This window comes from Chrysemys picta, chromosome 5, assembly GCF_011386835.1.
Source record: "Chrysemys picta bellii isolate R12L10 chromosome 5, ASM1138683v2, whole genome shotgun sequence".
NCBI lineage: Eukaryota > Metazoa > Chordata > Testudines > Emydidae > Chrysemys > Chrysemys picta.
Genome location: NC_088795.1, coordinates 91,341,512 through 91,413,600, shown reverse-complemented (window position 1 = coordinate 91,413,600; position 72,089 = coordinate 91,341,512). Strand labels below are relative to the sequence as shown.

At 41.7% G+C, this 72,089-nt stretch overlaps 1 protein-coding gene across 3 annotated transcripts; it reads right to left on the bottom strand.

The window, feature by feature from the left end:
- Positions 1–29,018: 29,018 nt before the first annotated feature.
- KDR (kinase insert domain receptor) lies at positions 29,019–66,530 on the bottom strand. 3 transcript variants are annotated; one of them, XM_005299110.5, is made up of 30 exons: positions 66,231–66,530; positions 62,864–62,954; positions 62,028–62,224; positions 59,841–59,965; positions 59,355–59,523; positions 57,704–57,843; positions 56,931–57,102; positions 55,054–55,165; positions 54,795–54,958; positions 53,537–53,693; positions 52,235–52,358; positions 51,618–51,726; positions 49,506–49,850; positions 48,351–48,497; positions 47,977–48,108; positions 46,652–46,758; positions 46,121–46,256; positions 45,625–45,729; positions 44,183–44,296; positions 42,544–42,632; positions 40,741–40,897; positions 39,676–39,776; positions 37,921–38,043; positions 37,666–37,777; positions 37,322–37,421; positions 37,115–37,220; positions 35,496–35,647; positions 30,858–30,954; positions 30,663–30,751; positions 29,019–29,733 (listed from the first exon to the last, which is right to left on the bottom strand). In XM_005299110.5, exons 1-30 carry the CDS (start codon positions 66,286–66,288, stop codon positions 29,514–29,516), a joined length of 4,050 nt encoding a protein of 1,349 aa, XP_005299167.2. In that variant the 5' UTR covers positions 66,289–66,530; the 3' UTR covers positions 29,019–29,513. The 3 variants fall into 3 exon arrangements, with proteins under 3 accessions (XP_005299167.2, XP_005299168.2, XP_042697830.2); XM_005299111.5 differs by having other exon boundaries at positions 39,676–39,773; positions 66,231–66,514; XM_042841896.2 differs by lacking the exon at positions 30,663–30,751 and having other exon boundaries at positions 66,231–66,516.
- Between the last annotated feature and the right edge of the window lie 5,559 nt (positions 66,531–72,089).

Here is a 72,089-nt window from a genome sequence, read left to right as displayed (position 1 = left end):
TAACCATTCACTGTGCCATTTTGCTGCTCCAGCCATGGTGAGTAGCCCCCACACACCCCGCCCTCCCCCGGGTGATGGACTGCACTTTTAATGAAGTTTATGGCAGGCTCATGTTGGGAGCAGAGGTAGCTAGTCGAACAATGGCCCTTTCCCATAGCACCACAGGAAGCTGTTTATGAACATGGCGGGGATGGGAATGTTTTTCACTCCCAAATTCCAGAATCTATCATGTGGGGTCCCAGTGCTCTATCAGCCACTTGAACCCCCTTGTCGACCCATGCTGAGCACAGATAAGGCACATTAGCGGCCGCGTGGTTTGGCGATCCAGAATGTGCGGGGGCGGGGGGGGGGGTGAGGTGGGTCTACATGCCCTTTTTTTTCTTGTAAGAGACTTTTAATGAGAACTTCCCCCGTTTCCCCTAGGCAACCCTATGTGATATCAGTCTCCTGAGGATAACAGAGGCAGAAAGGAAGGAGAGGCTGCAAACGTCTGGGTATAGACTCAGGGTGACATTCCCCGGGTGTTATCTGGACCGGTGAGCTGCTAGGTCACTCCACTCCTTGACTCTGGGAGCCAGCTTTACCCTGCTCTGCTGTGAGAACCTGCACTCCTGGGCTGTTCACGCACAGCCTCTGGCATGTAAGCTGCTCCTTGGATTGTGCAACCGAATGACACTAGCCAATACCTCTGGTCCCAGACACAATCCTAGGAACCTCCATCTTGCAGCATCCAGTTACGTCCGCTGGACGCCGCAAGCTTATATGAGTTCGTCAATTTAACAAATAAATTGATATGTACCAGACTTGCTATCCCAAGGGGAGTCTCTGACACATTTCAAACCAAACACACTGCTTCAGGTAGAATAAACAAACAGATTTATTAACTACAAAGATAGAGTTTAAGTGATTATAAGTCAAAGCACAATAAGTCGGATTTGGTCTAATGAAATAAAAGCAAAACGCATTCTAAGCTGACCTTAACACTTTCAGTGCCCTTACAAACTTAGATGCTTCTCATCACAGGCTGGCTGGTTGCCCTTCAGCCAGGCTCTCCCCTTTGATCAGTGCTTCAGTCGCTTGGTGGTGATGTCTGTAGATGGAGGTGGAAGAGAGAGAGAAAGAGTATGGCAAACATCTCTCCCTTTTATCATGTTCTTTCTTCCCTCTTGGCTTTGCCCCCCAACCTTTCAGAGTCAGGTGAGCATTACCTCATTGCAGTTCCAAACTGACCAAAGGAAGGGGGGTGACTCACTCTAGAGTCCAACAGATCCTTTGTTGCTGTCTAGGCCAGTGTCCTTTGTTCCTGTGAGGCTGGGCTGGGTTTGTCCCATACATGCCCCAATGAGGTGTGAACTGCCCCTCTGTGCTTGGAGAGTTTTGCCTGGGCTTGTTTTAAGCCATGAGGACACATTTTCAGCCTCATAATTATATACATGAAATTACAACCTATAACATTACTATAACAACAATGCTCAGTGCATTATTAGCCTTCCGAAGACACCCGACATGACAAACTTTGCACTGGATACCACACAATCATATTATAAGGATGAAAGTGGGGGTGCAGGGTGTTCCCTCAAGGTACAGAATGTCACATCCGGTCCTTATGCTGCTATGCTGTGTACCACAATGATACCAGCAGAATTAATTCTGGACTTGCCTGGGAAAGTGTCCTACCATGGTGGAAGAAACAAGACAGCCATGCCCAGAAACCTTTTGCAAAGGATTGCAGAGAACTTCCATGAAAGTTTCCTGGAGATATCCATGGAGGCTTCCCGGGCTATCCCAGTCCACATAAACAGTCTTTTTCGGGGGCCAGCCTCTGCACATTTGGAGCAGCCTCTCGTAAGCAGAAAACCACAGCACCTCACTTTTTCTTCACAGTAAACATGCAATACCACCGAATGTGTGTGCCCACTGAAGTTTAACTAGACTTTCATTGTAATTCTATACTCACCAGAGGTGCCTTCCCCGGCATCACGGTCAGTCGCCATGATGTCCTGCAACCCACAGGCCTCCAAGGTTAAAAATATTTCCTGGCTTTCGGAGAGAATGGATCCACCGCTCGCCTGTCTCCCATTCTCTTCCTCTTCCTCAGCCACCGTATCGTCCTCCCTGTTGTCCCTAGACTCACACACCTGTGAGATGTCCACATTGCTTATGGGGGTGCTGGTAGGGTCACCCCCAAGAATCACATGCAGCACGTTCTAGAACTGGCACGTGTGGGGGTCAGCACCAGAACAACTGTTCACTTCCCTTGCCTTCTGGTACGCTTGGCAAAGTTCTTTTATTTTCATACTGCATTGCTGTGTGTCTCTCGTTTAGCCCTTCTCCCCCATTCCATGAGCGATCTTTGCATAGATGTCAGCATTTCTTCTGCTGGATTGGAGCTCTGCCTGCACAGACTTTTCTCCCCACACAGCAATGAGATCCATCACCTCCTGTGCAGACCAGGCTGGAGCGCGTTTGGGGCATGTAGTCTCCATGATCAGCTGTGCTCAAAATGGCATGCTCCCAATGCTGATCAAACAGGAAATGGGAAATCAAAACTTCCCGGGGCTTTAGCAGGGGAGGGGCTGTTTCCTGTGCACCTGGCTGAAGTGCAGCAGAGTTGAGAATGATCTCCAGAGTGGTAACAGATGAGCATTATGGGACACCACCTGGAGTCCAATTAAGTCGAATTACACAATGCTGTGTCTGCACTACCTCGCAGTTGACCAATGAAAATCGAAGAGGTGGATTACAGAAGTTGACATTAGACACGACTTAAGGGACCTGGTAGTGCAGACACATACGTTAACAGGTTGACTTAAGGCGGCTTCCTTCGACCTAACTCTGTAGTGTAGACCAGGCCTAAGTCAGCGGGTAAGTAGAGTATGCCAAATTTTACACTAAGTACACGTTAAATTATTGTGGTTAGAAGATAGGAAGCATGATTGTGACTCCATTGAGTTTGCCAGAGAAGCCTCTCTGAAGGAATAGTGAAACTTCACACTTTTGAAAGGTAGTCCCAGTTTCTAGCTATCTGCCTGCCAAGTTGATCTTCCTATGTGGATATAGTAACAGATACTTATGCAGTGAGACCAGTGTCTCTGTCCCAGGACCGTCCTTAGGATTTATGGGGCCCTAGGCAGTACTATTAAACTGGTGCCCCTGTGCCCGGCTTGCTGTTAGCAACACAAACATAAGCTTACAGTATTGGAAAACTTGCCATGTGCACTTTATTAAAACAAGTTTAAACAAATTAAGCACAAATTAAGTATTATTATGATACAGAGAATAATTAATAATAAAAGGAATCAATAATAAGTCAAAAGAATCCTTAGAATCCCCATTAGGGCAGCATTCCAGCTGCTTTACACTGCACTCTGGGGAGGGATAGCTCAGTGGTTTGAGCATTGGCCTGCTAAACTCAGGGTTGAGAGTTCAATCCTTGAGGTGGCCATTTAGGGAACTGGGGTAAAAAACTGTCTGGGGATTGGTTCTGCTTTGAGCAGGGGGTTGGACTAGATGACCTCCTGAGGTCCCTTCCAACCCTGATATTCTATGATCTGATAATAATGTAATGGTCTATTGCTAACAACATCATGCTCAAAGCTTCATCAATGGCAACACTCACTGCTTTCATGCTTGGCTCACCTCCAGCCTGCTGGTCCAACAGCTGCAGTAGGTAGATAGGTAGGAAAGCCGTGGGACCCCAAAATCTACCTCTTGGGGTGCAGAGTGGCAAGAGCAGCACTGAAACCCTGAGGTCATGCCACTGCCATTGGCACCACGATGAAGTGCCAAGTGCAGTATCTCGGGGACCCGTGGCGGCGCAGCAGCTCCTGCTCCGCATGGCTCCCCCCGGATCGGATCACTGCCAGCCACCGGGCAAGATGCACTCCCAAGTTAGCTGCGCATTCCAGCCCCGTGCGGTCATTTGGGTGGAGGCGCTCAGACAGCCCAAGCACCTGCATCTGCACCCCACCCAGCCCCGGGGGGACTGCGCTCAGTGCTAGGGACAGGGGCTTCAGGCATTATTCAATGGGGGCTGGGCTCCAATTTGCATGGTGGGGAGAAAAACGCAAAGGAAGGATACTCTACCGCTGAGGAGCTAGTGACACCCGGCCTGCCTCACCTCACCTCACGGCAGTGGGGAGAGAGTCACACGGGTGAGTTCCACTGCTCCTTCCCAGAGACCCCAGCAGTACCCTCCCTCAGAATGGCTGGCACATTTGGCTCAATGACCCCTAAGGTAAGGAGACAGCGCAGCACACGTTCTTATCTGCTTGCTGTCCAGGTGATGGTGCACCAAATTTTCTGGTGTGCTGCATATGCCTAAGAATGGTCCTGCGTTGCCCCTTTTTTTCTCCAGTGAGACAGACCAAGTCCCGTTTGTGGTGCAATGGCTACTCATTTAAAAATATATACTTTATTTTTCCCCAAAAAACATTCTCGTTTTCTCTCTCCTTTTTCTTTCAGGCACTTTTCAGATGCTACCTGTCTTCATCTAATTTTTCCTCCCTCTCTTTTATTCACTGTGCTCTCCCTCCCTCTTGCTAATGTATTATTTTTGTCTGTACATTAGGGAGCTCTCACCCATAACAAATGAATTGGCAATATATAATTTAAAATGAGCCTGGACAAAAACCTAGCTAACATACAACAGGGAACAATCGTGCATTGACATGGAGATGGACTAGATGACCTATTAGATATTTTCTATGTAAAATTCTTTGATTCTATGTGATGTCTCTCCCTCAGAGCCCTAAGGAACTTAAGCTTCAGAAATTACTCAGCTGCATCTCATGAATGTAGACTGGCTCTGGTGTGACCTTTTTACCATATGAGCACTATGATACCTCTTTAGAGCACTATCCACCTGGTCCTACTCTGGTTAAATGGAAAAACTCCCATTGACTTAGCATTATAGAATCTGGGGACTGGAAGGGATCTCGAGAGGTCATCTAGTCCAGTCTCCTGCACTCATGGCAGGATTAAGTATTATTTAGACCATCCCTGGCAGGGGTTTGTCTAACCCTCTCTTAAAAATCTCCAATGATGGAGATTCCACAACCTCCCTAGGCAACTTATTCCAGTGCTTAACCACCTTGGCAGTTAGGAAGTTTTTCCTAATGTCCAACCTAAACTTCCCTTGCTGCAATTTAAGCCCATTGCTTCTTGTCCTATCCTCAGAGGTTAAGAAGAATAATTTTTTCTCCCTCCTCCTTGTAACAACCCTTTATGTACTTGAAAACTGTCAGTTGTCTCTTTTCCAGACTAAACAAACCCAATTTTTTCAATCTTCTCTCATAGGTCATGTTTTCTAGACTTTCAATAATTTTTGTTGCTCTTCTCGGGACTTTCTCCAATTTGTCCACATCTTTCCTGAAATGTGGTGCCCAGAACTGGACACAATACTCCAGTTGAGGCCTAATCAGCACAGAGTAGAGCAGAAGAATTACTTCTCATGTCTTGCTTACAACATTCCTGCTAATACACCCAGAAGGATGTTTGCTTTTTTTGCAACAGTATTACACTGTTGACGCATATTTAGCTTGTGGTCCACTATGACCCCCAGATCCCTTTCCACAATACTCTTTCCTAGGCAGTCATTTTCCATTTTGTATGTGTGCAACTAATTGTTCCTTTCTAAGTGTAGTACTTTGCATTTGTCCTTATTGAATTTCATCCTATTTACTTCAGACCATTTCTCCAGTTTGTCCAGAACATTTTGAATGATAATCTTATCCTCCAAACACTTGCAATCCCTCCCAGTTTGGTATCGTCTGCAAACTTTATAAGTATACTCTCTATGTCATTATCTAAATCATTGATGAAGATATTGAACAGAACCGGACCCAGAACTGATCCCTGCAGGACCCCATTCATATGCCCTTCCAGCATGACTGTGAACCACTGGTAACTACTGTCTGGGAATGGTTTTCCAACGAGTTTTGCACCCACCTTATAGTAGCTCCATCTAGGTTGAATTTCTCTAGTTTGTTTATGAGGTCATGTGAGACAGTATCAAAAGCTTTACTAAAGTCAAGATATGCCATGTCTACTGCTTCCCCCCATCCCAAGGCTTGTTCTCCTGTCAAAGAAAGCTCTCAGGTTGGTTTGACATGATTTATTCTTGACAAATCCATGCTGACTGTTACTTATCACCTTATTATCTTCAGGATGTTTGCAAATTGATTGCTTAATTTTTTGCTCCATTATCTTTCCAGGGCAGAAGTTAAACTGAGTTGGTCTGTAATTCCCCAGGTTGTCCTTATTTCCCTTTTTATTTGGCACTATATTTGGACTTTTCCAGTCTTCTGGAATCACTCCCATCTTCCATGACTTTTCAAACATAATTCTGGCTCAGATATCTCCTCAGTCAGCTCCTTGAATATTCTAGGATGCATTTCATCAGGCCCTGGTGACTTTAAGACATCTAACTTGTCTAAGTAATTTTTAACTTGTTCTTTCCCTAGTTTAGCCTCTGATCCTACCTCATTTTCACTGGCTTTCACTATGTTGGACGTCCAATCCTCAGAGGTTAAACTGAAACAAAGAAGTCATTAAGCACCTCTGCCATTTCCATATTTTCAGTTATTGTTTTCCCCCCCTCATTGACTAACGGGCCTAGCCTGTCCTTGGTCTTCCTCTTGCTTCTAATGTATTTGTAGCATGCTTTCTTGTTACCCTTTATGTCCCTAGCTAGTTTGATCTAGTTTTGTGCCTTGGCCTTCCTAATTTTGTCCCTACATACTTGTCATTTGTTTATATTCATCCGTTGAGAGAGCAAGAGCAGGCCCTCTCTTTTCTCTCTCTCACTCCCTGTTTACCATGATGGGAAGGAACCCACTTAATGGACTTAGACCGAAGGAGGTTATAGAAAGGTAACCAGTAGTAATAATGGGTGTAATAGTAGCAATCAGAAAACAATAAAACACGTCTGAAGCTGACCTCAATTAACACTGACATGCACACTCATTTTAGTTGTAATATCAGGTAACTGCTACAACGTAATAAAAGCACAGAGCTCTGTTTTCTAGGGACATCAGTGACAGTTTTGTTTTTAAAGCAAACACCCAGAGGCCACGGATCAGGATAGCAAGTTGAAATTTAGTCTCTTGAGAATCTCATGATCTAGAGCTTGAGCCTTGCAAATAAACATAGTGCTGTTGCAAAGAGGTTCATGCATCTTTTCTTATTTCAGATAATAAACAGGTGTAACTAGCAATCTGAAAAATCCTGCTTAGAATGGAGCATGTCCTTAGAGCTGGAATGACACCAGTGAGATAATGTAGATAGTTACTGAGAAGCAGATTTAACCTCTGCTTAGAAAGTTCAAAGTAATTTGTGGGGGAAAATGAAGGGCTTATATTAACCAGGCTTAAGAAGGATTCTGAAAAGGAAAGGGGGTTGGCTACTTTCATGAGAACTGGTTTAGCAACTGTGTTATAGGTACTTGTGCAAACAAGAATAACCTATGTGCTGGGGGTAATTAATAAACAATTTGTATCAATCCACAAGCCCCCCAAAATATAACAATAATAAAAAGTACTTTAATGCAAAGCCATGGATTAGAATTGAAGTATAAAAAAGTTAGGAAATTCTCTACATAATGGCCAAGCACATACTCGCCCTTTAACTCACCAAACTTTCATTTGCCCTCCTGCACGTATGCATGACCACCCTACATTTATTTATATGATCAACCACACATTTAAATCAAAACAGCTTGAATGCCTACACTAATTGTAACTATGGGAGCATAGCACAGGGAAGGAGGTGAGATATCTGGTAACCTAGACCCAAACTGTTTAGGACTTTAAGGTCATGTCTGTGCTACAGCAGCACAGCTACAGTGCTGCATTTGTGTCACTGTAGAATTGTAGTGTAGACGCTTCCTTCATCAAAAGAAAGGTTTTTTACATTGATGTAGTTAATCCACCTCTCCGAGAGGTAGTAGCTAGCAACCTAGCTTCAGCTATATTGGGACTTAAGTTGATCTAACCATGGCGCCCAGAGCATTAATTTTTTCATAGCCCTGGGGTAAGTAACTTGGTCACTCTAATTTTGAAGTCTAGACCAGGCCTAAATGTCAAAACATGGGCCTTGAACACTGCCCAGAATCTGAAAGACAGCTATTACCATTCATTTAGCACTGGTGTGGTGGTCTGCTCGGTAGGTAGATTGCTGCATTCTGCACTAGCTTCAGTTTCTGAGAGTTCTAAAGATGTGGAACCATGTAGAGCACATTACAGTCTAACCTCGAGGTCACAAATGCATGGATAATCAGAAATGTAGGGCTAGAAGGGACCTTGAGAAGTCATCAAATCCAGCCCGCTGTACTGAGGTAGGACCAAGTAAACCTAGACCATCCCTGACAGGTGTTTGTCCAGCCTGTTCTCAAAAACCTCCAGTGATGGGGATTCCACAATTCCCTTGAAGCCTGTGCCAGAAGTTAACTACCCATATAGTTAGAAAGGTTTCCTAATACCTAACCTAAATCTCCCTTGCTGCAGATTAAGACCATTACTACTTGTCCTGTGTGCAGTGGACATGGACAATTGATCACTGTCCTCTTTATAACTGCCCTTAACATATTTGAAGACTGTTATCAGGTCTCCCCTTAGTCTTCTTTTATCAAAACTATACAAGCCCAGTGTTTTTAACCTTTCTTCATAGATCTGGTTTTCTAAACCTTTTATCAGTTTTGTTGCTCTCCTCTGGACTATCCCCAATTTGTCTACATCTTTCCTAAACCATGGTGCCCAGAATTAGGCACAGTATTCCAGCTGAGAACCAGTGCCAAGTAGAGCAGGACAATTACCTCCTGTGTCTTACACACAATACTCTTGTTAATACACCCCAGAATAACATTAGCCTTTTTTCTCAACTGCATCAAATTGTTGACTAGTATTCAATATCTGATCCACTCTAATCCCCAGATCCTTTTCAGAAGTACTACCACTAGACAGTTATTCCCCATTTTGCAGTTGTGTATTTGATTTTTCTTTCCTAAGTGAAGTATTTTGCACTTATCTTTACTGAATTTCATCTTGTTGAATTTACACCAATTCACCAATTTGTCAAGGTTATTTTGATTTCATCTTGTTGAATTTAGACCAATTTGTCAAGGTTGTTTTGAATTCTAATCCTGTCCTCCAAAGTGCTTGCAACCCCTCTCAGATTGGTGTCATCCATAGATTTTATAAACTTACTCTCCACTCTGTTGTCCAAGTCAATGAAAATACTGAATAGTACTGGGTCCAGGACTGACCCCTCTGGAACCCCACTAGATATGCTCTCTCAGTGAATCCCTGAGAACTACTGTTTGAGTAAGGTCTTTCAACCAGTTGTAGATCCATTTTATAATAATTTCATCTACATCACATTTCCCTAGTTTACTTATGAGAATATAATGTGTCAACACCCTTATTAAAATCAAGAACTAGCACATCTACTTCTTCCCCCTATCCACTAGCCGAGTAACCCTGTCAGACATGAGGTTGGTCTGACATGATTTGTTCCTGACAAATCCATACTTGCTATTCCTTATAACTCTATATCCTCCAGGTGCTTACAAACTGATTGTTTAATAATTTGTTCCATTGTCTTCCCAGGTATCTAAGTTAGGCTGACTGATCTTAAATTCCTTGGGTCCTCTTTGTTCCTCTTCTTAAAGCTAGGTACTATGTTTGCTCTTCTTCGGTCCTCTGGGACCTCATCTGTCTTCCAGGAATTCTCAAAGATTATTCTAACAGTTCTAAGATTGCTTCAGCTAGTTCCCTAAATACGCTAGGCTGAATTTAATCAGGGCCTGCCAACTTAATACATCTAACTTATTTAAATATTTTAACCTGTTGTTTCCCTATTTTGGCTTATATTCCTTCCCCCTTTTGTTAATATTAATTATATTGAGTATCTGGTCACCATTAAGCTTTTTGGTGAAGATAGACGCAAAACAGGCACTAAACACTTTAGCCTTCTTGAAGTCATCAGTCGTTAGCTCTCCTTCCCCACTAAGTAGAGGACCTACATTTTGCTTCATCTTTCTCTTGCTCCTAAAGTATTTAAAGAATCTCTTCTTACTGCCTTTTATGTCACTTGCTAAGTGTAACTTATTTTATGCCTCAGATTTTGTCTCTGGATGCTTGTTCTATTCTTCCACTTTTGTAGGGTTCCTTTGGGATTTTCAGGTCATAAAAGAGCTGCTGATGGAACCATATTAGCCTTTTACTATTCTTCCTGTCTTTCCTTTGCCTTGGGATGGTTTGCCATTGTGCCTTTAATATAATGGTAGCAAGGTTGTGCATTTAAAAATGGCAACAAGGTTGCATCCAAAAGAAATAGCGGCAATCATTTCACCAGGTAGATGGGGGGGTGGGAGGAGAAGTACTTTTGTCCGTGGCTGTCACCTGAGCCATCCAGTCTAACAGGACATCTAAACTTCAAACTTGCTGATGGATTTACTGTTGATTTAAACGAGTGTGAGCTCAATGGAGTGACCAAATTTAGATTCTGACAGTAATCACTTGCTGGTTGGTCTTGGCTCTAATGATTGGGTATGGGATGCTATGTGGAGTTTCACATAAATAGGTCCAAGGCATTCAGAGCTTTAGGTGGTAGCTAGTGCAAGGAAGTGGCTAAAAAAAAATGTACTACTATTAAGTACCCTACTAACAGCCTAGGTTGTATAAGTGATATTACTTCCCACCTTGTTCAGGATAAAATGGTCAAAATCACGTGAGAATAATTTTTAATATTAGGCATCAGCTAGTTAGGGGGCCAATATTCAAAACATTCAGAAGTTAAAATTACAGGATGATGAGATTGCTCTTTGCTTTAGTTTTGTTTTTGTGGCTATTAGAATCAAGGATGTAATCATTTATTGCCACAGTGAACGTCTGTTTATATGTCCCATGTTCTTCATAGTAATATTATTATGATACAAGTATGGTGTAATTATGATGTATTTTGTGTAAGATAAGGCATGTGGGATATCATTGGAAGGGTTTTGATTTACTGAATATGATTATCCTACTTGTATGCAGGTATCATTTTGGTATCTGATATTAGGAATATTGTCTATGCATCTATTACAAATGTGTTTATACCTGGGGAATGCCCACTAGAAAGAATGCAGTCAGTCTAGATGGCTGGCTGGGAAGGGCCATTAGGGAGAACTATAAGTCTTAGAAGATGCTAATCTCCCACCAGGGAGCCTTCCTGGGAAGCCTTCTGGAGGCTGCTGCAAACAGCCTCTGAGTCATGGCTGCGGTGGTCATACAGGTACATGTGACCAAGTCACCTCGTATTGGATTCCATGATAATACTAGTGTTTTTCCACTGACTGGGTATGGGAATCAAACTGGGAGACAAAGGGTTCCCGCCATATGCAAAAGATACCTAAGGCAGGTGAGTGATATCATCGTGGTTCATTCTTCACTGACTCCCTGCCCGAGAAAGAAGACTGCAGGAAACACCTGAGAAACAAATAGACTGAACTAGGGGAGAAGGGCTGAACCCAGGCTAGAGGGTTGTCTAGCCTGTGAAAGGAATAACTGGAATTTTAAGTTGCAACCAGTGCAGCTTGCCTTCAAGAATCTCTGAAATCTGCCTAAAACAACATTTAGGGTGAAAATTTGCTACACAATCCAATTTCTTTAGTATATTAAGCTTAAATTGCATGTTTGTTTTATTTTCTAGGTAATCTGCTTTGATCTGTTTGCTTTCCCTTATAATCACTTAAATCTATCCTTTATTGTTAATAAACCTGTTTTGTTTTGTCTAAGACCAGTGTGTGTATGAAAATCATAACTTGGGGCAGAAAGCTGTGTATATTCCTCTCCATATTGAGGGAGGAGTTGAATTTCATGAGCTTAGGCTGTACAGATCTGTGTGCAGCGCAATACAGTATAATTTTGGATTTACCCTCTAGATGGGGGTGTGCACTTGAGTACGGGGCAGTTCCTTAGCTGAGCCTTCCCATGCAGAGCTGATTTCAGCATGTGTGTGTTTCTGCAGCTGGGTATCCCTCTACCTATATGTGTGCTGGTAAAGTGCAATCTGAAGCCTGGGAGAGGGCTTGGCAGGCTGCACTGTAGTACAGGGTGTAAAGGGAACCCAGGCTGGTGAGTCAGGGAGCTCAGTGGTACCCCAGGTTCAGGTGGCACTCTGGGGATCCGTCACAGTCTCATTTTAATTCTAGCATCCTGTTTGCCAATCTTTTAGCACTGTTATGGCCAAGAAACTCCAGGTTGCTAGTACTAACAATCAATAAAAACAAAAGCAAACAAAACTACTCAAATATCTGCTTGATAAAAATATGCTAATACCACAGGGAAGGTGACTGAATGAAGCCCAGGCAAAACTACCATTCAATTCAGTGGACTCTCAGGATTTGGCTCTTTGATTCTATACGTTTATTATCTATGGATATTGAGTACTACTAAATGACAATGTGAGGATTTCAACATTAAGAGTGATGAAACCAAGAGACGTTCCAAAATTAAACAGGAAGAAACCTGTATGTGCAAGGCAACAAGATGCTGTGCATCCCGAAATAGACTTGGGAGGAGTAGTGTTGTAATTAAATTTCCGTGTGAACTTCTTATTTTTATAAATACCAGAAATCCTTTCCTCTTGGATTCCAAGTTTATCTTCCTCGTATGGCTTGTTGCTTCCTTTAGTTGGAAAAGGAGTGTAGAGAGAAGCCTGGGTAATTGTCTAATTTGCATTGTTGTTTTTTCCACAGAGAATGTCTCATGGGCTTCAAATACTGTGAGACCAGTGAAAGGTGATTTTTCTCTGTGGAGTTTGTGAGATCCGGCAGAGAAATCAAAGCAATGAGTGAAATCCTGGCTCCATTTAAATCAACAGCAAAACTCCCATTGACTTAAATAGGGCCAGAATTTCATCCAATATCCAATACAAGACATTATTCCCTGCAGAGATAACATTTGTAGATATTGCAAAAATCTGATGTACTGAACAGAAAACACAAAACTTTTCATTGGTCATAAGATTCAATGAAAATAATAAAATATAGAAGTATGAAATGATGTCAAGTTGCGTATTGAAATGCTGTTCACTTTATGCACAATACTTGCTGCCCCATGCATCCCCATGACTGCTTTCCGTTCATTTGAGCTTATTTCACCTTGTTGCCTTGTGTTACATTTTCAGAAGTATGGCCGATGTTTGTCTGAAGACAGCACAATGAGCTTGCAATTCAATATGTAGCTATGACCACCGACCCATCTTTATTAATGAAGCTAACGATGATGATGCACAGTAAGGGAGAGTAGCATTGTCCAGACACATAAAAGACATGGTTCCAGCTTCAATGAGCTATCAGTCAAACAAACCGATCTAAAGTCTTTTGAAGTTAATTGAAGCCTTTCCATTGACTTTAATGGGCTTTGGATCACGCTCTAGAGCTGTGCTCTAGCCCTGCCCCCAGCGAGGGCCAGGGCTCCTGGGGTGGGAGGCTGCAGAGAGCGGTAAGGAGGCCGAGGCCGGTGCTGCAACTGTGGGCGAGTCTGGGGCCAGGAGCGGGAACATGGCCGGGGGCTGAGGCTGGGGCCAGGACAGAGCTGTGGCCAGGCCACAGTCAGGGGCTGATATGGGGGGGTTAGGCCGGGCACGTAGCCAGGAGTCGGGGCCCCGACTGGGCGTAAGGCTGGAGCACAGTTGGGGGCAGAACAGTGCTGGGTGGCAGTCCATCCCCACCCTTTGTGGGGGCTGGCCCAGGTCCCACCATGCTCCCCCTGAATGGTCCACCGTGCCCCCACAGTTTGGGAACCACTGCCCTAGAGAATGATCCTGCTTCCACTAAAAATTTGAAATCTCCTTAGGGCAGGGACTTTGTCTTCTCTCAGTCTCTCTCTCTCGTGGAGATTTTTATATATGTTCTTTTTATTATTATTTTCTTTAATCTAAAATTAAAATGTATGGAAAACATAATACTTGCGGTGGCAGTGAGCACTGATCGGAGCTGCTGAATGCAGGACAGGTGACTTCTATGGCCCACTGCCACATAGTTCCTGCCTGCCTCCTGCTGAGACTCAGCCACTCTCTGTCTTCAGGCTCTGGGTTGCAGGGGGCTATAGAGGATTGTTGCTGGGAGGGGTGTTGGGATCGTTCATTGCCCTCCAGACAGTTGCCCAGTTGTCTTAGAGCTGACTGAAAAATGGGGAAAATATAATTTGAAAATGTTGCCATTCTTCACTAAATATTTTACAAATTTCCAACCAGCAGGGCATGCCATTTTTAATTGGAAACCATTTAGGAACGGTCATGGATTCATGGGGTCTAGTCTATGCTCTGGCCTTTAACCCGACTCTTGGGAGCACCTTGTTAGTGTGCTGGTCTTCAAGGATCCCACTGGTTCTGCAGGGGCAGACCCATAGCCTCCACGACTCCAAAACTGGGCCTTTGGGCACCAACAATCCCCTTCTTGCTCCGTGGCTCCCTGTAGTGAGTCCAGCCGTGCCCGACTCCCGCAGGAGACTTTTTCTACCCCTTCAGGCTGCAGTGTTTCCAATAAGTATCTGCAGTGACACCAGACAGCCTTTTCCAAAACAAGGTAACAATTTATTAGTCCCCTGGACTACAGAATCTGAAAGTTCTTGTGTTAGCATGAGAGAGGCAGAAGCTAGGTGGAAGCCAGGAGTTTGCCATGGCCTGCTTCTCTGAGCCCCATCTCTGTTCTCTCTGTCCTCTTTATCTCACAATCCCCAGAGAGCTTCCCCCACCCCCATGTCTGTATACCCTGCTTTGCTTAACCCTGACTCTTGTTGTCCAGACACAGCCATGTTGTGGTCTCATGCTCAGCTGTCTCTTCAGCTAGGTGCTAATTTTCAGTCACTGGGGTTCCCATTGTTTCTGTAGGATCTTCCAGTCAAATGTGTTGATTCCAGGCCAGACAATCCTAGTGGCTATATGTCTCAAATAACTAGCCTACTCACCCAGGTCCCATGGAGAAAATAAATTCTTTCCCCCCATGAGGTAGCAATGTCAAGGGGATAAGTACAAAGTCACACAGACAGTTCATAAAAAGATTACAGAAAATTCCCACATTCATCACATGAGTCACAGGTTTTGAGGCATATTTGAAATGAATGAGCTATCTGGGAGCCTTTGCATAGTGCATTGAAAATATACTTTATAAATGGTTTTAATAACACTAACAATAATAATTAACAATTTATTTATATTGCAATAGCATCTAAGGGTGCCATCAGGATTGGGACCCCATTGTTCCAAGCACCCTATAGTAAAAACACTTATTTAAAAGACAGTATCTGCCCCAATGAGCTTACAGTCAAGGCTACAGTCTGTAGACAAAACAGACTGAAGGTGGAGATGGAGGAAGTGGAGGAAAAGGTGATTAATGACAAATTTTAAACTGTTCAGACAACCCTCTTCCTATCATTTTTCCACTTTGATTGCCTACACTTTTCAAGCTGTGCCCAGGATCAGAAGCAGAAAGTTGCAGAAACCTCATGTGATATTGGTTTTGCAAGATTTCTAGCCGAGATTTGTGCAGCCAATAGGATCCGTTAGTTCTGGTATGCATCCAAGGTTTTTTGTGCTCCCTGGGAAAACTTGATATTTGCCCATAGCCCAGGGATAACAGTTTTTAAATCGATTGGATGTCATTCCTGACAAGGGTCTATATCCTCTATTACTGAACTGATATTTGTGGATAGCTTCCTGAATTGGGTTCAGCATGGTACCAACAGGCAGAATGACCATGATAAATACAAGGAAGGCAATAAGCAGAAATAGTGCTCTAAATCAAAACAAAGAACTGACCTCTATTGAGTGCAATTTTATAAGGAGATCTGGTCAGCTCCTTCAACACTATTAAAAAAAACATGCAAGAGATCAGACAATGACTACCTGCTGCCATATAACACTGTGGAAATCTACTACAAATGTGCACAGCGCATGGATTATAAAATCATGGGGTCAAATTCTGTCCAGTTACACTCTTGCAGCTTCACTAAAGTTAACATATTTTGCATAGATGTCACTTAAAGTCACTGAGCCACATTCTGTTTTTATCTACAAGTGTCAAATCAACAAGTCCTTGTTCAGGATCAGATTCAGTGACTTGTTGATTTGCATGGAAGTTGAGGGTGCACAGATCTTGCAGCTCACAGGATTGAGCTTTTAGCCTTGCTTGTTTATTTACTTATGGGTTTTTCTAGGACCATCATATCTGAGAATCTCTCAAATATTAATATGGTCTGGAGATTTTTAAAGGTACAAAAGTGAATTAGGTGCTCAACTCCCATTGACTTTCAATGGGTGTTAGGCACGAACTAGCCCTTTTGAAAATGTCCCTTATAAATCCCATGCCAGTGTAAAATTCTTAGTGGCATCAGTAAGTTTTCCCAGAGTAGGCACTGTCCGGTTTTTCCTGATTTAGTATTTACTAAAGTCAACAGTTTGGAAATACAAATGCAGAATGGAAAATGAAAAAAATGCATGTTTATTTTTTCGCTTTAGCCGTTTTACATGAAAGGAATTTTCTTATTTTTCTCTCAGTAAAAAAAAAAAAAAAACAGTAAACAGGTTTCCTTGTCTTGTTTGGCAAGCCAGTAGAAATTTTCAGGATATCTATATATAGCACTCTCCAATCTGTTCAGAATGTGTAGGAAATACCTCAGTTCCTGATACTGTTGAAGATTTCCTTTGTATCACTTGTCGTAAGCATGGTATAGCTAGCGATGTCCTTACTGCATACTTGAAATGTTAGGAATGCATTATTCATTTGCAGCCAAAAGACTGAAAATCGAGGCCTAAATTCTCCCATCAGATCTCCTGGGTGGCTGTCAAATAAGCACCTGAAGTACTGTACAAGCAGTCCAAATACTGTCTTGGATGCAGTATATTTGTGGTGCTGAAGAACTATTCACATCAGCGCATAATCGTGTTTTATGCAATATCTGCACCTTGTCCATGGTGGGGCACAGTGTTCTCCAAAAATCTTTTGCCAAAATGGAGCAATTTTAGTAGATCTCACTATTAACTTTCACTATGCAGTTCAGGTGAAAGTTATTTCCACTTTTAGCACATGTTTTAAAATGCTGTCCCCTAGGCTTTTATCATTCTTCACATACACTCTGAGACTCAGCTAGTAAAGAACTGCTTTGCTTAGACAATAATGTTCAAATTAACTTAGTGTTTCGCTTGTGTGAAGAATTAGCCAACTTCTCCCACCATTTTTCATCATTAACACTATGCAGTATAATGAATAAATCAAGCCTGATATCCCTTCCTGCAGAGAACCTCCATTCTTGAGGTTTTCAATATCTACAAGGTATATCTTGGAGTTTACAAAAAATCCTTCCCTGGGTTGCAGAGTGGAAAGGGGGGAATGCCTTTCTAGCATGTAGCTTCCAAGCTTCTGCAGGAAAAGGCAATGGATGGCCTTCCTTCTATGCAGCTGTACTGTCCACTACATTTACCCGTACAGATGTACTGTGCTGCCATAGCTTGAGTCCTCTTGCAGCTGAGTTGGCCTGCCAGTAGTAGTCAGAGTTAATGTTGGTTCAAGCAACATTGTTATCCATCTGGATTCATTCTCTGGCCCTACCCCTAAAACACTATAGAGGAAAGACTCCAACAGGGAGTCCAGCGGGAGAGGAGAGGAAGCCCTGTATAGTGGCGAAGTCATGAGTGAGTTATGCAGGTCATTCCAAACAAGTGCCAGTCAAGTCTTTATACCAAGTACACCTTGTGGGCCACATATGTTAAAGCAACACTCTTAGGGCTTGTCTACACTACAATGTTAAATCGACGTAAGTTACGTCAACGTACAGCCACCACTGTAATTAAACCACTGCTGCATGTCCACACTATGCTCCTTGTGTCAGTGGAGCGCATCCACAGAAGCAGCTCTTGCATCAACACAGAGAGCAGTGCACTGTGGGTAGCTATCCCACCATCCCATTGGCCGCAGGGTGTTTTGGAAAGGATTTGCAGTGGCTCATGTGGGCAAATTCAGCATTGCATGATGCAGTTTTCTCAATCCCATTATTCCATGGGCATCCTACTACATTTTGTGCAGCTTTTCAACTGCCCTTGTAAACCTGCATGTCAGCCACCTCTGTTAGAAAGCACGGATCCTGCACTGCTCTTCAGTATTGTGCTGTGTGTTATGAACTCAATGCTCCAGATCCTGCAGTATTTCAGGGTGAGGGAGGCCTGGAAGGAGCATTTTAACAATGAGCCACAGGAATGCGTGCTGCTGTAGTGTGCTGAGCCTGGCATTGTTTGTTGGCAGGATGCTATAAATCTTGTAATGATTGCTGTGCGTGCGCGACTCTAACAATGCACATGCATCTATTGCGATTGTCTGTGAATGTTAGCAGCAGTTACCATGTGATGGTGAATAATAGAGATAAATTCTTTCTTTTAGTTTGTCTTTTCTTTTAAGTTTATCTGAAAATTCAGTAGATTTTTATTCTAAGCCCATGCAAATATACCTATGTTTACCTTTGTATCTGCAGTTTACATCAATATGAAAAAGTGAATGCCAGTTGTATCTGTTTTTACCGCTGCTGCAAGTAGAATTCATTTCTTATCGGTAGGCTGCACCAGCTAAAGAGGAGTGGGGGTCACGTGTCCTCCCCACGTGACTCCACATGTGACTCCCGCCCCCAGCCTGGAGCCCCATGCTCTCCCCCTCCCCTTCCCTCCCCTCCCTTGCCTTCTGGTATGCCTGCTGCAGCTTTTTGATTTTTGCATAACACTGCTGCATGTCCCTATTGTAGCCCTTCTCCTCTATGCCCCGAGTGATCTGGCCATAGATGCCAAAGTTCCTGCAGCTGCAGCAGAGCTGTGACTGCACAGCCTCTTCTCCCCACAGGCCCAGGAGATCCACCACCTTCCATGTACTCCAGGCAAGAGCGTGGTTGCTGCGTGGAGCGGACATGGTCAGCTGGGCAGCAAACAAGAAGAGCAAGTTCAAAACTTCCCGGGGCTATATGAGGGAAGGGGCGCATACCTGTGTACCTGGCGGCAGGGCAGTGGAGTTCAAAACCGTGACCAGAGCGGTAACGGTGGGCATTGTGGCACACCTCTTGGAGGTCACTTAGGTCAACACCTGGGCAGCGGGTGACTTCGGGGAGACTAGCCCCCAGCTCCACCCCTTCCGCCCATGCTCCCCCTGGGCCAGAGCGCCAAGCCTCCCTGTCCCTTCCTAGCCAGAGCAATGAGTGCCCCAACCTCGGCCAGAGGAGCCCTGGGCTAGCGAAAGCCCTGAGGCCTCCCCACCTGTCCAGAGGAGCCCCAAGCCAGCCACAGCCATGCCTCCCCTCCCCAGGCCCCAAGTCACCTGGGAAAAGCCGCAGCATGATAGCGTTTCTTTCAAAAGAACCTGAGCTTTTGCTATGCCTCATGCAGGTTCCGGGGTGGCTGAGGAGGCAGTATGTGTTACTCAGCTTCCTGGGTTCATCAGTAATCTCTCTGGAGTCCAGGGAGATTATTGATGAACCCAGGAATCTGAATAGCACATACCAGCTCCTCAGACGCCCCGGAACCTGCATGTGGTATAATAAAGGGAAAACTTCCCCTGAAACCTGCAACCAGGCGTCCGGAGGCAGCGGCAAGCACCAGGGGAGGCTCTGCCTCCCCTAGCTTATTATACCCGCTGCCCATGAGTCAACATAAGCAACACACTGTTTACACTGCCACTGTATCGACCTAACTATATCAACTTAAGCGCTACGTCTCTCGCTGAGCTGGAGTTATAAAGTTGATGTAGCAGGTGAGTTGCATTGGTGTGAGGGGCCTTGTAGTGTAGATGCTGACCTTATTAGGTCAGCGTAAGCTGCCTTATGTGGACCTAACTCTGTAGTGTAAACCAGGCCTCAGAAATGTTTTGAGAGGGTTTCAAAAAATTTTATTGATACTATTTCGTATGTATCTCTGCCTGTAAAGCCAGGCTGCATTAGCCTCATGAGTCCAACTATACTGGCCTTGAAGGAAGATACTGTATACAGTAGAAGTGCTATAATATCCTACAATAACTAATACCATTATTGCCCAGTGGTGGTCCCTCTGGATTTTGTTTACCTTCTACCGATGGGCTGTTTACTTCAATTCCCTCTTCCCCCCAACCAGCTCACAGCCTCTTAAATCTTTCCGTGTCCTACTTGCTCCTCTTATTCTCCCTCCCCGCAGTGTTCCCACTCCCTCCTTTTGTCTGTATGTTTAGCTAATCCTCTCCCAGCACAATCACACTCCCCCAAAACAAAAAGTTTAATGCAGAAACCAGAAACAACAAAAAATGCTGGACCTGAGATAACATTTGCAGAGCATCGCATTGTTCACTCTGCTTCTATGTTCTAGTCCTTCTCTACCCCCATGCCCTATCCTTAGTCCTGAAGAGTCTACCATCTAATAGATAAGACAGACGATCTCTTAACCTATGTCTGTACAATGCCTAGCACAACAGATATGGGTAAATGTGCAAAATTAATGCAATTCATCACATTATTCTGCAATTTATCATGTCATATACCTCAAATTATCACTGTGAAGTTGGGATGCAAGGTTAGGGCCAGATTTTACAATCCCTCTCAAAATCTGAGGGGTTTGGATGATGTCACCATTTCATGATGAACAGTTCTGCATAAATTGACTTTTAAACTGGCCTCATCTAACAGACCCAGCCTAATGTATAGTCATCGTGAAAATCTACATTATACAATATTGATTTCTCTAATATAATTATACTGAGGCGCAAATTGATAATAAAACTGAATTAGCCTCATAAACAAATAGCAGCATTAGTATGATAACGTGGTTTGAAATGTCTAGAGCAATTGTTTTTGTAACATTACCAATCTGTACGTTTATAATTGTACTGCTTTATCTACACACTCCCTGCTGCTTTAGTACTTAGCTAAACTGTAATGCTAAATAGTTGTTGCCAGATTAAGACCTTTATCAGAAAATATAAAGATGTCTTTGTGATTGTAATTGAAAACGACACATAAGTGCACCCAAAAAGTTCCTATTGTGAAGTTATCTCCTGAGGGCTGTGTTCATAAGTAATACCCAGAGTTTAAATAGATTTTGTTATACCCCTGAGTCTTAGCTTACTAAGTAACTGATAAGATAGGGTATGTTTTCACTCAGTTCTGCTGGTCTGCCCTAGTAAATGGTGCTGCTGTATTCCAGCAATGTAGTTTCGCATCTTATCCCGCCATGCAGCCAGGCAGGAGCCACCTCAAACTGTCAGGAAACATGGCTATTAAGAACACATAAGGAGCAACCTCAGCTCAAGCCTGGAAATATTTCTTCAACCAGAAGCATCAGTGCTGAGGTGAAACCAGTGAGTCAGGTACAAAGGCCATGCTAACAACACTGACTAGTATTTGCAAACTTTGGGGGTATATCTGGCTAGTGTGTTATTTTACCTATTCAAACAATGGCACAGTCCTTCTCCCATGAAGTCAATGGGAGTTTTGGCGCTGACATGAATGGAAACAGAATCAAATACATCCTGGCATGGTGGCCAAATGGAAGTGCTGACTAGACCTCAACCACCATTGAAGTCAGCCGGCAGTGGGTACCTTTCCATCAACTTCAGTGGACTTTGGAGCAGGCTCTTAACTCTAAGCAGAGGAGTAAAGTAAGCCTTGTGTCAATCAACAGCAAAACCTGCTGGCCAGTCAGAAACATTAGTGCCAACCTGAAGTATATAATATTGCCAAGTGCATGTGGTTCCAGCAACCTTAGGTATTTTTTAAATTAGTCATATTTTGAATAGACACCTGATTAGACTGGAAGACAAAAAAAGAAGCAGGCACCAGGTTTGACCTGGACTCCTTGTGGCCCATACAGACCCCAGATGCTTCAGCCTTTGGTAATGCCAAAAAACTGCATCACAGAGGGGAGTGCTGGATAGCGACTGAGGAATGGTGGGTTCAGACAATCTCCTGGTGCAGAACGGTAACAGCTGTATAACCTTTGTTTAACACTCTCATATTCTTTTGTTGTCTGGCTTCTGTCATATCAAACCTATTCAAAGGCATAACAGGAATACACTCTCTAAAACAACTATTCTGGCAATAACAAAACGCAACAAGGACTTTATCCTGCTATCCACCATATGCAAAACTCCCATTGACTTCAGTACAAATTTTGCATGACTAAGAACTGAAGGGACATAAACTCCCAAAAAATTCTAGGCTGTATCTAACAAAGAAATGAAATTTATACCAAACTATTACTAAGGGCAGTGAAGCAAGAATAAAACAATGCATTTCACTATGGTTTAACAGTCCGTCAACTACCTTCATAGACAAGATTATTTCTCAGCGGCATGTCAAAAGGCATTACTGACTTAATATAGAAATTAGTGCACTTAAAATGGGTAGAGCTACGTAAAATTGTTGAAAACTTGCCCATGAAATGTCTCAAGAAAACTTTCACCATTTTGCTTTGGGTGTGCCCCTGCTGCTTATGTTTCATTTTTAAAAGGAAATTGAAAATAAGGTTATTTTTGCATCAAAAACGTGAAAATTTGAGTTTCAATTATGAAAACATTTTTCATTCTTGAAATGTGGTAAATTTTCTGGTGAAATTGACTGACTTTTGAAGTTCATATCAAATTGTTCAAAACTCATTTTGAGTCATTTCACCCAGGGTGAATTTTGCTTGTGACGTTTGTGATAACATGTATTTGAAAACCTAGATGTCAGTTAGAAGCTTTGGGTGGCATCCTGGCCCTAGTGAAATCTATGAGAGTTTTGCCATTGACCTCAATAAAACCAGGATTTTACCCACTGAGTTTATTAAGTAGCTTAATTCACTAGCTCTTAATTGAAAATTACACAAGGAAGCTAGAAAGCACTAATCCCATTCCATCCCAATAGCAGGATGTAATGGCACATATTCAGCCAATGGAACACAATTCAGAAGCACTAATCATCAAAAGAAATCATCAGTGGTTCATCAGTGATCCTGAGAGCAGGACACTATTGCCTAGCAACTTTTGAGAGCTGATGAGAGAGTTATATGCACCCCAAGTAGGAAGGAGTGTCAGTTAATTCTCCTTTTTGTTGTCTTGTCTTTCTCAGTGTAGTATGCCCCGAAGTTCTGATTCTCCAGTAAACATCCACATAGAGGTAACTTGCATCATGACACAATTTGTTCCTAAGAAAATAAAATTAAAGGTGCACAGATTTCCAATTCATCTTGCACAGTGGTGGGGCAGCAGCTGAGTTTCAAAGCTCAATGAAAAATTCATGTTTTTAATTTTCCTCAAAACGTCCTCAGAGCTGGAGAGCTCTATACAAACTAGGGAGCCAGCCATGTGAGATGTTGAGTAGCCTCAACTCCCACTGAACAGTAAAATTAGGCCCATAAAATCTAACCAAAATAGTTCACAGAAAGAAAAATTTAATAGCTTTATTCATTCTAGTTTTAAAAAACCAAATGGCGCTGATACTTTTCTGTGATCACTGTTATGACACCAGAGCTTCTGTTTCACTTTAGACAGAGTGGCAGGTACATGTGTTTGATTTTTCAAGCTTAGTAAAACTGCTACCAAAGCAAACCTCATCATTCATCATAATATGTCATCCTAACAAGATGCAAGTCTGAGATACTTCACGTTTTAACCCACCGGTGGCAATCAGTGAATAATTTATGGGCTACCAGAACACCTCTCATCATGAATCTGATATGCTTAACAGCTAATTACATCTGTGTAGGGATTATGGTTTACGTTGTAGTTTTATAGTAACAAAACCCAAGCTTCCTAAGATTCCATTAAACAGCTCCTTATCTCAGCTGTTGCGATGCTTATCAGCACCATATGTTAAGAACTCCTGCTATGTTTCCAGATGACCCCAGGGAAGCCTTCTAGGATTTAATTAGGCTGAAATGTCAGGAGAGCAGGAGTTGAGGACATAGCTCGTGACTTACAACACATCATTCAGCCAAGCAGAATTTAAACCCAGGTCTGAAATCCAAAGAAAAGGTCTTTATAATCTAGCTTTTATACCTAATAAATTTATCAGATAGTTTCGCAATTGTTAACTTTGTTTTCTCTGTTATTGCTATACACAATGCTGTGATGTAATATAATGCATGTAGTCATCCTTTATATTAGTGATGGGTGAACCTCAAATGAATCATAGTTTGGGTTTCAGTCATAGGAAAATGCCAAAGTCCATCATCTTCTCTTCAGGTTATCCACATTTTCTGAACACACTATACATAGAACCATTGACCTAAGAGCTGGAAATGACCTGTTAGGTTTGCCAATCCATCCCCCTGCCATTGCAGGACTGTCCTAAGAGTACATTTCTAATGCTTTCTCCATATTCGTTTTAAATGACCCAAGTAATGGAGTTCTGCCACCTCCATAGGAGACTTCCACAGCTTAATCCATCTGAATGCCAAAGCTTTTGGGCCTACATTTGCTGGTTTTGCTCAGCCAAAGCCCCCACTGTAGCTTTTACACCACTGGGAGCTTTGTCTGAGTAAGTATTGTAGGATGATACCTCCAGGGACAAAACCCCATGCACCCGAAGAAGGTCCCAAATGCCGTGGAAATGTTATGTTTCTGAAGTATGGGAGGCAGACCAGTAGAGAGACTTCTGTGTGGTAGCATACAATTGCACTCAGACAGGAGGCATTGTGGGAAGTCTGACAGCACAGACGTGTACTGCACAAAGCCATTGGGATGTAAGCCCAAACTAAGGAGACAACAGGCCATGCCTGCCCTTTACGCCCCCAGCCCTGTGGTGGTGGGCCCGGCCCTCGCTTTCAGGTCGCATTGCTATTCCTCAGCTGCCTGGGTTTTCCTTCGGGAACAGAGCAGTTTTGCACAGGCTTTTCTTTGTGCCATAGTGTGCAGCTGCATAGGTGACAGGTAGGTCACTGAAGTGTGACCGATCACTTGTGGGTTTGGCTGTTTGGGAGCCTAGAAAGAAAACTAAGAATGTGTTTATCTGGCTTTATTACCAGTTTAGCCGTTATGAAGCATTCTGACAAATTCATTAATTAATTCTGAGAAATGAAGCTGCAAAGTTTTCCCATTGTTAGACTAGTCTTACAGCAGGATTAAGCCGGATTTAAGCCCCTGACAATAGCCTCCCACTGGAGCAGCAGCACCCAGGGAAAAACTATCACTTGCAGTACAGCTTCTTGCCTTTTTTGGTGGGCAGAGGGGTGGACAGAGGAATAAATGACTATATGGTATTAGCTAAATCAGTGGCCTACTCTTTACAGTACCCAATCCCTGTAGGCCTCAACATGGTGCTGTACACTTCAGAAGAATGGAGCGGAGTGCATGATAGTCAGCCTTAGTTGGCCAACTTAGCTGCCCATCACTTCATGAAGTGTAGTTGCTTTTGAGGGAGGAAAAGTTCATAGGTAAAACTTATGCATGGACTGTGTTTCATAGAGATTGCCCCCAAAATTAGAAATCTTTTGACTAGAGCTGGACCCAGACCCTGTGTTTAACATTCCTGACTTCTGGGAGCATTCAAAACCCAAACCTTGCAACTGGCCCTCTATTTACAATGGGGCTGAATCAAAACTCCATAATGGAAACACTCCTGAACTTCAGGAGTTCCAATTGCAGATCCAATTTTGAGGATTCATCCCATGTCTCCTTTGGGGGCAGATGAGCATAGGGAGGGGGTTGTGTCTCTGGGGTATCATAGCTTTGCCAGGGCTGTTTGAGATGTGAGTCTCTTAAAACATATATTTTAGAATGTAAACCATCTGCCAAGGCAGATGTGACCTGACTGTGTCTAGCCAAGTATGCTGCATTCAGAATATAATAAAAAGCCCAGGTGTCTTTAAGGATGTAATTGCTATGGCTGCAGAAAAGAATTATGGAACTAAGTGCCAAATATGCGAACATATTTATAACAGCTTTTCTTGTTCCTGAAACTGAATATAGGTAAAAATAAAGAAAGAAGCTGATTTCCTGTCCTATAAAGCAGGTGGGGGCTTGGGCCTGCATTTCTTAGTCATTCATAAAATGATTTGGATCCATGGAACAATCTGATTGTCTGGCAAGGAGCTGTGTCATTACTGGTAAAAAGTCATTAGCCAAAATATTTAAGTTGCCATTTTTAAAGGGTATTGATACATTTAATGCTCTATTTGTTATATGTGTACCTCAGATGCTGGAAGGGTACCACTGACACACCACTGTGGTTCATATATATTTGACCAGAACTGGGGATGGACCGAGATTGCAACATTTAGATCCAGATTTCAAAACTCCCCCTGCCTGGAGCATTTTAAATCTGTAGATGGTGCTGCAGTGATGGTACACCCTCATTTCCCCTCGGGCATTAGGAGGTTAGTTTCTGCAGGGACTCCTCCATGCACAGATCAGCAACGTACATTCTAGGCACCTGTCAGATACAATGTTGTACGACTGGGTCTATAACACAACACTTGCTGTCTTCACCTGACTTTGTAAAAATTGTCATTCAGGAATGTGATGTTGATAGATGTACATTTATGTCAGAATACGGCATGGAACATAGTCAAAACAAAATGCTACATTATATAAATCCTACATTATATAAAAGTGAAATCCTACATTATATAAAAAATAACAAATATACATTACAACAAATATAATTCAAAGGAAAGCCATTATAGGATTTAAGTGACAAACCACTTTGGCTCTATTGGCATGGTCTCAGGGAGGGATTATTTTCAACTGTATTTATCTATTATTCTCTCTGGTGTTGTTACTATTAACAAACATTTATAGAACACCAGAAAAATGTATGGTTCTTTCCTGAGATTAAAAGGATGATGATCCTTGCCCCAAAGAGTTTGCAACCTAAGAGCCAGATTGCAATAGCCTTAGTCAGACTGAATAATACCTTAAACCACAAGCAGTCCCAATGAATTTAGTAAGATTTCTTGTGGTGTAAGGTTCTACTCTGCATGCATAAAGGTATCAGGATCTGGTCTTAAATTAAGCAGTGATAGAACATGAAGAGAACAGACGAAGGAGCATGGATCTGAGAGACTAGTGTTAAAGCAAATGATGTGTCTTTTATGTGAAGGACTCCTATAGTTTTATATTTTTAAACAGATTTAAAATGGAACATAAGAATTGCCATTCTGAATCAGACCTGTGATCCATCAACTCCAGGATCCGGCAGTGGCCAGCACCAAATGCTTTGGAGGAAGGTATAAGAACCCACAGTAGGTAGAAGTGGGTTAATTTGCTCCCCTGAAGAATTCCTCCTAAACCATCTTAAACCCTGAAGCATGAGGCTTTCTATCCCCTACACTTTTTTCAGCATTAACCATTAAAACTCTAGATATTCGTGATATCCCTATAAATGTCCAATCTTTGAATCTCGCTAATGAGCAAGGGAGGAGGAGCAGATGGAACAGAAGAGGTGGTCAGCAGTGTAAAGGAAGGTTAAAAAAAAAGAGATTCTGAGGCTGGATTTGAAGGGAGAGCATGGAGATGGGGACAACATTCTAGACGTAGAAAGTAACATGGAAATAACTGGAATACGACACCATGAGAGAAGGTGGGCTACATTAAAGAACATATCCGCTCCTCAGAGTAAAATTAGACCAACCATACAAGCTCTGCTTTGGTTTGAGTGGGCACAGCCCCCTCCACACCCAGTCCTTCCTCTGTGCCTGATTCTTCCATTTTGTGAGCACACAGGTAAAAGAAAATATGAGAACGCTACTGACTCCATTTGTGGGAAAAATTTGTGGAAAGCTTCAAACACCTTGCATGAAAATGCAGTTTATTACCAACAGCATTTATATGGGACATTAATTTGTTTGCTTAGACTTCTATTTCTCCTCCCAACTGCAAGGAAACACTTTTTCAGAAGACTCAGTAGGTGCTAATGTTCTGTTCCACTGACAATTCCATTGAACGCTATTGTTTTTCCAGTTATTAGTAAAGCCAATATTTTACTATCAGCAGTATGCACTCAAACATTTATACACAATAGTGGTGTATAGATAAATGGCTAGACACATAGATAGTAGTAAAACACAAGTAGGCTTACTGTTTTTGTTTCCCCATGATTTGCTCTTCTGTAGTACAACTAACTAGCAGCATTCAGCTAGTGTGATGAGGGGCAGAGTATAAGAACACAAAGAGGAGAAAAGAGATCTACTCAAAGTCCCTTTGTCTTTTATGTTTTCCAATCCCTTTTAATAAAGTGAGATACTTCAGCTATTATAAAAACTTTGTGACCCTTGTAACGCTACAAAACACTGATACAAAATGTGAATAGTACAATGTTCATTATATATATATATAAAATATATATTTATATTTTAATATATTATATTTATTTCTACATAAACCGGCTATAAATATTAGATGTGCCATATTTGCCTTATACTCGTGGTTCCCAGCATTTGACGTTATAGTACAAAAAAAATCTTAAAAAAAATAATACATAAAGAAACTCAGTAGAAATAGCTGTACATTTTAAAAATCTTGTACATATACAGTGTTATCATTACAGCTCTGGGCTACAAGAACAGTTAAAAGCCTGTCCAGCAATTAATTAAGTTGAAAAATCACCACTCATAGAAATTTGAGCTGCCATGTAATAAATCATTGATACTCAAGAGTTTATGGGTCAAATTCTCTACTGCTGTATATTGGAGCTGTGTCAGTTTATACCGGCACAGAATTTGGCCTTCTATGGGAGGAAAAAGAGTTTAAAAATAAGTTATAGATCCCTATGAGCCTTAGGTAACTTCTACTTTCATTTTTACCTGTTACAGGGCCTGATCCATTGTCTATTAAAGTCCATGAGAATTATTTGCATATACTTTAGGCGGCTGTTGGATCAGGCCCAAATTCACTGACTTCACTGGGAAACTCTTACCCAGAGAAATACAGCTCATCAGGTCTTACCAAGGCAAATGTGTTTTCTGTCAAGGAGAGCAACCGTCAACCTTGTCTTTGTTTAATTCAGTCTATATTTAGTCAGAAACCTTCAATTAGACACAGAGCTTAAATCAGAAGGTTCTTTTTTTTTTTTTTTTTTTTTTTTTGTAGAGATCTGAGTAAAAAATAATTCTGAAACAAGAAACCAGCACAGTGATATTTCCTTCCTGGAGCCCAGCCGCAAGAAGAAACAAAAGGCATGGCTGGAGCTTTATTTCATATAATTGGAAGCACAAAGTGCCCTGCTGAATGCTATTCCATTGCCTGTAGTCTTTACACTATTGGATAGACACTTAGTGTCAACATGTGTTTCATTTGGGTCTCAAAGTCCACAACCCGACTTTGTAATCAGAGAAACAAAATACATATGTTCACGGCAGTGACAGCGCTCTGCAACTTATCATGAGCTACTGATGTCTCTTGAACAAGCGTCTTGTGGCTCATCACTGCTCAATTTGCTACGTGATACTCATGTCCTTCTTGTGAAAGCAGGTGTCCTGTGCATAAGCCCTGAATACAACCAGTCTAAGAAATACAGGAATGTTCCATATGATTTCCTGTTGTTTGTTTTGTTCTAAACAGTAGGTGAGCTGAGTAAAACACCAGTGTCGTAGGTAAGAGTCTGTGTGCAGCACATTTGAGGTGTGTCTTCTCTGATGCTCAATAGTTCTGTCTCTTCACTAGAGTAAACTGTGGTGTCCATGTCATCAGAATGATATCCTGACTGGTAGCCACTCGTCTGGTTTGAGGCTTCGGACATCACAGATTCGTTACTTTTACTGGGCACCAGCACGCTGCAAGAGAAATACAAACAACCTTGAAATAACTTCTGAGAGTTTCCTGTGGAGGCCATCATTAGGCACATCAACTTGTACAAACAACTCTTCTCCAATACCAGCATGAAGCAGAGAAGAGTTGTAGTTAGCAAGGGTGGCTTGTACACCGATATAAAAGCTTTTTTAAACGTGTACCGGATTATAGGAGAGATGGTTTTCCCCTTCACTCCCCTCTGACATGTAATATGCATCCTGTACAGGGAGCATTCTTATGGCAGTACAGGCTGACTGTGGGATTTAAACTGTGGCCTCTGAGAGTGAAGTGGAACGAAAGCTTGGAAATGTGGCAGTGCATTGCAGTGTGAGGTTGCAATTGTAATTACAGTGAACCTTTGCTTGGAATGAAGTTGTCCTAGAAAAATAAGACCCTCAGAGGGGTTTTCACAGGGGTAGGTGAGGCTTTAGCTGTGTGAATCCCACTGACTTTTAGGTGAGTCTCACAACTAAAATCCCATACAATGCGATGAAATTTACTCCTTATGTCCTTCCAGCTCATTGAAAATCATGAGTCTGCTTTTAAATATAGAAACCCTTAAAACTGTTATGAACAGGCTAGAATCAGAACCACTCAAATGTGTGCCATTGGCCCAGTAGTCTCTAGTTGGTAGGGTAAAGGAGGAACAAAATAGCACAAGTTCTCTCTGTGCTGCTGCTTGAAGTTCTGAATAGCTGTGGTGTACAGCACAGTGACAGCTACAAAGTCCTAGGAGATCTTGGACTTCTTACAAGACACAGACAGCCAGGCGTGCAGTGGGTTATTTTCTGTACTTTATATGGCACACTAAGGCCATTCAGAGAAGAGTCTGTCTTTTGAGACAACTCATAGCCTAAGCATCTTCTGTAAACTGGATAGTCTTATTCCATTATATTTGCTGGCTGACCCTTACCTAAAGGGAACTGTCACTTGCTGAGCTCTGTCTTCCAGTGTCTTCAGCTCTTCAGATGCAAGAACCATCCCACTGTCTGTCTGATTGTCCTTTAAAGAGCCAAAGAGAGGCCGGAAATTGATCAGATGGAAACACACACAAAAATGGAAAAGCAGCACAAGGAATATGAAGGGATGTAACAAAAGACAGACTTACATCTTGAACAACTTTTACAGCAGGTACTAAGGGCACATCTTCAAATGTTTTCACACTCACAGGTCGGCTTTTTCGTTTACTACCTTGTCGGTAGGGACTGTAAAGAGAAGAATGGATTTGTTTGCATGAGCCGTTTGGGTGAAAAAGACACAGATGATATCAGCCTCCTTTATCTTTCAACAACAAAGTTAATCATTTGTCAAAACATATTATGCAAACCTCAACTGAAAAGGGGAAACTGGCTAGAAAGTGGCATGTTTCTGACCTGCAGCTGCTAAAACCTTGATTCCCAAGCAAATCCTAAGAAACACCTTTTAAAAAACAACCACCTCCTTTTCTGAGTATGCTGCAAGTTTCATTTCCTGCAAACTCCACGTAAAAATCTAAAAAACAGAGACGCTTGGATCACAATCGTATGTCTCTTTCTTTGGACTGTACTTCTGAGACTCTTAGCTGGACCTGAGTCACCAAAAGCAGACAATCTGTCTCCTGTTAAAATGTGGAAGTTGGGACTACATGTTCCACACCTCCCCTTTCTTGAAGGCTCTTCTCCAAAAGAAGCCCTCCAAGCAGGAGGAGTTCAGTAACCCAGTGACAAAGAAAAAAGAAGTGGCCTATCACGGAGGCCACAGATGCCCAAATCAGCAGCAACCTCAGAGTTCCCTCTACATAAGTGTAATGAAATGTATTTTGTTTCCAAGCTAGTCTACCTAAAACTGATACAAGAGCTGCAGCAATACTGGCTAGGACCTAAGAAGGGACCACACCAACTTTACTTCTGGAAGAGGGGGAGTCAATGGGACAAAAGGCATCTCGGTATGCTACAGCGAGATCCTAGTCTGCTTTGTTGGCTGCAAAATGCTTCCAGCTCCAGGAACATAAAAATAAATCTATCCAAAGTCACGTTTCATATTCCCCACTCTGCGTCTTTTAGGGCAACACTCCCACTGCTGTTTCATCAGAACAGATTTAAAAAATGTGGAAGGCCCCTTTAAAACATATATTACCAATGTTTTTTTTTTTTTTCCTTTTAGTCATTACAGAATAACAGGAAAAGTGGGTTGGGAAAGCCATATAGGAAGTGTTACAAATGGAAAATGAGAGCAACGCTTTCAATGATATCAAATGTTTTCATCTTTTAAATGTAAATATTATTGACCATCACACTATTAAAACATGGTATTTAGGTGTTTAGTTACATTACCTTGATTTCAACTGAAGTCTTAAGTGCACTGTTCCTATCTATTATTTTCCATAGCCCTATACAAAAGCAGCATAGGGCCTTGATCTTGCACCAACAAAGTCAATGGGAGCTTTGTCATTAAGAACATAAGAACATAAGAAAGGCCGTACCAAGTCAGACCAAAGGTCCATCTAGCCCAGTATCCTGTCTACCGACAGTGGCCAATGCCAGGTGCCCCAGAGGGAGTGAACCTAGCAGGCAATGATCAAGTGATCTCTCTCCTGCCATCCAGCTCCATCCTCTGACAGACAGAGGCTAGGGACACCATCCCTTACCCGTCCTGGCTAATAGCCATGAATGGACTTAACCACCATGAATTTATCCAGTTCTCTTTTAAACTCTGTTATAGTCCTAGCCTTCACAACCTTCTCAGGTAAGGAGTTCCACAAGTTGACTGTGCGCTGCGTGAAGAAGAACTTCCTTTTATTTGTTTTAAACCTGCTGCCTATTAATTTCATTTGATGACCCCTAGTTCTTGTATTATGGGAATAAGTAAATAACTTTTCCTTATCCACTTTCTCCACATCACTCATGATTTTATATACCTCTATCATATCCCCCCTTAGTCTCCTCTTTTCCAAGCTGAAGAGTCCTAGCCTCTTTAATCCCTCCCCATATGGGACCCGTTCCAAACCCTTAATCATTTTAGTTGCCCTTTTCTGAACCTTTTCTAGTGCCAGTATATCTTTTTTGAGATGAGGAGACCACATCTGTACACAGTATTCGAGATGAGGGTGTACCATTGATTTATATAAGGGCAATAATATATTCTCAGTCTTATTCTCTATCCCCTTTTTAATGATTCCTAACATCCTGTTTGCTTTTTTGACCGCCTCTGCACACTGCGTGGACATTTTCAGAGAACTATCCACGATGACTCCAAGATCTTTTTCCTGACTTGTTGTAGCTAAATTAGCCCCCATCATATTGTATGTATAGTTGGGGTTATTTTTTCCAATGTGCATTACTTTACATTTATCCACATTAAATTTCATTTGCCATTTTGTTGCCCAATCACTTAATTTTGTGAGATCTTTTTGAAGTTCTTCACAGTCTGCTTTGGACTTAACTATCTTTAGCAGTTTAGTATCATCTGCAAACTTTGACACCTCACTGTTTACCCCTTTCTCCAGATCATTTATGAATAAGTTGAATATGATCGGTCCGAAGACTGACCCTTGGGGAACACCACTAGTTACCCCTCTCCATTCTGAGAATTTACCATTTATTCCTACCCTTTGTTCCCTGTCTTTTAACCAGTTCTCAATCCATGAAAGGACCTTCCCTTTTATCCCATGGCAGCTTAATTTACATAAGAGCCTTTGGTGAGGGACCTTGTCAAAGGCTTTCTGGAAATCTAAGTACACTATGTCCACTGGATCCCCCTTGTCCACATGTTTGTTGACCCATTCAAAGAATTCTAATAGATTAGTAAGACACGATTTCCCTTTACAGAAACCATGTTGACTATTGCTCAACAGTTTATGCTTTTCTATGTGTCGGACAATTTTATTCTTAACTATTGTTTCGACTAATTTGCCCGGTACAGACGTTAGACTTACCGGTCTGTAATTGCTGGGATCACCTCTAGAGCCCTTTTTAAATATTGGCGTTACATTAGCTAACTTCCAGTCATTGGGTACAGAAGCCAATTTAAAGGACAGGTTACAAACCTTAGTTAACAGTTCCACAACTTCACATTTGAGTTCTTTCAGAACTCTTGGGTGAATGCCATCTGGTCCCGGTGACTTGTTAATGTTAAGTTTATCAATTAATTCCAAAACCTCCTCTCGTGACACTTCAATCCGTGACAGTTCCTCAGATTTGTCACCTACAAAAGCCAGCTCAGGTTTGGGAATCTCCCTAACATCCTCAGCCGTGAAGACTGAAGCAAAGAATCCATTTAGTTTCTCCGCAATGACTTTATCGTCTTTAAGCGCTCCTTTTGTATTTCGATCATCAAGGGGCCCCACTGGTTGTTTAGCAGGCTTCCTGCTTCTGATGTACTTAAAAAACATTTTGTTATTACCTTTGGAGTTTTTGGCTAGCCGTTCTTCAAACTCCTCTTTGGCTTTTCTTATTACATTCTTGCACTTAATTTGGCGGCGTTTATGCTCCTTTCTATTTGCCTCACTAGGATTTGACTTCCACTTTTTAAAGGAAGTCTTTTTATCTCTCACTGCTTCTTTTACATGGTTGTTAAGCCACGGTGGCTCTTTTTTAGTTCTTTTACTGTGTTTCTTAATTTGGGGTATACATTGAAGTTGGGCCTCTATTATGGTGTCTTTAAAAAGCGCCCATGCAGCTTGCAGGGATTTCACTTTAGTCACTGTACCTTTTAACTTCTGTTTAACTAACCCCCTCATTTTTGCATAGTTCCCCCTTTTAAATTAAATGCCACATTGACTTTGACTTTGGTAGATGCAGAATTAGTATCCCGGCAGTAATTAAACTGGGGCACAGTGGTCTGAAGGGGGCTTTCTGGTTCTTATATGAAATTCTTCTGTGGATTCTATCTCTGCTCTTGTCTCTTGCAACAAACCCCTCCAAGTCACCCCTGCTTCTTCTGAGGCAACAGAAAGACACTGGCAACCATCCCTGGCATTCTGAACTCTTGAGGCTGCAGTAGGAATCACAGAGACGCCTAGATGAGAAAATTCCTTCCTCCCCCACAACCTAGGCAGATAAACCCTTCCCTAAGCTCATATGCACAAGGTAGGTGCAGGTTCTGGAGTTTGGTCTTAAGTAAGCCTCCACTGTACACTATTGGATAAGATTGCATGCTCTCTGCAACAGGAATCATCTCTTTGGTACATGTTTTTACAGTGCCTACCACAACAGAACCCTGATCCGTGACTCAGGCCCCTAGGTGATACCGAACACAAGTAATACATAATAAATAATTATGATCAGTAACAGTGCCATTTAAGTAAACTTCCATTAGCCATCAGTTCATGACCCACCTAACAATGTGCTTTTTCTGGGTAGAAATATCAGTGGGCTTGTGTAAAGATAGGCTTTTGTTAATGAATCCATCACTAGGTCTATCACCCTTACAACACCAGGGTGTGTTACAAGAATATGAACAAAACAGAAAGGAATGACTAGTCATTTTCTAAAGGCTAGCTAACAATACTATCACAGCACTTTTGGACGAGAGACTGAACTCTTTAGAGGGTGGCGGGGCGAAATGTAGGTTATCACCAGTGTTTCAGAAGCTAAGAAACTAGTGTTTTGCAGATCCTCCTATAGAGACTCTATGGCTTTATTCTTATCCCTATGGACAAAGTTAAATATGGATCACGGCAGCTGAAATCTCTTCCTCTCATTTTTCCTCCCCCAACCTGAACACAACTGCCTAGAGGCCGCGATGGGATGTTCACCATATAAAATACCTAATTCCTGCTGTGTTGTCATAATGGAATTTAGGATCGCAGACTTCCTCTTCCGCCATACAGGAAACAGGTGAGGTTGGCAAAGAGAGTCCAGAATCCTCATCCATGTTCAGTGATACCGTTAGAGGAAGGACAATGTAATCTTTACCATCCTGTAGAATACAGTGAAAAAAGCCAGAGTAAAATATATATACACATTGTAAATAAGAATTCTTACAATAAAAATTAAAGCTATGGTGGGCTGCTTTATTTGACTATAAACCGTATATTATATTTGCTGGAGCATATATCAAAAGATTTGAACTTAAAGGGACAGCATCAAAGAGTTTTAGACCAAAATGTAGACATTCCAATGGTTTTACATATCTGAGTAAGCAATCAAATGTTTACTTTTTAATTTTTTATTTCAGTTACAAATGTAAGCTTCCTATTGTGCTTTGGCTTTCTGCCCAGGCCCTAGCAAGTCTAACGCTGGCCATGCTTGGCAGATCCCCTGAAACCTGCCCGCAGCCCCCCAGGGGGCCTTGGACCCCTGGTTGAGAACCACTGTTCTAGGGCATGAGAACTGGAAAGGGAAACCGACCATAAACCGCAAGGGAAACTGACCAATCTACATGAATTATCCACTCTGAGTGAAATGCAGAACGTGAACAATAAGCAGCAATAAAAAAAATATATATATATTTCAGTGTTAAATAGTCTAAAATGATTTAAGTAACAATAAGGACTTTTTTAATGAATTTTATAGACAGTGTACCCGTCAGATAATAATATAGTCACAGATAATTTCTAGTTGCTGAATTTCTAGTTGCTGAAGTCTCCTCACTGATGTATGGTGGCAAATTATTTTGACGAGGAATGTATAATTCATTAAAGTACAAAAGATACACCAATTACATGCAGTGTGTTAAAAACAATTATATTCTTTAATGTAAATTGGCCTAGACAATTATAATATTTTCTTTCATGATTTCTCAGTTGAATTTATAAATAAATAAATATAAATATATATACATACACACGGCAAGTGGCAGGAAATCCACAGAAATGAGTGTCTATCTATTTTAGTTACTTATATGGTCCCATTATCACAGTATCTGAACACCTCACAGACTTTAATATATTTCTCCTCCCAACACCCCCGAGAGGCAGGGAAGTGCTACTACCCCCATTTTACAAATGGGGAACTGAGTCACAGAGAAACTAACTGACTTGCCTACAGTCCCACAGGAAGTCTGCGGCAGAGGAGGAAACTGAACCTAGATCCCCGGAATTCTAAACTAAAGCCCTTACCACTGGCATGTGTGTAGTTACCGAGCACCAAGTAGTCAGTGGGAAGTGGGACCTGAACCAATGAAGTGGCGTACAGAATACAGCTGGCTCCCTGGACTAACCCCAAAGCTATCCATATGGACAATCTGAGGGGGCAGTGGGAAGCCTTGCGGGGAGAGAGGGGTAGACATGGACCAGGTTTTGTTGTTATCACAAATCTCTGTGACCCTAGGCCATCCTATTCAGCCATCTGGTTCAACTCCCCAAGGCGATATGGTATAACGATGGCCCAACAAGGCACCACTTCAGAATACTTAGTACTGGTACAATATCTATATTTCACGTACCTGACGAACATTGGCTTGCAGTAAGTTTCCCAGGTGCTCCACTAATTCAGAAAAAGTAGGTCTTTGCTTAGGTTCTCCATGCCAGCAGTCCAGCATTGTCTGATATCTAGTGGGATAAAACCATGACCATATCAGGGCAATGAGGAGGGCACATTCTACCTATTCAGATGATTGCTATTACCATAAAGCATATTTGTAAGATCCTACATTTCTGGTGTTGTATAGTCTGGTGCTCTCATCCTTGTTCCTTCTTTCAGTCTTCTACAAAACTCCTCATCAATTTTTACACCAGGATATGGCGAAGCTCCTAAAATGACAATGGATGCACCTTATTTTAAGAAGACATTTAAAATTCTGGGCCTAATTTTCCACCAAATGATTTGTACATGAAATAACTGCTATTATATGAACAAGTCAGGCAATTAGAGATGTTTGCATGCAAACTGGGTAATTGCACATGCAAAGTCAAAACTTGCAAAAATATTTCACTGTTTTTTCCACCCACCCTAGTGTTAAAATTAGAGGTTCAGTAGCAAATAAAAGTGACTTACCTAATGAAAATATCTCCCATAGCAGAATGCCAAAGGACCATACGTCACTCTGAATGGTATATACTCTATCAAAAATGGTTTCTGGTGCCATCCATTTTAGGGGTAATCTGGCCTGAAAGCATTTTAAAAAAAATAATTAAACTTTAGTACGAGACAGGAAAAAGAGAACACTGTTTCCAAAAACAATGTGTTAAAATAGAATAGTTAGTATCACTTCGAATTAAAGGTCTCCAACATTTATTCTCCAAAACTTACATCTCCTTTCCTGACATAATCTGGGTCTTTGTAGATGTCTCGCGCCAAGCCAAAATCACAGATTTTGACCACGTTATTCTGTGATAAGAGGATATTACGAGCAGCTAGGTCCCTATGGATGCACTACAAAGGGAAGAAAACAAATTTATAGGTTGGCTGTTGTTGCAACTCTGCTCAGAGAGTTGATCTATTTCACATCTGTGCTGACCTCACTCTCAGAGGCTAGATATTTCTTAAATTCTATTAAGTAAAATAAATCCCAACGTCAACAGACTTACTGATTTTTAAGTGGCTTTTTTTATAATTGTAGCTGACCTGAAAACAAAAGTCTTTCTGAGCCAAGTCCAAACACACATCTGTTTAACCAATAAGCACCCATGGCCCTTGAGGTTAGCCAATTAATTATCCCAGGAAGCTGATGCAAAACACATTCGGATCTGATTACCACAGATTTACTTTGGTTATATTCAAATCCACGTTCCCCATCACATCTATGACACTTCACCCTTTTTAATAGACTTAGGTGGAAAATGTCATACGACAGGCCCAATGTTGAGATTATTCTCTGCTGGAAACAATTAAAGATGGAAAAGTACATCTCTCTATCTCTGCCTGTATGACAGCCACCATCTTGGTCAATGCATCAGGGACTTCCAGAGCTAAACTCACGGGCCTCTCTAAAGTTTGACCTACAGGCTCTGGAGCTGGGGTCTGTAACCAATGCTTATGCTCTGTAGATAAGGCACAGAGGGGGACACAACACACACCCTACCTGCCTGATAGGTTACACATGCAGGATTGTTCTTTGCAGTATATTTTTCAGGCCTTGACAAATGAACTTTTAAATGACTAAAACAAAGGGACTCTCCAATCTTTCCTTGGGAGACTATTCTACATTCTAACAGATACCACCTAATTTTGCCTTTGCATATTACCTAGTATTCCTTGTTTTTATGCCCTGTGCCACCATTAATAATTCCTCTTTCTTTAAAAAGAAGAACAGGAGTACTTGTGGCACCTTAGAGACTAACAAATTTATTAGAGCATAAGCATAAGCTGCCACAAGTACTCCTGTTCTTCTTTTTGCGGATACAGACTAACACGGCTGCTACTCTGAATCCTCTTTCTTTCTGATGTTTACAGCCTTCAGAATATTTGCGAATGACTGGCTATTGTTTGGCCCAGTTATACAAAGTTAGGATCAAACCCTGATGGGGCATCTGCTCAGGGCTGAAATGCAGGGGAAATGTGGTGTTTCTTTTGTGTTAGCATGTCAAGTGGAGATCCATCAAGGAGAGATTCACAGTGCCCACACACATGCATCTCTTAGTCTACAATGTCTCTGTGCAGTATTATGAACAGGGACTTCCATCCTTCCCACTGCCCTACAGAGCAATTTCTTCAGAGCAAAGCCTTTTTATTCCAACTTGGCTCCACTTATCAGGAATTGGCCCCTAGTTCCTTTTAACCTTTCCTTAAATGTCATTCCCTCCAGTCACTTTATCATTCTATTATGAATCAGTGAACAATGAACCTTATACAAATTGCTAACATTCATATCTATTAAAGCACCTCACATGGGCTGTTTAACTTTGTCATATTAATGGCTTCGATGTTTTCTGGAGCAATCAGAAAATGCTGTGCATGGTTGCCAATCCAATGACAAACACATCACTTCCTTCTATAAACCTGTAGCATCATTTTCTACAATGGTTAATCATATGAAAAATGTCATTTCCCTGAAAAGATTCTTACTTTGCGTGAAGCCAAGAACTCCATCCCTCTGGCCACCTGGAAGCTATAACAGATAAGGTCCTCCATGCTCAGAGGGTTCTTGCAAAGGTCTTCAGAAGCTGCTGCAAGAAGCAAGATGACAACAGTCAAACATGTTCTCTATTTCAGATTTCACCTACAGATGTCTCTTATTTAAAATACATTGTCAAATCCTGTGACCTGTAGTCAGCACTTTACATTACTGTACGCAAGACCCATGTTCAAATCTCAGGCTTGATTATTTGTTTCCACAGTTTACAAGAACTGGGAGAGCTGCAAAAATCAGCTCATGTAGTTCCTAGCGAAAGGAAAGTCTTGCAGCAATCCCAGTGGATGAGCTAAGAGTGGAACTGAAGGGAGTTCTGATTTCCACCCCCATTAGGGAAGAAAGCGCAAAGGTAAAAATATTTTTTCATAGAAAAATTGTTACTTGAAGAAGGGAGACATTTAATCTCACCCTCTACCAAACTGGAGGGGTATGGTCCATAACCATACCTACTAATAGCCCAGTCCTTGCTCAGTCCTGACATCATTAGGATATTTGCTGAGTAAGAACTGCTATACTGGGTAGCATGATCTGATTATAACTCCAATCCCGCTCCTGTATAGTTAGGCTTGGAATGATTAGAACTTTATCAGTAAACATGATTTTACCATACACACAAAATCCAACAAAACCATATTTCCATCAATAATAATAGAAATGTACAGCTAGGCAAAATAAGCAAATGCTGCCTGAGTACTTATTAGGGTTTGATTTAAGGATATTTACTTTGTATGTTTTGACAACTTTTTGAATCTCAACATCTGTGATTAAATTGTCTGAATCCCCTCACGACTGTGCAAAACTTAAATAAAAATAGAAAAAAAGTTTTAAAATAAACCCTGATTCCCTTGAAATTATACATCAAATAAAGCTGAATTCTGCCAAGCCTACATATAGTTGAACTGTGGCCTCCCTCCAGATGAGCCTGATCAAAGTGCTGAGCCCTAAGGCAGCCCCTCCCAATGACAAATGGCCCAAAACTAAGTAAGCACAAATCCTACCTTCTTCTTCCTCTACGTCACTAAGGGATCTCTCCTCCACAAAACCCGAGCTCGTCGAGCTCTGGCTGCTTGTGATGCTGTCTAAGCGTCGCTTCAAGTCCGCTGAGATTTCACTGACGTAGTTTTCTTTTCCCTGCCTAAATCTGGCATTTTTAGTCTAGAAAGGAAAAATAATCAGAGGTTTTCCAAGGCAGAAGTGATATTTCACAGTGTATAAGTCAGGGATGTCACTGAGCATCAGAGGGAGAGAGAAGACATGGAGGAGGCACTTAACCTGCTCGTGGCGTGCAGCAGCCCTCCACCTTCATATGTCGGTCAGCAGCACTTATAAGCAGGTGCTACTACATTCTGTAGCTTGTTGAACTAGCATGTTGTCAGGTGACTTCCCCTTACCTCTGGAGATAGTTCTAAACCTGCACCGCTTCCCACAGCTCCCATTGTCCGGGAATGGCAAACCACGGCCACTGGGAGCTGAGAGCGGCCGTTCCTGTGGATGCTCAGGTAAACAAAGCATCTCGCAGCCCGCCAGGGGCTTACCCTGAACAAGCCGCAAACCAAGTTTGGGAACCCATGTACTAAACCCACGCAGACTCCTGCCAACACAAATCCAGTCTCATCTGCTTCACTTTTGCTATATTCTTGCCAAACACCACTGCTTTCTCATCCTCAAGGATTCCCATCCCTATAATCTCCATTGCTTATCTGCAATGTTCAATGCCCTCTTAAAACCCATCCCCTTTCTTCATCCTCCTCTCTCCCTGCATCGTAACCAGACACAACAGATTCCTGTTGATACCATTTAACCCTCCTAACTCCCAAGAGAGGGAGCAGTAGATTGCACTCACCAATATAAAACTCTCCTTTCCCTGCCCCCAAAGATACAGGAAAAAAACCCTCAGGAAAGTGATACTGTTAAAGGAGGCTCTGATGTAGGAAGAAAGGCATATGACCTGCAAACTGCAAGGCACCTCTCCAGAGTTTCTAATCCCCTTAACATTGGCTCCCTCTGGGGCTCTGGATAAGTCTCCTAGGCCAAAATGTTCTATAGGGAGAACCTAAAGCCATATATATTCATGTCTCCCAGAAGTGGCCTGATTCTCAAAGGTGATGAACACCACCAACTTCTTCTGAAAAATCAGGCCACTGACATAGGGGCCCAAATTTAGACACTAGCCTTCATTTCTCTGGCTCCATTTCCCCATCCTTAAAGCAGGGATCTCAAAAAGGCGCAGTGAGGATTAGTTAGATCTTTGGAGAAAGCTTTGAAGATGAAAAGCATGACATAAATTGGCTGGAGAAATTGATTTACGAGGGAAGATTAAAAGCGCTGTATATGTATAGCCTGGCTAAACAATGAACAAGGGGGACATGATAGCAGTCTACAGAAGGGTATAAACACAAGCAGGGAGTGAAGTGATTTAAGGTGGTACAAGCTGGTTTGACTAAGAGTAAAGAGCTGAAATTAAGGGAAAAAATTGGGCTGATTATCAGGAAAAACTCCCTGGCAGATACGGCAGACTATTCTACAGTCTGCCAAGAGAAATGGTAGATGCCTCCTCTTCGCACATTTAAAGCTTAGAATAAGAAACTTACTATATTTTATGGGCATGGGGATTGACTAGATGACCTGTAATGCCTTTTCTATATTGAATTTCTATGGTAAGTGTTAAAGATTATCATAATTAATATCAATACAAAGATACATCCCAAAGCTTTCCACTCAACGTAAAAAGAGTTTTAAAAATAAAGTTTCGTCACTCCTTAGCCTCTATTTTTAATTTTGACGATGACAGCAGACTGTACCTTGTACGGAACAAATTCACTTCTCTTGCTCCTTAAGTAAGTTGACAAGTTTCCAAACTTGCAGTATTCCACAATCACCATAAGTGGGCCTGCATAAAACATGAACCAATTAATTAGAAAGGCTATCTATTTCCCAGTTCAGCCCAGCTAAAAATATGTATTCTTTTAAAAATCAATCATTCTACTATCTTTCCAAATAATTTTAAAGAGAATATCCACAATAAAGACAGTAAAAATCTGTTCAAAGAAGGAAAGTGACACCTTTTCTGATTAACATGTTGGATGGGGGAAACAACATTTCAGGCCAATTTTTTCAAAAAGCAGAGGCCTTATTTTGCATGTGAAAATGTGTATGAAATTGTGTGCTTATATTTATATGTGCAAGTGGCTATGACAACACATACAAATTGGCTCACTGTGCATGCAAATATCCATCTACACTGATATTTGCATGCACAGTCATGCAATTAACCACCCAAATGCTGTAAACTACTTTCATGTACACATAACTGTTCATGCATCTTTGTGCATGGAGCTGAGTCTCCATGTTTTAAAATATTTGGTCCTTAAAACCCAATTTGCAAACACAGGTACACTGATGAGCTGCCCAAATGTTGAATGCCGATGCTCAAATTGGGTTACTTGGACATTTGACATTTGGAAATGCTGATCTAAAGTCCAAGTATTGGATGTGGGCTTCTTATTATGGCATCTACAATTAATAATTGGCCCCTATGTCTATCTTTAGAAAGATTTATGGAATTCTTCTTCTTCACAGTACTGTACTATAGTTATGGAACTGCATGAAGGAAATTCTTAGCCTGTGTTAATATTAAACTCACAACTGAATCAACTTCTTTGACAAGTTATTACAAAGTTACTTGTTCTAAATATCTTCCAAACTAGTGAACGATGCTGGGCTTGTTAGATCAAACTGTTGCAATTACAAGTAAAATAGATTTCGTCATCCAAATTTAGATCCAGACTCATAATCACCTTTTATCCCAGAGCTGAGGAGAGTGTTACAATTTGTGGTTTTGCTTTAGCCCATTAGAGACATAGAGGCTGCCTGTGGCATTTGGATATAGATTCTGATTCCTAACCCCACAAACGTGTTTTCTTTCAGAATTCTGTTTCAGGCCTATTTCTAATTATAAACTATGTTTACTCCTCCTTTGGACAACTACATAGCATTTGAGGTTTTCATGTGAGGAATATGAATGGTCCACACCATAAAGAAAAATAATATTGTACCTGCACTTAGCATGTGTTTTATCCAAGGATTGAAAAGGCTTTGCTAACAGTATGCAAGCATTATTACCCCATTTTACAGATGGGAGAGCTGAACTGAGGTACAAAAGATAAAGTGACTTCCTCAAGGTGACACAGCACATCAGTGACAGAGCTGACAGATTGGACTCCAGCTATCCCATCCCCTATTCTAACCCTGGATCATGCTGACTCTTCTAATAAACAGCCCTGGAATAACTATAATGGAAAATCAAAGTCTTGCTAATGATGAAAACTCAATTCTCCACTAATCGGATTATGGTCTTACTGAATTTGTGGTAGTGCCTCCAATCACTGAAAAGACATTCTATACCCGGAGAGCAACAAGGACTCTCAATGGGTCACTCACCTCCTGGTTTTGTGCAGGCACCAAGTAAATTGACAACATTTAGATGATGACCAATATGAATGAGGATCTTGAGCTCTGACATAAGTGCCCGGTGTTCACTATGTGTAGCACCCTCTGTAAAGATAAAAATTATATAACTGATCAGCATAACAGAAAAAAAAGTTTTTCCCTTTGCTAACCACATCGATTAGTATTTTGGCATATTGAGTAAATGTTTTTGTAGGTTAACCTAGGCTAGGGTTCTCACGTGAGGGACAAAACATACATTCCTCCTAACTATGCTCTGGCACTGGTGAGCTGTAGAGTTACAGAGTTGGTTTTGCTTTATTTTGAAACAGTTCCCGAATGCTGCCAAAAGGTAAAATGTCAGACTGGAGAGACAATCAGTGTATTACTGCCTGGAATCTTCTTTGCTCTATGCAACACTTTAAGCAGAGTCTGTTGAGTTTTCAGTTACCAGAGATATAACCATTACCTCATGTGGTGTCTGAATGCCACGGGCTACCACTTGACCTGTGGCACTAGATTGGCCTGTGAAAGGGAAGACGCGGGACAGGGGTTGGGGGCTGCACAGCCTCTCACCCAATCAATGAGAACAGCCACTGGATGATTTGCCAGCATTCTGAACATGCAGAGGAGGCAGCAGCAACCAATATCTGAGGGGGAGGGTCAGAAGGCAGCATTCGGCAGATTTGGTGAACGCCAGGAACTTCTGTAGGTGGTTGGGGTCTTCTCTTATTTTGCTTGGGGTCCATCTCATTAATGTTATGTCCTTTTACCAGGAGACTTGACAGCATGGCACATAAACAATGAGCTTTATTGGCAGTACCTGTATCGTGTGACTACTCATGCAGCACTGACAAAACTCCCAAAGTCCTTTCCCATTATTCACTGCTCTCAGTGTGAAACCTGGGACGGATTCTCTGGGTGCAGAGAACCTTGTTCAATTGTTCCAGGGTCCTGGGAAGGAGGAATGATTCTGGGATCTCAGCTTTGTATTTAATGTCAAAACATCCACATCACTGACAATAATATTGAAGAGCTCTTTAAAATCAGCCAAGGAGTAAGCTAGCTGAATCGTTTCTCTCCCCCCAGATAATGTCTAAGTCATCGTTTAGGATTTGACGGAAAGCTCACATTGCAGGTACAGTATGTAGGTAAACACTGCAGAAATCAACACTTGTGTAGGATTACTTGTAGGAGCAAATTTAACCTCTGCATCTGGGTAGATCTATAAAGTGACGGTAAAGAAGCTCTAATGAGCAACCTCCTTATAGGTAGACATAAGTTACATTATTCTCACAGCAATTGTTAACTAAACCCTTCTAGGACATCGGTACAGAAATTCTGATTGTTCATCATGCTTTATTGGCTTCTGGATACAAGACTGGCAATACAAATACATTATGTCTTTTCAGGAGGCTTTTAGTTTTCATTTTTACCTTTCAGCATTTTTACTGCAACAGTTTTGCAGGTAGCAGTTTTGTCAATTCCAAATGCATCTGCTTCTATGACTTGGCCAAATGCTCCACGCCCAAGGGGTTTACCTGGTATGAGAAGATTAATAGATTTAGACTTATTGTTAAAGCAGTGGACAAAAGGTAGGCCAATCATTAACTAAATCAACCCCCATGTTGGGAATGATGGTTTGGCACATACTAGGGGTGGGCCTATGTAGGTGTGAAAGTGGGGTCAGGAAACACAATAACTAGACTAAGCTAGCTTTTCCTGCAGGGTGGGGTTAGGAGCCGCCATGATCCAGCCATCTCCTGCACTGGCCCAAAGGACTGAGCCATCACAGAGGGAACACCCAATGTATCCTATCAGAATGTGATGTAGTTCCAGGAGCAATTCTGTGTGTGCCAGTCAGAATTCCTCCACAGGCTCCCTGGGCAATGTATTCTTTCCTCACCCCCATCCAAAATAGTGAAAGCACACCTAGCTTTAGCCGGTCTCTAGGAAACTCCCACTTGCTGGCATCATAGGGGAGACGTTCACACTTCTCATCCATAGGAACTTCATCAGGATCCATGATGATTGACAAGTAGCCAGTCTTTAATTCCCCTCCACTGGCCTGGAAAACAATATCAGTTCTAGTCACATAAATGGTACGTGTTGGCTGGAATGAGGCAGTCACATGTACTAACTTCTCCCTCCTCAGGGTTTTAAAATTTCACAGAAATTCAAGTCAGTAGTTTCCTCCAACTACATCATTATGAATGTGAACACGGATCCTTGCACTTTTAATAATCAAAAGCAGTTCAAGCATTTTTTCCTCTGAATGCCTGGTCAATTAAAACCAAATTTCTGCGCCCTCAATTCCAGGCAGGAATGTTATGGTATTGAGAGGAAAAATGTGCCTGTTGGTTTAAGAACAATGGAAAGAAACAACACAAAAGAGCCGTAGTCAGTTTTCATTTGTCATGCAAGACCAATGCTGGTGGGACAGTAGAAGAATGGTTTCGTTACCCGTTTAACGGTCCGGAGAATGATTACAAGAAGCAACCAGAAGAACATGGCAATCACTGCAGTCCCAACCAGGATAATGAGCTCCAGGTTCATTTTCTCTTCGGCGCCTGGGGAGAAACAAATGAATATCTCATTGATAGCTGAAAGCTTATTGGTTTAGGTCATCAGTTAAAGGACTGCATAGAGTTCCTTGTTCTGAAGGTTCATTTTAAAAGTGTCCCATGTAGCAAGCCAACTAAGGCAATGCTTGTTTCTTATAGGTTGGAATATTGAGCCAAGTTCCATACGAATTACACACTGTGAAACCCCACTCAAGACAATGAGGAATGAAATTTTGCAGGAGATAGGTCAGTACAGGATTTGATCCATTGTTTTCTCAGAAGCTTTCTGATTCCTACAAATAAGTGCACAATGAAATGGCAGCAAGGATTAGTCAGACTCTTATGGCCAAATTTTGCCCTTAGTTACACACCTTGTTTTGGTGAGGCTGAATGTGCATAATCGAGGGAAGAATTTGTCTCTTTGCAATTAAGAAATAAAAGATGAAATCTTATATTTGAAAGGAAATTGCTATTTTTGAAAACACAAAATCTAGATGAATGTTGAGCACCCAGAAATGAATAACTTTTTCTCATGCAAAGAAAAAAGTGATTACGCTATGTAGGAAATAAGATGTTGCAAGAATGATCCCCTGTATTATGAAACAACATTTCTAACATTTCTTTAACTTCTTAAACTGGGATATTTGATAACAAGCATCAGAGGAATTCCTTTCTGTCCCACCCCCATTTCTCAAAGTATGTTCCTGTACATTTCAGCCCTGGTGTCACATAGGTTCTCCCACACAATAGCACACTGGGTTTTTCCATTATATGGCCTATGATGCCTTGACAGCAGTGAAATAATTTAACTGTCTGCATTGTTAAGTATCCTCATTAATACCCACTGAGGTGTGCTAGGCTCTCTGCAGACTCAGATGCAGGTATTATCGCCTTGATTTGCACTCACTCTACGTTTTCAGGTTTTTCTCTACCACCATAATGGCCAGCTGTGATTTCATAATGAAAGCTGTGATTCTGGAGACCAAGATATCGGCCTCAAAAACCAAAATCACTGGGTTGCCAGCTTGGTGTGACCTCACCCATTTTGAGCTTGATTAGGAGCCTTATCAATAAATGAATCTGATCCACTTTGGCATAAGGAAACTTTCAGCAAAGGCACTGCTAGTACATTTTCTAAACTGTGACCAAGACATGATGCATAGGCTTCCTTTTTAGCAGTTATCATTTCAAGCACAAATAAATGAGAAGCAAATCTGTACTGACCTTCTACTGCAAAAAAAGTTACTGCTTTTTTGCATCCGAGGACATTGCAGGCAAGGCAGGTGTAGAGACCTCCATCTTCTTTCCTTATCCTGCGTATGGTTAGAGTTTTGTTCCCATCTTTCACAACAATACCTGAAAAAAAGGAATTGTTCTTAATTCTGCTATTTGCGTTGGCTCTGGTTGTTGTTAAGAATTCAATGGTTGCAATTATTTTAGCTATACTTTTGCATACACAACCCTCACAGTGTATAAAATACACAGGGCCACATTCTGCCCCCACTCCGCACTTGAACTCTGCAGTGAAATCAATAGGGAGCCCTGCGTAAAACACATGACAAAGTGAAATAAGTCATAGTGAAGGAGCAGTTCCTCACCTGAGTCTTCAACAAGGGTTTCATTGTTTTTAAACCATGTGATGTGTGGAGGAGGAATTCCATTTGCTGGGCATGATACTTCTATGGTTTCACCAATGTTTGCTGTTTGATTCTCCAGGCTCTCTATCAATGTGGGGGCCACAGGCTCTGTTTGCATGAAAATAAAGTTATTGAGAGTTTCCAAGTATAATCATTTTTGTGATGCCTTAGCACTCGCTGCCACTTTACAAGTTTGAGTCACTAATGTAGTCCCATGGCCTTACTGCAATAGCACCAATCATGGTGTTCCTGGAGAGATCATATTTAATCTTCCATGATACACGAGACAAGGACAATGGCTAAGAAAACATTATAAGGAGAAGTCCTTTGTCTTTTACATGAGTCTCGTTTTATGATTTAGAGACCCCCAGGCTGATGGAGAAGAGGGAACTGGCCAGGAATTGCCTCCCCTCATGTCTCCATCTCCAACCCCACTACAAGAAAGGTGATATTGATAGTGCTTGAGGCTCTGATTCAGGAAAGCATCTGTATTCAGGACTGCCCATAAACATGTGCTAAAGTACTTTCCTGAATCAGGGCCTAAGTTGCCACGCCAGGATGCAAGACCTCAATGCAAGATCACTTGTGTTTGCATCCAAAGCCAGTCACCGGCATTGTTTGTGCTGAAATGCTGCCCTGCTTTTATAACAATTTTAAAGCATAACCACAGTTTCAAACCCAAAGGTTCAGTCAAACGTTAAGTCACAAGTATAAAGAGATCATAGATGTGGAGCTATCAATTTGTGCCACTGTTTGTGCCCATCAATAAAGAGACTTCATTTGCTTGCACAGCACAATTCCCTGCTTTTCCACACCAGGCCTATTAACCCTTCCATTTCTGTTCCATAATAATGGAATACTAAGTGTGACTGGCCAGTTCATCAGCACAGCAGATACATTCTGCCTAGACCTGACCTCATGCACTTGACACGTTAAAGGCAGTCTCATTATTAGCAACTGCTTAAATCCCTTCTACAAGTGAGCACACCTTTAAATTGGTAACGCACTAGGTCCTACAGAACTTGAGGATTCCTGCAACTGCAGTATCTCTGTTTCCAGCTATACACAGTCTGTGCATATAACCATCTACTTTGGTATCTGTAAGTGGGTTCATACCTTGAACAGTGAGGTGCTTAATGAGACAGTGTTGCGTTTTAGTCTTTTTGTCCTGGGCTATGCAAACGTAATCCCCTCGATCTCGAAGAGAAATGTTACGGAGGATGAGCTCTAAGGTAACATTTTCACCATTGCTATTGGAAACTGTGGCATTCAGCTTCAGAAGATCATCTGGGTTCTTGCACACAGGCATTGGCAATCCCCCAAGGGGCCTCTGTGAGGTGCGAGGACTCAGTTTATACCAGGTCAGGTTTTCAAAGGTGAATTTGTCCGCAGTGCACTGCAAGGACATGTTATCCTTTTCAGTGGGTTGGTTTCTAGGTTGAAGGTTAATTTCAAGACCCCCTGCAAATTAAAAATAGCTCATTAAATAGTGCATTTGTTATATTAATAAAGTCCTTTCCTTTTATATTGATTAGCAAAAGCCATTTTGAAAATCAGCATTCACAGACTTATTGGGTTTGACTCTCCAGTGCTTTGCACCTTGTTTTACACTCACTTTGCCCCGGCATAAATGACTTCACAAGGCACTGGAGAATCAGGCCCATCATTCACATTAACAACAACAAACAACAACAACAAAATCACACACAAGCAAAGTCCAAGGAAGATCTATGTAATTAATAGAATTGTCCTATGCAACCTTGCACTATTCTCAGCATTAACTGTCAATTTTTGTGACTGGATTAAAAATATCATTTAGACCAAGATTTTCAAAAATGAATGTCTAAAGCTAGGTTCCTAAATCCATATTTAGGCACATAAATATGTGGTCTGATTTTCCAGGGTCCTGAGATGCTAGAAGCTCTCACTGAAGTCACCCAGTTTTGAAAATCTGGATCTTAGTTTGTATAGAATCATAGACCTGGAAGGGACCTCGAGAGGTCATCTAGTCCAGTCTCCTGCACTCAAGGCAGGACTAAGTATTATCTAGACCATTCCTGACAGATGTTTGTTCAACCTGCTCTTAAAAATCCCCAATGATGGAGATTCCACAACCTCCTTAGGCAATTTATTCCAGTGCTTAACCACTCTGACAGTTAGGAAGTTTTTCCTAATGTCCAACCTAAACCTCCCTTGCTGCAATTTAAGCCCATTGTTTCTTGTCCTATCCTCAGAGGTTAAGAAGAACAATTTTTCTCCCTCCTCCTTTTAACAACCTTTTATGTACTTGAAAACTGTTATGTCTCCTCTCAGTCTTCTCTTCTCCAGACTAAAAAAACCCAGTTTTTTTCAATCTTCCCTCATAGGTCACGTTTTCTAGACCTTTAATCATTTTTGTTGCTCTTCTCTGGACTTTCACCAATTTGTCCACATTTTTCCTGAAATGTGATGCCCAGAACTGGACTCCAGTTGAGGCCTAATCAGCGCAGAGTAGAGGAGAAGAATTACTTCTCATGTCTTGCTTACAATACTCCTGCTAATACATCCCAGAATAATGTTCGCTTTTTTTGCAATACTGTTACACTGCTGACTCATATTTAGCTTGTGATCCACTATGACCCCCAGATCCCTTTCCGCAGTACTCCTTCCTAGGCAGTCATTTTTCATTTTGTATGTGTGCAACTGATTGTATGGATTCTGTTAATTTCATAACACTATTTAATTTTTCTCTTCTTTATAGGTCTTTATAGCTGTAAATGCCTAACCAACGTTGCAACCAAAGATCCTGATTTAGATCTCACTTTATACCAGTGTTCACACTACTGTAACTCCATTGACTTTAATGGAACTGCTCATATACTTACAGTTATTTGCAGTGTTGTTGTAGCCATGTTGGTCCCCGGATATTAGAAAGATGAGTTGTGTGAGGTAATATATTTTATGGGATCAACTTCTGTTGGTGAAAGAGACATGCTTTTGAGCTCTGTGTAAGTGCAAAAGCTTGTCTCTCTCTCACCAACAGAAGTTGAGCCAACAAAAGATATTACCTCACCCACCTTGTCATGCTTAAAGTTAGAAATTTGTTTCAATGCTGAATAAGGACCATATTTAGAATAAGGCATAACAGAGATGGGTCATCATGAGGGTTTGAATCAGACAAATGATGTGTTGAAGCAGAGGGAATGAGATTAATTTAACGCTGCTATGCAATCAACAAGCTATACTTACTGGTAACATGAAAGGAGATAACCCTCTCACCCACTCCAGCTTTGTTAGTAGCCACACATCTGTACAAAGCTGACACGTTTGCTGCTTGAATCACAAGGGTGCTTACAGTCTAAAAGAGAACAAACCAAGCAATTTCATACCACATTAGTGCCAAAGGGCTTAAATGAGTCAAACCATAAAAGAGCTGGGTGCATTGCCATGTAGCTATCCACACAACTGTAAATTCCTGCACAATACAAATCAATGGTGTTTCTGGTACCCAGGTCATCTTGGAGGTTGATGTGATATTAAAGTTTTTCCTAATGTCCAACCTAAACCTCCCTTGCTGCAATTTAATCCCATTGCTTCTTGTCCTATCCTCAGAGATTAAGAAGAATTTTTTTTCTCCCTCCCTCCTTTTAACAGCCATCTATATGTAGCTTTCTATATAAGTATTTTTAAACTGTGTTATATTAAAATTAGCAATAGGTTCCCACATTTTTTCTGCTCATTAATCTTCAGGCCTTTCTCTATTACAGTTAAACACAGTTGATATAACGTTCACAAATACATGAAATGCTGAACAGCACTCTCAAAAGCTGGTCATTCCTAACTAAGACAAACGAGCATTAGCTCACCTTCATTTTCCCAGCAATAGCAACAAACTGATTTTTAATTCTTTCAATCCGATTTCCTCCCTTTCTGTCCGTGATGTCTTTCCATTTCTTACATGCATAAGGATTGATTCCCAAACCAACTTGACTGAGAAATAGACAGAGAGATACATTTTAGGTATGGAAAATCTCGACCTTCAAGAGACCATTTTTGTTCAGTTTAGAAAAAATATCAAAGATGGAACAATGGCCATGTTATAAAACTGGGAAATGTTCCTGAAAACTTTTCTATGTAAGTGTACATACAACCTTCCAAGACCTTTGTTCTTTATAAAACTAGGAATTCCCAGGCCTAGAGGTAAATAGCCTAATTAATCTGCGTAAGCCAGCCCAATAAGGATACTTGGAGGGAAGAAGCTATTTTGGGAACAAACCTCCAGTCATAAATTGACAATTCAAGTTAATTTCATTCAAAAGAAGACAGAGAGACATAGAAATCACTGGACTCCTTAAAAGAATTTCTTTAGGACAGTGGCTCTTGTGTAGGAAGTGACCAGGCACCAAAAGAAGCTAGTGGAAGTCATTTTATAAACAGGAAAGCAGAATGCTTTTTTTTTTTTTTTTTTTAAAGGAAGTCTGGCCTTGTGCTAGGCCCAGATAAGGGAAGCTGCATGTATCTTGGTCAGGAGCTCTCTCTATCATTGGCTACCATCAATCAGTGCAGTTTCTTTGAGATACGCTTTTACATAGATAACAAGCAGCATCGTATTCCCACAAAGAACTGCAAGTCTCATAAACAGCAAATTTCCCATGTGTAGTAGTGTTGTGTTTTTGTACTTGCTGCTGACCAACAAGGTTTGACTGACGGGGCCCACAGACGTGTTTGGAATCCAACAAGGCAAGATGCCAGCCAAAAAAGCATCAAACACAATAAACAACAGTGGTAGAGTTTCATCCGTGGTTAGCCCTGGCCTGGGGAATTCACTCCGTGCAACAGCCCACCAGATCCCAAGTCTGGCAGTCTCCGTGTAATGCTACCTACATCTAGCTCATTTTGACTATGTTTGACAACCTGAGGGCAGTTTGGGCCTATTTGCTGTAATAAGTAAGAGCTTGACTTAAATGGAAGCAAAATGGGAACTTTGTCTGCAAACACTGTCCAGCAGCAACAGTTACTGAGCGTGTTACCCAGGGGGTTGTCTGCTTAGTGTTTGATTTTGTGCATTTTTATATTTTTGTAAAGAGCCTACAGCACTTTAAAAAAATCATTGAATAGTTACAGAAATGAAGTGGTGCAGATTAACTGGCAAATCATGTTGTACTTACTTAGGGCGGAATGTACACTGTTCCTCTAACTGCCAGTACCACTGGATATTGACTGGGGCCGGAATGGCGTAGACTGTGCAGGTTAGGACTTGAGTAGTTGCATACTTGTACGAATCAACAGGAGCCAATAAAGCATTCTCCCCAATCTGAGGTGGAACTGTAGGAAAAACCTGCATGTTACATGCACAGACCATCATAAAGGAGCGACATTCTTTGCCTTGTGCCATTGTCTCTTGCTAACAAGAACACAGTTTGTTCTTAAATGTACAAAGTCTCTTTCACGGGGGTTTCTCTCTCACCGTGACTCCCATATGCCTTCCAGGGTCTGAGCCTGTGTGATTCTGAGAGCCTCCCGCATGGTGCTGAGCGTCCACAACTCCCACTGACCTCAGCAGGGAGCAAAAGAATCAAGGAAGAAGTGCGCCAACTTCACAGAGTAGCTTCAATACAAGCCAAACGTTCAGCAATCCTTCCGTTGCTTACTTACAGCTACCCCTTACAAATTACCCTTCAGACAGCCCTTTCCTTCCATCACTGTCCCCAGCCAAGGAATTTATATTACTTCCAGCATTAGGTGACTGGCCTCCATTTCCCACTGTGCCCCCACCTAAACCACACTGTACTTAGCAGAGCTGCTCTTTTGAAGACCTACTATTTTGGAAGCATCTAGACAAGTATGTTTCCTGAGGAGCAGTGTGGAGGAGGGGTGCCGGGGAGAGGGGAATGGTGGGGGATAGTGGGGGGCGGGGAGGAAGGGGAGGCCAAAACAGAGCTGACAGTGGCAGGAAGGATGGACAAGGCAGATGACGATGGCGGGGAAGACTTGTGATACAAAAGCAGCAGGAGAGAGCACAGAGGACAGGAAAAGAGCAAGACACAGAGGCAAAGAAATAATATACAGAAAATAAAAAACAAAAATCCTTTTATCCAACAACAAGGAAAACCTGAAATCTCCTGAGTTGTAAAATACAGCATGAGGATCCAGCTGGAGACAGATTCAGTGGATGGTTGAAGCAATGTCCGGGCAAGGTTTGAGATGGGGCTTCTTTCCTGCATTCCCCTAACTTGGTGGTTTTGAATCACCTCATTTTTTTTTTTTTTTTGCCAAATTTAAATCTGGCTAGTACACAGATCAAGAGGAGCACGGGGCTCTAAGAGACAGGACTCCTACCAGCTCTTTCTGTCAAGGAAGGGTTAGTACTCTATACACACACATATACAACCAAAGAGGAAAAGGCACTGTTTATATCTCACTTACCATTCACAGCCAGGTTAAATGTGTGTCTCTGTTGCTCCTTGTTAACGGGGTTTGTAAGTACAATGGTATAATTCCCAGCATCCTTTTCACTTGCCTCAGTAATTGTTAACGTGTAACCAAGTTTAATGGTATGATTTGTGCTGATGGCTTTTCCATTTTTATACCTAAAGAAAATACATGGTAACTTAAATACTTTAGAGAGTCAGCTTGACATATAATACCACAATCTGTTTTAAAGGCATCACATTCTGACTCTTACCATTTTGCTTCTGGTGGAGGATAGCCTGTAAATCTCACAGGGATTTTGACTTGGTCTCCTACCCTTGTCTCCACCACAGACCCCATTCTGTCCAAACGGATAAAAGGTTTTTCTGCAAGAAATTAATTGATGGGCTTGAAACAAAACATTGCCTTTCCATATTGCCAGAAATGTAAACTGTCTCCCATTTGGTTGTGTGTAACTGGAGATGAAAGGCAGCAGATGTAAATGACAAAGTGGTCCATGTACCAGCACAGGCACTTGCGGTATTACAATCCATGAGGTAAATCCTCAGCCCAGGGCCCAGCATAACTACTGGGGTTGAGCACTAGGGAGATCCATTAGGAAAAGGGGAGGAGGGTTCAGAGGCGTTCTGAGGCAGTGAAGCAATGGAGCACTCCTGTGTGGGAAGGACAGGACAGGACAACATACATAGCAGTGGATCCTCCAGCCCCAACCTGCCTCTGGCCCATGTCACATCCCTAGGGATGCTCTGTGCCACACAGGGGTATGCAGTCCCTCTCCCCCGGCCATGCCTTCTCCTTCACCCCTTACACAGAAAAGTGGACTAATTCAGCTACCAGGGGACTCTCGACAGCAATAGAGGCAAGAGTCTGCTCTCAGCTCCACACAGCAACTCTCAGTCCCAATGCTCTGTCCTCCCTAGCCGCTGTTGCCGTGTAACAAAACAAGCAATGCAAACCAAGTGCTGTAAAGTATGTGTTGGTAACACAATACCGCATTTAAACCTCTCCAAGGTTTCCACTTACACAGTTAGACAAAAAGGGCTCAATTTTTCCATTTCAGCACATAACAGTATTCAAAACTTCACGTGATACAATTACATAATTGAGCAGAGATTGAAGCTATCTATCTGAAATTCTGCAACCCAAAAACTCCCACAACTCTGAAAGGATTTACACTACTTTTCTGCAACCACAGAAAGCAAAATTGTAATCAGCCCAACAGCATGATTGGCCTTTTGGCTAAGATCAAATAGAGTATCCGTTTAATATCTGATACAGCTGTGACAGAGAAGGGGGAACTGTTTCTGGTCCTGGCAGAAGAATGGACTATGGTCAGTGTGAACTGAAAAAAATCAAAATGCTGATGCTGAAAATCAGACTTAGTCACAACTTCAAGTCAGCCTTAGTGCTCCTGTGTAAGACATACAGTACATCCATAACTAGCAGTGCTGCTGCACTAGTTAATATTGGATCAAATCCTGCAATTCTTTCTCACTCATTCAAAAAAATCAGCTTTTTGTAGCCAATGGAGTTTTGCCTGATTGAGGACTGAGGAAGGATAGGATTTGGCCAGAGTCATTTCCTCTAAGTCATTTCCTTATGACCAAAAGTAAAGCTGAATCCAATTTTCAGAATGCAAAAAGCCGAGGGCTGGATTCTGCCACCCTTATTCATGCAAGTAACACCTTTCTCTGCAGGTAGCCACAATGGAATCAATGGAACTACCTGTGGAGTGAGGTACTATTCAGTATGAGGAAGAGTGGCAGAATCTGACCCGAAATATACAGTTTCAACATTACAGTACCACATAGGGAGAGATTAAATAGAGGGACCGCCAGCCATTCTCAGTTTTAGTGTCATTTTTTCTAGACAGCTTTCAGTGATAATCACATACAAGGTCCTAAGAGAAAACCCTTTAACATTAAAATAGAAAAACCTTGAGCTATAACAATGCTACTAAAAACAACTAGAAGCAATGGAAACACTGTGGCTGACAGTTCAGAGCAGACGGCTTATACGACAAACGTTTTGATTGACATACTGTGCAGCTAATTGCTTTCAATTTATGCATTTTCCATCCCAACAATCCCCACCTATAAATATCCAGAATTAAATCAGAGAATTCCATACCATGGACAATGACATATGTGCTGTTTTTCTTTGTCATAAGGCCACTGAATGCTGTGCAGTTGTATCGGCCTCTATCATTTAAGGTCACATGGTCTATGGTAAGAGTGCTTACGAACTTCTTCGGCTCATTCCCTGATGATGTTTTTAAGTCTCTGACTGTAGCACGTTTTCCCTGTAACAGAGTAAAAGCTCTGAGAAGCAGTTCATTCCAACTCTTCCCCCGATCCTCCACACCGGTGGCGGATTAGCCACTGGACCAATGGGGATCATGCCCAGGGGCCCCGGACAATTGGGGGCCGCCAGAAAAATGGACACCCCTACACCCTGACCCACTCCACCCGGAACTCCTTCCGGGGAGCAGAGAAGCCCTAACACTCCAACCTCACTCCCTGGCAGTAGCGCTGGGCAGGCAGAGCAGGGCAAGCCCCTATGCCCCAACCCTGCTCCCCGGCAGGAGCGGTGGGGGGGTGAGGGAGGAACTGCAGGTGGAAGGGGTGGGGAGGGTTCCCCACTTGCTCAGGCCCAAGTCCTCACAAAACCGTAATCCAGGTTATATATTATATAGGCTGGTAATTCCTTCTCTTCATATATCATCAACTGGTTTGTTAATATTTACAGAGGAGCGGGTAAGTGGTTAACCCAAATCTTTATTGTATCTGTGGAAGCTAAAATAACCATGGAAGCTAAAACACAGGAGCATCCTTTTGTATTTCTAGCAAGAGGTTGCTTCTTTCAGGGCTCTAGGGCACAGTATTAGGAAATGATTGTTTTACCTTAATGGAAGGGTAGTCCCATTTGAAATCAATTCCAACATTTGGCTCCGTCCTCACAGTACAATTTAGAACTAGTTTCTCCCCTGCTGCCAGCTCTATTTGGTGATGAGGGTTCATAGTTAAGTCATAAATTCTGTATCCTGGAAGAAGCAAAAGGAACAGAGTTTGAAAAAACATTCTGCTAAATGACGTAAGGATGCCGCTTTCCCAATGGCATTTACTCTCTCCCTTAGGAGTTACACCCACACAGCAGAAATCCCAGAAGCTTGAGTGCAGTGGGGAGATGGGCATACACCCAATTTCAAAAAGTGGAGATGAAAAGGGTAAAGGTGCCCAAAAGTTGTACTGACACACAATGGGTCTCGGGCAAATACAGTCTACTTTCATTTTTTAGCACATGCAGAGTGAGTGGGCTACTGTGAGGCCATTTGCCAGAAGCTCCCTCATGGTCAGACACAGTAAGATAAAAGAAGCTGACATGGTGAGACATCAGTACTTCTAAGCTGGAGTCAGAGAGAGATGTTTGGAACAGATCCTGGGAGCTGCTAAGCATCCTCAACTCTTATGGAAGGGTTTCTTGGCCCCTTGCAATGTTAGAGAGCACTCAGAGGAGAACCTCAATGGTGAACCACAAAATTCTCAATAGCATGGAAACAAACCCCACTCCCCAAATATTATGATAGACCAAAAGTGGGCATCAGGTGATGCGCTTGGAACTTTACCACTACCAACAATTTGGCATTAGCAAAACTGTCCAAGGCATAAAACCTGTAATAAAAGATGTAAAATATGACAAAACATATCCAAAAATCCCAAATGACTCAAAACCAGGCAGAGGATGATGAATTGTGGGGAAACTGCTGCCCCTAAAGGGAGATGGGGTGGTGAGATACTCCCTATTTTTCTCTTCCTCTCTTTAGGAATCTCCGAGTCTAGATGAGAATGTGCTGATCCTACCTCACCAAGCCTCAGTGTCACAATGAGGCTCGGGAGGTGGGGGATTGGCCTCTTCCAACCCTGGAGATGAGAGTGTGCTCAACAGTCCAGGAGGAGGTCATTGCAGTTTCAGCATGGGTGGGGGCCTAAGAGGAGTCCTCATGTTGCCCTGGAGGAGCAGGTAACTTCAATGTGTCAGAGCCATATTCATCCAATTAGGCGCAGGACATTAGCGTGCAGGGAAACAAGAATTTCTTGGGGTCAGGCCAGGTTTTGCATTTCTAGTGTGACATGCTCCCGTTTCTCCTCACAGCAAGCTAGAACCCTGTCTTCTTTCCTGAGCTGCTAGTGATACTTTGGGGTGCCTGTTCTCAAGGTCCTTCATTCTATGCTGACATTCATTACAAAAGAGCAGAAGTTTAGGAAAAATAAAACGCTGCATGATTGAAAAAAGCAGCATCAAGGAAGAGCAGGTAAAATCCCAAGCACAGATGCCGGCGATCCACCCGAAACAGAACACAATAACATTTTCCCTTTAAATTCAGGTATTGTTTTTTTTCACCAAAGCAATACATATTAAAACATGCATTTTATGTTAATTGTATTTTCAGTATTCCTGATCTACAGTCCAATCAAATGTAACTGCTCAATATGTTGCATCAAGCAAAATAGCACTGCCTAAAACAATGACCCTGGAGAGTAATCTTTGGCTTACCTACAACCACAACTATGTACATCACAGACTGGTAACTTTCATCATCTATTTTAGCTTCGCAGAAGACCATGCCCGCATAGCTGATCAGGTTACTGGGAATAGTGAAGCCTTTTTTATTATCCCATGAGATTAATTTACCATCAGGAACAAATAACTTTTCTGGATACCTCTGTTAAAATATCAATAAAACATTCAGTATAATTCCAAAACTAAATAAATTCATATTGTAAGTCTAATATTTACTACAACATTATGGATCCAGACTTGGCATCCTGACTCAGACCACATTCTCATTGCAGTCAACAGATCTTTACACAAGAAGTATCATTTGTTAGTGTAGTTATAGCATTCCCATTCTATAAGTTTTGTAATGTCCAAAGATGAGAGGCTCTTTTTAAGATATCTATTTTAATCCACCGTATTTATGTAAATTGACATTTAGCTAATTCTAGAGATAAGTACTGAAATATTTGACTTTTTTCTTACCGCATAAAGTGATACATTGAGATTTGATATGGATCCAAGACATGGAATCAGCACTGTTTTGTTCCCAGTAATGTATATAACATGAAGTTGGTCACTAACTGAAGTCACAAATGGAGATCTGTAATCTAAAAGAATATTTGATTTGCATTTGTTATAATCTCTTTGTTTGAAAGGACACAACATGCTATTTTTTCTTTCCTTTCCTGTCTATGCAGTCCTTTTCTATTTGGCAAACATTTGTATTTTCTTGTATGTGAATGGACATGAAATTGACATCACTATTAAGTTTAACTCCTCCTCTTTTTACAGTACCATCATGCCCAAATACACATTAATGTTGTCAACATAATTCTGGGTGCCTGACCCTGAAGTCTTTACTCAGTCAAAACTCCGATTTAAGTCAATGTGACTTCTGCCTGTGTAAGGACTATAGGAATGGATCCCAATATTAGTTATAAGTAGCTAAGTGCTTCATAACCCCTAAAATAATGGCTATTCTTTTTTAAATTCTCAACAATAAATAAGTGGCTTTATAAACAAACCTATATATTATCGACCAACTTTTCAAAATTCTGACCATAAATTGTAGTAACAAACCTGTGCATGCAGGCATGCATAGATAATTGAGGCTAGATAATCAACAGTGAAAACAGTCAGGGGCTTAGTCTAATGCCGTTCTGTGTGTGCAGCTATCTAAAGTGCATGCATAACTGAAGGCTTTGCAGTTGCATCCACATGCATTTTATATGGGTGCAACTGAAAGCATGAGTTTTGAAAACTTAGTTCTTGAAATCTATCTGAATTTCCCCATCAGAGTTCAACAGCTGTAAGGTAGATCAAATTTCAGACTTGATCTGAACATTGTTCTGTTAGATAATACAAATGTGAGTGCTATATACAAATACCCTATAATCCTTGCATGTGTGAAACTCCTACTGAAGTCTACAGTAGTTTTGCGTGCAAACAGATCAGATCCCAGTATTGATGTGTGGGCTAGGGGCTGGAGAAGTAAATTAGGCTAATTGCTGCACATATAGATTTTATTAATTATGGGAACAGGGACTTTTCTATTTATGGTAACTAGCATATTGACATGTAGTTATTCCACACAAAAATTTGCATACAGAATGTCAATTTCACAAGGCCAAGAATTCCAATATCAGGAAATTGGTCCCAATTTTAATTGTAAAGTCAGCCTGGTCAGCAGGACAGGAGGAAGGGCTGCAGGCATGTAAACATTTGGAAGCTGAAAGACAGGAGGCCAAGCTCAGCATGAAGTAATCTTTTATGTGATCCAAATGCCTCACTTACAACTTAAGGTGATCATTTGTACCATCCATGAAAAATATCTCCAAAAGCTCCCACTGAGAAGAAAAGCTGTGATCAAAGATCTCACAGTTTACTATCGAAAAATGTTCCTACCATCACAGCTAAAATATATGCTAAGTTTCTGCTGTTGCATTGTTCTGTTTATTATTCCACCCACACGAATTTATATGGCGTAAGCAAATGTATCTCTGTGATACGATCTGCATAGAACTAAGGATAATGTAAAATACAAACTGAGAAAAAGTTGTTTTTTTGAGAGTCAAATATATTTGGCTGGCTTTTTGTATATATTTTTGCGCACACCTTGTGTTTCCACATTTTGGCTGGAAATGGACATATTGAAAAACCAGGCGATGCCATTCTGCTATGTAAACTTTGTAGCTTGATCAAATGGGAAATGCTAGAAGTCTCATGAAAGAAGCCTGATCTCCCCCACTTCCTTGACTGTTATGATGAGAGTTCCCTCTGCTGTTTCAATCTACTTTAACCATTTATCGGCACTTTAAGGGACAGTTTCTGCAGTTATTTACTACATAGATTGGCCATAAACTTCAATTGGAGTTCAATGAAAGGAGAAACTGCAGGATCTGGCACCTATAGAATGGATGTGTATTTATATTCTTGTTTTCCTTAAAACCTTGAGGACAAGTGGACTGGTAACTGCTTTGTTCTTAAGCTGACAGTCTCCAGCTTACAACTGTTGATCTTGAGGCATATGCTTTGCCAAATAGGTTTTTCTGTGGGTAATCCAATGAACATTACTTCAGAACAAAGCTTTTTGAAATGCCTGTTACACCATTGTTTCTTTTTAATCTTATTGATAGGTAGGAATCGCGTAAGAATCTTGTAAACACCTACCTTGAACATAGACATAAATACTTGTAGTTGCCTGGGTGTCTCTGTAAAAGCACTTGTAGTCCCCAGTGTCATTCCCTATTACTTTTGTAAGAGTGAGCATCTTACAATAGGGGCCGTCCCTGCAGTCCGTCACCGCAACATGTTTCTCAGAACTGCTCTGATTGTTAGGCAACAGCCACTCCAAAGCTCTTTGACCACTAGCAAAACAAAGGAGGGAGCTGTATTAGGGCAAATGGGGCTTGCTATCATCATGCCAGGAAAACTCAGTCCTACTCATTCTTGAATGGTCCATTTTAACTTCAGGACAAATAGCTATTAGACAAGCTTAATTATTTAACATTAAGAAACATGCTAAATCCGATAAATGAGTGTGAGATGCTCAATTCCACACAGCTACAAGAAAGTTTCTTCATTTGAATATTAAGAGGTGATGAATCTAAGCCATACAAAGATTCAAAAAAGGGGGTAATCGAGGTGACAAGGGCTCTGCTTAACCCCTAGCAAACTCCACTATGTTCCAGAGTACTCTCCCCAATCCCTGCTGCTTGCACCCCCATCTTTCCCACACAGGGGAGTGGCTAGGGCTACCCAGGGACTACCTTAACACACCTGACATGCTACACTCTTGAGAACATCCCCTGATTAGCCAATAGCTTTCATTTTGTTTTTTAATTCCATCATGATGTAACCCTCTAATACTCAGCCCAAGGTCTGCAGTGGAGAAGGGTCTGGGAGGGCCAAGGAAAGAGGGAGTAGAAGGAAGGGTCCACCTCTATATCAAAATTAAATTAATAAATCATTCTCATCATCATAACGCAGGCCAAAGTTGCCCTTACCTGCAAGTAATATTTAGAGTATCATTTGCAGTTATTGTAAGGATATCTTTTTGGATGCTAAGACTTGGTTGATCCGGAGAAATGAACAAGCCTGCAAAAATAAAATCAACAAATTAATGGGCCAAAAACATATCAGATTCAATTAGAAAAGCACTGTATGAATGTATATGTAGCACGTTTTAAGTTGACCTATTTGCTTAATGTGTTAAACTGTTCTACTGCTTTCCACACATCCCAGTAGAAGTTCAAGAGCTCTGTCATAACAGGAAGAATGGGCAGATGGTCATGAGCTAGCAGAATAGCTCTGCAATTCATAAAGCTCGGGTGGAGTTCCTGTTGTTTTGCATTACCAACTTCAAGGTCTAACAAGAGGATATGGGACATTGAAATAAAGTGAACCTTCATCTGATGATCTCACTCCCTTGGGAAAGATCTTATAATAAATTGAATAATAAATTTGCCAAGGCTGCTGATTAACGAATTCTGCTAAGAGTTATTTTACATAGTGCATCATAAACTCAAGGTCATCTGACCCAGTCTTGTTTTCCTTTATCATATTTTCTAATGTGTTTCCTTTGTTGCCTGAAACCCTAAGAAAACCTGTTCCTATCAAACTTTACTTGGGTGATTGGTTCCATTGCATTCAGTGAGAATACTCATATCAGTTAAATCTTGCAAGATCATTTCTAATATTTGTTCTGCTGTAACTGTTCAGTAAGGCAGTCTGCGCAATCTTTCAAAGAACACAAAGAGATGTTTTCGGCATTTATTACTATACTCACTCCCTTTGGGAGTTCTGTGTCAGTAAAGGATGAGTACAGAGATCTGAGTAAGTTCTGAAACATTACCTTGGCCAGACAACGCGGAGCACTTGTACAACGGAAGAATTGATGCAAATACGGATGTACAAGGAGTCAGTGAGTAAACTTACACAAGAAAATGAACAGTGATGGTACTAGCATACTGGAACACATCTCATTAGTCTGTTTCTTCCAGACAGTTAAAAGATTAGTCTTCATAACTAAATGTAGCTAATACAGTAACTGTAAAGTCTGAGGATGTGAAACTGAGTCTGATTCTCCATTGTGTTATACCAGTTTTATGTCAGTGTAAGTGCAATATCTTTAGTGAAGTTACATTGGTGTAATGTAGTAAAGAATTAGGCCTGTTATGTTTGCCAGCCATCACAACAGCTATGGATAGTGCAATCTCTCAGTACTAAAATTAAACAAATGTTTCTATACCTAGCAGACAAGCTCATCTAACAAGAGGAACATGTTTTAAAATGCAAGAATTATTTCTTCATTATGAACAGGAATTTCCTCTACAGCCTTCTTTTCTCATTTCCCTTCTTTCCTCATTTCAATGCTTCTGATACCATTCAAGTCCATGATTATAAAGCAGCAAGATGCCAGGTATGGGAAGGACCCAAGTGAGTTATATTGAGAGACAGATCTGATGAATGGTAATAGAGTTGGTATCAATGACAGTAAAGTCATCCTAGAGCTAGGGGCTTCAATATTTTTTCAGGATTTCATTATATTTTTTATCAAACCCTTCCTAAGGAGATTCTTTATTGACAATGGGTTTCAAATAATTGATTTCTGTTGCACTTTACTCTAGAAAGCCATCACTAATGTAAAATCTTTAATTAGGATGGAAAATCAAATCAAAATCAAGATATGCATCTTACTCCCTATCATAGGCATTGCAAATCATGATTTATCTAATCTAACTATCAAATAAACAGGATTAAATCTTCCTGGACCAAATCCTGCTCCCATCTGCATGCCTATAGCTCCCTTGCCTTCAACGAGACTAGTGTACAGATAAATAAGAGCAGAATATGGTCTGTACTAAAATTGAGATTTTTTTTTCCTCATTAAGTGTTGCTTAGTTAGACCTAAAAACTAAGCTAAAGATAAGCTCTATTTAGTCAAGGATGTTCAGTCTCAATCAAACTGTGACTAACCTCTGTCTAGATTATTTTCTTCAAGGTGTAACATTATGCTGTTAAATACAATTGCTCGTATGCATCTCTCTAAAGAGACTATTCCAAAAGAAAATGCATTGATAACTTACATATGCATTTTAAAACCATGATGAACTAACACTAGGATCAATAAAATAGCATTATTTATTGGATAAACATCCAAGTGTCTGACATTAAATTAATATCCATATTATAATAGTCAAAATGTTTATTTTTGCTCCAAACACAGGCATTATTTTAATTAATGTAAAAAGTCATCCCTATATATTTAAGATGCAATTTCTGCTAAGATATTAACCTCAGTATGATTGTTTTCACTTGGCTTATTCTCAGTTTCTGAAACCTCCACTGATAGGACAGAGAATAGAACTAATATATCATGCTGAATTTAAACGATTTTGAACCACTTATTCCCCATCCAGTGGTATAATGAACAGGGGATGTTTCCAGCAACTGGAATTAGTCTTGTTGAGGCTGTAAAGGCAGTGATTGGTTGCCTTGTGTCTCGCACAGCATATTATTAACTCTCCGCAGATAGAAGAAAACTCCTTTTTTCCTCTCTTGTTTCTTTCCTTTCATTAAGATTTGCTCTGGGCATGGGAAAGTTTGGCAGAACTGTCCCTCGCTTCCTGTGTTTTCTAGAAAAGATTCAGGGGTGAAATTATGGCTCCAACGCCCGACATGCTAATCAGACTTCGTGGTCTCTCCAAATTCTCCCTGTAAAGCCATAGCCTGTGCACCTGCCTACTCTCTCGTGCGAGGAGTGACCAGTCAGGATGTCCTGCCCTTTGCAGCACCTGAACTGTGATAAGGAACAGCCTTCCTCTGGAGACCTCAGGGGAAGGAGGAGGACATGGCCAAGGCTAACACCTTTAACAACAAAAATAGCTCTGGGGCAGATCCTCAACTGGAGCTGTAAATGGTGATAGCTTCCTTGACTTCCCTATCACAATTCACCCCAGCTGAGGATCGTCCCCAGGTCACCAGCAAACACAATCCATGGACCCAGGGTGAAATCCTTACCTTACTGAAGTCAAGAGCAAAACCTCCCATTGACTTCAGTAGGGGCAGGATTTCGCCGTGGGTTTATTCTCCCCTGCCCCCGCCCCTATGTCCGGAGTATGGCTCCTCCGAGCCTGCTCGCTTTGGGGGCAGGAACAAACCTCCCATCGTATCCCGGGGCGCTCCGGGGATGGCCCTCGCCTTGCACCCATCAGAGTAGCTGCCCCGAGGCTCAGGTATTTCCAGGCGCGGCTGCTCGGCCTCGTGTCCCAACATCTGCGCTCCACTGGCCCCTTGCCCCAGGGGGAGGTGCCCCGAGCCGCTACGCGAGCTCCCCGCGCGCACGGGCTGCTCCAGCCCAGCGCCCCTTACCTGGAGCCGGCCGGCTCCCCAGCCACAGCACCAGCGCCAGCACCACCCTGCGCTCCATCGCAGCTCTGGGACGGGGGTCCCCACGCCCGGACACAGGCTCCGGCTGCTGCCCGGGCTGCAAGCGGGTGCCTTCTCCGCCAAGCGGCGGACGTGCGGTAATCCTGGCCCCGCAGGCAGGGCTGCTACTGGGGCGAGCTCTGCTGCGCCCGGGGTACGGGAAAGATCGCTCCGTGCGACCTGCGGGCTTTGCCAAGCATCGCAGCCTGCCGCCCGCAGCGCCTCTACTTTGTGCAGGGGGAGGAGTCAGACTCCTGCGGACCCGCCCCTCCCTTCCCCTGGCTCCGCCCCCACAGGGGACCTGGGGGGCACTTGTCCGCTCAGTCCCATGTAGTCCATTCTGCTGGTGACAAGCCCAAGGCAGCACCCCAGTCCTGCCCTTCGCTCCCAGCTTGTACCACTCAGCTGGTCTTTTAAATGGGTGACCTCACCTCCGACTCTCACCTCCTCTGTCTTCAAACTGGGAGTGGTGCATTGGTCTCTTAAAGTACTTGGCTGATCCTGCAGATTCTTTAAATCAAAAACTTCAAAAAGGAGCTCCAGCACATTTAGCTGGTGGCCCCTATATAAATATAGTTAGATATATGTGTATTTTTATGGTCCAGGTGTCCCCCTATTCACTACTGACTGTATCTGGCAGTATATATGTTCTTGGATCTGGTATAATTTCAGTATTTCCTCAGTGTGTCTAGTACATCCCTGATGTTTTAATTAATTGTACCAGGATTGTGATATTTCCAGCCAGATTAAACTATTCCCCATTCTCACTAATGACCAAATCAAGTTCTTTTTACTCAGACAGCAATACCATTGACACTAATAGGATGGTTATCTTTAACAAGCCTTGCAGGTTTTTGGTCCACTCCTGACTATGGATATAGTGATATTCAGGTGGTGAAAAGCATCTCCAACCTGTTAAAATATGTTTTTCTGCATAAATAAAATATAAAATGGGTGTGATAGCAAAAGCATTTTTTAGAGATTATTGATACACTTGCATTAAAGTAAATGTTGGCAATTCTTTTACGAAAGATCCTCTTTTGGGGAAACAAATGCATGTTTATGAAAATTTTTAGCCATATACCTTTTGCATTAGTCTACTTACCAACAAATCTGCATGTGATACTCAGAGCAAATTAATTAGTGAATGAGCCAGTAATTCTAGCTGTTTTACTGTATTTTACTGTTTTTGGAGATCAATACAATTTCCATTGAGATTGCTCCCCTGCAGCTCACTGAAAGACAGAGTGAGAGCAGCTAAATTTCTATATTGATTTCTCCACACAGATCCAATGGAACACATTACAAGTAAAAGAAGAAACACATAAATCAAAAAGAGTGAAGTGAGCAACACTCGAACAAAATGTACTGTTGTTGTTAGGCCAGGAAATCTGCAGCCTTTTTTTTAAGACATCTTCATTATCCCATAGGTGGGGTTAGAGGCACTTCTAAGTGATTGTGAGATCTCTGGGTGTGACTGCTAAATATCAGGCCACTGCTGAGGTTGGTTGTCAAATGAGGTGTATATTTATATATTAGTGATGAATACCTCGAGGGAACCATAGATATCTTTCTAATGAAGACTCAACTGCGGTGACTTGGAGCTAGATTGTGACTTGTACTGCACACCTACACAGAAGACAACAAAAAAAACCAACCCTTAACTCCTGCCTGGGCTAACATGGACATTGAGGCCCGGCATACAGGAGTAAAAAGGCACATTCTCAGTCAGAGAAGACGGATGGGGAAGAACAGCCATGACTTCTGCTGAGCTGCACAGCTGAACCCGCATAAGGAGTGCAGGACATAATTTGCTACAGACCAGTGACAATTCCTACCAATCTCTCCCTGGAGCAAACAGAAGCAAAAAATTGTGCCTAAGAGTTGTCTCTAAAAGCACAATGACTCCCATGTCTACACCTGGGATGCTGCAACTCACACACCACCCCTTGCTCAGAGCTGCCCCTTCAGGTGCAATCTAGCCTTTAAAGATTTGAATTCTGATACAAGTCACACGCAGAAGTTCATATTTATCAGAAATAATATTTTCTGAATAAATAATAGAGCAATGATACAGGGGTGATTCTTAAGTACTTAAGTGACTTAGGAGCACATGTCTCATTGGCTTTCAATTCCATTTAAATTCTCAAGGAAACTGTAACTAGATCAGCCATGGCATATTGCTCATTGAGCTTCATCCAAATGACAATTCTGAAAGTGAAAATTAATTTTATTAGAACTAACCAATGCTGTAAGTAAACATTGCATTTTCTTTCTTGTTTCTGGTTTCAGAGTGGTAGCCGTGTTAGTCTGTATCAGCAAAAAGAACAAGGAGTACTTGTGTCACTCGATTACAGACCTCAAAGTCACAATACTCCAACAAAAAAACTTCAAAAACAAACTCCAACGAGAAACTGCAGAATTGGAATTAATTTGCAAACTTGACACTATTAAATTAGGCTTGAATAAAGACTGGGAGTGGCTGGGTCATTACACAAAGTAAAACCTATTTTCCCATGCTAATTTTTTTCCCCTACTGTTACTCACACCTTCTTGTCAACTGTTGGAAATGGGCCATCCTGATTATCACAACAAAGGTTTTTTTTCTCCTGCTGATAATAGCCTACCTTAACTGATTACCCTCATTATAGTTAATATGGCAACACCCATTTTTTCATGTCCTCTGTGTATATATATCTTCCTACTGTATTTTCCACTGCATGCATCCGATGAAGTGAGTTTTAGCCCATGGAAGCTGATGCTCAAATAAATTTGTTAGTCTCTAAGGTACCACAAGTACTCCTCATTCTTTTTTCTTGTTTCTGTTACTGAAGTGACATCTAAAATAAGATTGGCTAAGATTATGGGAGATGATAACCCATAAAAAGTCTTTGCCCTAAAAACAGATTAGCCAGTTAACAAAGCAAGTCAAAATAAAGGGAGAAAATGAGAATCACTAGCATGAAAATATTACAAGGTCCAATAATTGTATTTTATTGTAATCACTTGTAACTCACTTTATTGCTCCTATATGCAAGCAAATACATTAGAACAAGCTTCCTAAAATATTGTTTGTACAAAATATAGCGCTACACTGAATTATTTAATTCAATGAAATGATGTGCAGTTATAATTGTTTGTGACTGTCAGTCTATGCAGAATATAATTTTTGAATCATAATACTTGGTATTATGTCAAGGTTGTGGGTTTAGGTTTGTTTGTTTGTTTTTTTGAATGATTTTGGTGCCTGAGAATGGTAGGGACCAAATTACCACTGTTTCGGCCTAGGCGTGTCTGAGAAAGCATTCTTGCAAGCCGCCCTACACTGCCATGCCCAAGCATCTCAACTCTGCCCTACAATACATTCATTATTCTAGTACTGGCATCTCTTAAGCAAAGACTGCAGATTGTGCGGTGCTTTTGTAAAGTGCACAAATGGGGACCGGGAGGAGACTAAAAAAGTCGCTCTAGACCATGGGCCAGATCCTGCCATCCTTACATAGACTAGTATCTTACTCCTTAAATAGACCCATTGAATTCTCACTGTAAGTAATGGTTTGGCTTTTGGTTTCTCAAGGTAAAAGGCTAGAGGAATAATCCTCTGGTCTACCCCAAATGTATTTAACAGAGGCCCAACCTTGCAGTCCTTACTCAGGCAATTGAGCAACAATCAATGATGTTGATATAACTTGTTAAACAGAATTATTCAATAGGAATTGACAAGTCATCATATTATTTATTATTATTGCTACAGTGCCAAGGATGTTCATAGCACTAAAAAGTAAATAAGAAAAACTCCCTACCATGGAGTTTAGAATACAAGGCCCCAATTGTGCAAATACTTCTGTACATGAGTAACTCATGTGAGTAATCTTACTAAGGGCCGAATCCTGCAAACATTTATACATATAAATAGCCCTATTGAATGGGACTGTCATTTTTCTTGTATTGTTTTTTACCCAATGGACCATAGGCATTGGTTTGGTGAAAAGGTACAGAAAAAGGCAACAAAAATTATTAGGGGTATGAAATAGCTTCCATATGAGAAGAGATTTTTCCAAGCTGAAAAGTCCCATTTTTATTAGAGTTGACTAAGGGGGGATATGATCGAGGTCTATAAAATCATGATGGGTGTGGAGAAAGTGAATAAGTGTTATTTACTCCTTCTCATAACACAAGAACTAGGGGTCATGAAATAGGCAGAAGGTTTAAAACAAACAAAAGGAAGTATTTCTTCACACAACGCACAGTCAACCTGGTGGAACTCCTTGGCAGAGCATGTTGTGAAGGCCAAGACTATAACAGGGTTCAAAAAAGAACTAGATAAGTTCATAGAAAATAGGTCCCTCAATGGCTATTAGCCAGGAAGGGAAGGGATGTAAATTCACGTTCTGAAGTGGCCCAAGCTTCTGTTTGCCAGGAGCTGGGAGTGGGCGACAGGGGATGGATCACTTGATGATTACCTGTTCTGTTCATTCCCTCTGGGGCACCTGACATTGGAAGACAGGATACTGGACTAGATGGACTATTGGTCTGGTCCAGTATGGCCGCTCTTATGTTCTTATGAGTGTGTGTGTAGTGACAACTCAAAATAATGTAAGACATGTAATTTTTTCACACAGAGCAGATTGTATCAATTTTGCTGTTTCAGATATCTCCTGCTAGCTAGCTTTTCTTATTTTAAACTTTTCTTTAGTTTAACATGTCTTTATTTGGTGGGCTATCACTGTTAAATTATTGCTGCTGCTTTGTGCCCAAATACACCAAATCTCTAGAGTGCCAGTAGCATGCCAGGTGTACCACGACTCAGAGGCAAGCACTGTAGGGGTTTCAGGAGCAAGGCCTTGTAAGCACTAGCCCTGGTGGGTCCCAAAAACCACTCAGATACACGGCTAAGGGAAAGGGTATTTTACTTGGGCTGGAAGGAAAGGGTAAGCTTGCAAATATCGTAGGCACAGAGCCTAGGCTTAAAAAGTTACAATTCTAAGTGAGCAATAATGTTAAGTGTTTAGGCCCTGGAGGCAGTTCAGTCAAGAGTCAGGGCTCTTCAGACCTAGCCCCTGGGGTGCTCTCTCCAGTCCAGTTTCTATTCAAAGCAAATAGGATTTTGTGGGTTTCCAGGCCAGGTTCAGTTAGTGTCGCTCATTGGGCCCTTCTGCACTGACTCCCTGCCCAGCCACTGCTGCTCCCCCACAAGTCCCACATAGACCTGTAATGTCTGGCAGCCACCTTTTCCACACATGATTCTACATATGATTCCGGTCTCCACCTTCTGGCCAGCTCCTTCTTGCTGGATAAGGTTGAGAGGCAACTGGAGACAGAGTATATGTTTGTAAAACAAAGCCAAGCAACTCAAGACACAGCCAATCATCACCTTGGGCACTTTGCTTGTGTGTCGTTCCCCTTTCCCTTAGCCTTTGTCTGTCTGGCTCTCTTTTTAGATTGCAAAATTTTTGTAGTGGGGGCAGCAACTGTGCCTTCCTTTATGTCTGTACAGTGTTTAGCGCACTGTGGCCGTCACCAGAAACAAATAATAACAAGAAGCCAATGATAAGAATGTAGAAGTCAGTGAAGTATCAGGGGGTACCCGTGTTAGTCTGTATCCACAAAAACAGCGGGGAGTCTGGTGGTACCTTAAAAAGTAACAGATTTATTTGGGCATAAACTTTCATGGGTAAAAAACCCACTTCTTCAGATGCAAGTGAAGGGATCCAAGCAGGGTAGTGATGTGGGCTGAATAGCAGGAGAGAAAGGTGACTTTTGCCACAGCTTTTTGGATGTTCTGAAAGGGAGCAAATTAAG

Coding starts and splice junctions, on each gene's coding strand:
- KDR (XM_005299110.5), bottom strand. CDS start 66,288: ATGGAGCGCAGGGTGGTGCTGGCGCTGGTGCTGTGGCTGGGGAGCCGG. Junction 59,966..62,027: donor TATTTATGTCTATGTTCAAG/GTAGGTGTTTAC, acceptor ATATTCTTTTAG/ATTACAGATCTCCATTTGTG. Junction 53,694..54,794: donor ATTTAACCTGGCTGTGAATG/GTAAGTGAGATA, acceptor TTTTTCCTACAG/TTCCACCTCAGATTGGGGAG.